Here is a 72,089-nt window from a genome sequence, read left to right on the forward strand (position 1 = left end):
AGAATATCGGTGCTGCATATAACTAATATGTTGCATTCCATAGACCTTCTGGGAGTTGAATCCTTTTCAACGTGACCATAGAATGGTTTTTTGGATGTAAATTATTACAAAGAGAATAGTCGGTGTAAATAATCCAGAAGCTCCGGGCTTTTAAAGCTGTCTCTATCGAAGTTCGGTCACTAAATGTAGTAATCTTCATTCCCTTGACGATAGGTTACTTGACCTCTAAAAATCGTTTAGATCCGAAGGGTAGTTTCTGAGGTCTAAAGTATCACAGAGAAAGCGAGCGGAGCCAAACTGAGTATTATCCTGGCCGACCTCGGACTTGAAATATAGCGATCTTTATTTCCTAAACCATGGGCTACGTGTCCACAAAATGTCTTTCAGATCCAGGTTGTAGTTATCTAGAACTAAAGTACAATATACAAGTTCAGCGGAGCTGAACCTATCCCTGACCGAACTGTGTTATAAAATTTTGCAATTCTTATTCCCTTTCTGATGAGACGCATGCCTAGTAAATTTCCATTATATCCTATCACTAACTACGTACAAATAAAGCCACACACACACATTATATATATTTCCACGTGACAAGTTACCCCGTATCAAACAGAATATATAAACATTTATGTATAACAACAAACATTCTGTAACATCTTCAGAAATGTTCTAAAACCTGTCAGAAAATAGTTTTGATGTACGAGCTTCCACCAATAATAGGTTGTGACAAGCAAAGTAGGCTATTTTATTCCAATAATAGGTTCCACCAATAATAGGTTCTGACAAGCAAAATAGGCCTACAAATATCACAGTGAAACAAAGGTTTCGTACTGATATCCACTGATCAAAATAACACGAACTTGAACAGAAACAGAACTGATGTAATATCTCCATTTGCTCTTGCTTTCCCTTCCGTTCTGTTTTGTAATCGCAGATTAGTGAAAAAAACTTCTTCTTCTTCTTCTTTTTCCATGTTCGATATACTTGAACAGCGGCTAAGAATAGGATAGAAAAGAAAGTGATCTACTATCCATTTCATAAAGATAGGCCCCTGACTTGGCGGTGCTGCCGTGACGTCCAGTCAAAACTTATATTACATTGTCGTACCTCGTTGGAATTGTTGGAATGTTGTCTTTTCAATACTTAAGACATACAAATTTTCTTTGTACTGTGTAGTGAGAAAAAAATAGAAATTAATGAAAAAGTGCGTATTTTTTCGTACTTTTTTGGTAAATCAATGTTTATAGGACTATATCTCGGAAAGGAGATAACATGAAATAATTTCCTGTGCACCATATGTAGATGCATATGTTACCTGTAAGTTCTGAAAATTTCATCACTCAACACGTAGTAATTTTCTTGATATTCAGTAAAAAGTGAGACATCATTATCTCTGAATTGCTGCGGTGTATTAACAATCTTAAAAAACTTTTAGAAAGATCTTAAAGTAGCTTTTTCAACCAAACTGTTTTGACTTGTTTTAAAAGATAAATAATCACAAATATGACATTATGATTTTCTCAGCTTTGCGCCCTTCGCTATCGCAGTTTATACGGAGTGCTACGTTGCCACATTTTCCTGGCGCGTATACACTCTCAGACGGACGGGTATTTAAACTTGTCACGCACACTGTCCGGCACTTTTTAGAGATATTTTTAAAATTTTATCTCCACAGATTTTAAACCAATTTCTTAGAAATTAACAGGATATACAGAAAATGTGCCAAATGTTCAAAATTAGAAAAGCGAACTCTTATTTTGTTTGGATTTGCATGTGATGGTCTTCGAAAATTTGTTGCTTTTTATCAGTTTTTCACTTACTGCACGCAGTACAAAATACACTTGCACAGAAACAAATACAAGCATAAACTTTATTATACGATACAACCTTAGTTGATATGTAATATTGAGTTTACACTTCACAGAAAATCTGTTCCACCACTTGACAGACATACTAATAGCTCTTGCGTAGTTGATTTGTAAAACCGCGTAAAGCTGGTTTCCGTACAAGGCTTATGTGAATAATTAGTGTAAAAATTTCCTTGTTTTTAATTAAAGTAACACGCTTTCATTTAGAAAACAAAGATTTTTGTTTTAGTATTTTTTTCTTTTTCTCAATCTGCTGTTTTGCGTATTGATTCAGAACTTTTACTACTATTCCTGGGAGAAGCTCATGTAGTTTGGATTCCACGTTAATCAGTAGGTCGACGTCTCATATAGCCTCACTGCTGAACAAGACGTTCAACTCAAAATCAATTCAACTTTTTTTTTTACTATAAAACTTCATCGGTAAAAACAGCTGAAACACTTTATATGCGGAATACTCTGTACATAGCCCAGCATTTTGATCGATTTCCGGGATACCACTAAACAGGGGTATGCATTTACTTGAATTTTATCGCTCCAAGCTACATCAGAATCTGTCTTTGAATAGGAACGACACTTTTTTTCTCTCTTTCCCGGCGCAGCCTCAGGTTCACTTGAAACAGAGTTACTATTTTGTTCACTCCCGAATACGCCACTGAGCACAGAATAATCAATGTCATTACTATTCATTACTAACTCATAACCGTCTGAGTCGGAGTCATTCATCAGTTCTGCAATTTCATTATCCCTAAAAATTTTGTCTCTTCTTTTTGTAATACCACCGCTCGTAAAGGAATATCCATATATATATATATATATAATCAAAAGCCACGACATATACTAAGGAAAATATAAATGCCTATTCGTCCGTCTCATTGCAATGAACCCATATGGTGTGAATGCATGTCTAAGTTTTTGACGCCTACGAACCGAAGGGAAGTGTTGAAGACGTAATCAGTGCAACGTGATTAGACCCAAATACAGCCCTCGTCACCTACTCATTGCTTTGGTTTTTTTTTTTTTCGTTGAAAGAAAACAAAGGACCCATTCTGTGTTATTGTACATTCGGCAGGGGAATTGATCGCAGAACTTAGGTGAACACGTGATTGCCAAGGATACATTTCTTTTTAACCTTTAACATGTTCGTAAGCTGGAAAGTGTGTATACTGATACAGGATCTTGAGGTAGAAATGGAGCCATTGTTAATAAGTATACAGGAAGATAACAGGAGCAGCGATGAGTCAACAAACCCATTACGAAAGTGAATGAAGTAAATAGATGAGTTTTCGGATGTTTTACTTCAACGTTTTATTTCGATTAAATTGAGATGTGTAATGCATTATTATTATTTTTATGATGTTGTGAAAGGTTATAATAAATACTTTTTCCTATTACATTCTTATGAAGTAAGCTTCGCGCTACAAACTTCCTGAACGCGACAACACTGCACGACAGCGTTGCCGCACTTCCACTTACTGTATGCTGTTTCTTCATATAAGCGCGGGGAATTTAAAGATTGGGCTGCAACATGGCTCACCGCTTAACGCAGAGAACATGTTGAAGTAAAAAAAAAAATTTTAAAAAATAAATACTCTACCAACTAAACCTTTTTATGTTAATAGTTTCAAATATTTGGAACACTAGACTTCCAAATTTTCGAACAGTGTTTTGTACGTTTCTCTAACTACCATGGTAAAGGAGATCAGAGCGTCGTACATTTGTTTTAATTACACAAAAAGTATCAAGTGATGAAAATTGAACTTTTCACAACTTACAGTTAATGGATGCATCTACATATTGTGCACAGGAAATTATTTCACGTGATCTCTTTTCTGAGATATAGTCCTCTAAACATTGATATACCAAAAAAGTACGAAAAAATACGCACTTTTTCATTAATTTTTATTTTTTTCTCACTACATAGTACAGAGAAAATTTTTATGTCTTAAGTATTGAAAAGACAACATTTCAGCAATTCCAACGAGGTACGACAATGCAATATAAGTTTTGACTGAACGTCACGGCAGCACCACGAAGTCAGGGGCCTATCTTTATGAAATGGATAGTAGTCACTTTGTCACTGGAGTCACGGACGTCTCTGGCGGGGGGGGGGGGGGGCACTGGGGACACGTTCGCCCAATATTTTGAAATACAAAATATTCAATATGTTATTTTAATTTAATTATTTACTAACGATACAATAACATATAAATAAAATATTTTTTTTATTTGGAATATAATATTCAAGCTGTGAAACGATTTCTTGACAGAGTTCTTGATATACCTCAGGGGATCCGTGAAGGTACGCAGAAGGGTAAAAATGGAATTGAAGATAATAAACAGGTTGGTCTAGGGAGTACCATTTAAACCAATTTCTTTGATATACTCCAAAAATTTTACATGCCAGAGACGCCAGTGACGAGTCATGACCTGCTTAAATAAATATACAATAGCATATAAACGAAACAAAAATATTATACACCTTGAAACAGAAGATAATAAATAAGACCAAGTAAAGGGTATACGGAATATACTTTCGTATACACTCGTCTACAGTCCTGATTATAAGTAAGTTTAAGAGTTTTCCTTTATTTAAATTCAGATAGATTTTTTAAATTTTAAGCTGTTTTCATTGAGAGTTGTTTATACGTCGTCAAATCTGCATGAAAATAATATGTACAGAAAATGGCAACTTGCCTAATCTTACAGAAAGCGGCCTTGCTTTTTAGTTGCACGTGGAGTTATTAGTATGTGACAAATACATAGTGGAGTTTAGATGATGTTTCTGTCTGTGAGAAAGGAATAACATTGAAAGAGGAAACCACGTTAAAAGTGCCCCTCGACCACGCCTCCTGTCCACTTGCCTTGTAATTAGTCTTCAGCCGCCTTGCACACGGCAAAGATAAGAGCGACATCTATATTTCGAAGAAAGTGCTGGAAAACTACAGACATTTATTTTTACTCGTCAGTGTTAATTGCAAAGAAATAGACCAAGCAGAGCGAGAAAAAATACATTAAGTACAGAAAAGGCTCCAGCAAGTCGGTTTTAGTGCTTTTGTTAGGACTAAAGAGCTTCAGAAAACAAGGACCATGAAATATTAGCGTCATGAAAATTTCAGTTCATAATTGACACTACAGAGGGATTAAATTGCTACCTTGGCTATAATTGAACCTTGATTGTTTGAATTTGTCTTGTATTTTTGGAGCTTCCGCATTTAGGCAATAATCTGTCATTTCTTGAATTCTTCGAAAAGAGGAGAAAGAGAATGAAGAATTAACACAATGTGTCCCAAGTACAATATGTGGGTTTTCTGCAAAATGATTTCTCATTTTTGGGCCAGATAACTGCTACTGATTCACCAACCACTGTAAATGGTGCACATAATGAACTGTTGAAACGCATCGAGACTGTTGCAATATTAATGTTAGTAGTTGGCTATCATATACTAAAATTAGTTGTAAACTTCTAAATGAGACATTCACTATGTAGATTCCAAGAATTTCTAATCTATGATCAGAATAATGCACTTCGACGAAAATCTCGCACTCTCATGGTTTATAGCTCGAATTCCTGAAATGTAGATATTGGATATTCATGTCAAACAAAAAGTATTGGCTACCCGACCACCGTACTAAACTTTCTCAGTTCCATTAAACCGTACACAAGTACTGCGGTTACTCCTGGAACATTATTTATCTAACATGAACAAAATTATAATAGACGTTTTGGGAGGGGAAAAATCTTACGAAAACTACTCACTTCCAGGGGTAAACTACCTTTTGGGGATTTTTCTCATGAGAAATATTTTATGTTACATTATATAAATTGCGTTAATAATTAAATATTTATTTGTGAAGTATGATCAGAATTGACTAAGATGTATATGAGAAAATTGCTCACACAGAAAAAAAACCTAATCTTTGTGGATTCCTGCATGAAAAATTACTTAAACAATATTATGGAACTACTAATGAAACATTTATTTATGAAATAATCGTGAAATAACTCACCCATAAGAGTAAACCACTCTTTGGAGATTCTTAAGAGGGGAAATGACTTCCATATTTTAGAATTGTTAATGAAATATTAATTTATGAAATATGAACGATATTTCGTGAGTCGTTTTCTGAGAAAATTGACCCCTGCATTTTGCACGAAAAATAATCTATATCCTATTAGTCTGTAAGTTAAAAAAAAGACACTAATTTATGAAATACGTATAAAAAATGTTGGAGTTGTTATTGAGAAAGTAGAAGTTTTTAAAATTTTCACCCTTCAGTAAACCATTCTTATTGTTAGGAGTAGGAAGACAACTCGAAAAATCTCCATAGAAGGACCTAAAGTTTAAAATATGGTGTGGATACGCTGAATAGTATGACCCCTAGGTAAATTCATACATATTGGAACGAACGAACTAGTGGGGTAGAACTCTTCGAGAAAGTGAAAAAATATTTCAGAACTGGCTACCAACATTCTACTTGGCGTACTGTTAGTTAGTTTATGAATGTTTGAACCTAAAACATTCGAGACACAAATTTTTCCGGCCTTCTATCATCGAGTAATGACGTCATCAAAATTACGTCACAAAACTGTAAATCTATCTAATATAAATAAAATAAAGAGTTTGTGTGTTTGTCTGTCTGTCTGTCTGTGTGCGTCCTGAGGACCAGATAAGTAGACCGAGAGTTACCAAATTTTGGTCAGGGGTACCTTGGCCCAGGCTCCTGACCAGAGCTAAACGTTTTTGTCAAAATTCGAACCAGGGCGGGAAGCGATTACCAGGACATGTAAAAGTAGTATAAAATGATCGATATTAGTGTCAAATCCATAGTTTTTGCGGTCGCTGAGATCAATGGTGACACTTCCATTAGCGATGACTTGCAAATTCAGCTACAATTGTATGCGGGCCGAGGATCGGCGGGGGGATACCAAGACATGTAAAAAATAACCCAAAATGACCGATATTAGTATCAAATCCATAGTTTTCGCGGTCGCTGAAATCAATGGTGAAACTCCGATCGCATTAAGGGGCGGGGTCACCGGAGGGGAAGGGGGTGAGGGGCTGTTTTCAAAAAAGTGGCCCTGTAGTGGCCAAACGGTCAGTGATTTGTGATTATGTCCGTTAAGACTTTTTCTCAGGATCAAAATATCTACAACATATCACGGTTTCAGTCATTTTTACTGAAATCCAGAATATCATTATCTTCGGCTGTTTTCAAAAAAGTGGCTCTGTAGTGGCCAAACGGTCAGTGATTTTTGGTTGTGCCCATTGAGACTTTTCCTCAGATACACAATATCTACAACATACATGACGATTTTAAGCAATTCCGCCGAAATCTAATTTCCGGAAAAGGTAATTGTGCGAGTCCTTTGTCATTTCGAAGGGAGCCATTGCCCCCTGAAACTTTTTTTTCGCAAAAACGACAAAACCCGTATTTTCTACTTTGAAGTCATCTTTGCATCGGCAGAGTTTCGTTTCTTTAATGTGGTCCTTTTAATCAAGAGGGCCCATTTTTGAAAAGGGGCCTTTGCCCCCTTAATCTCTTTTCCGAAAGAAACAAAAAAATACGTGTCGATTTATTTTCGGTTTACTATATATGTGCCAAGTTTGAAGAAAATCGGATTAGTGGAAACCGTTGTGAAGCTACCACCTTTACATTTTCATTTTTTGGTCCCAAAATCTTCAATTTCAGAAGATTTCAACAGGAAGAGACTCAAAATAAACAGTGGATGAAACTACCAGGTAATACTGCGAAAATATTGGTGACCCTTGTTGAGCCCGAACTGACAAAATTCCTGGGGAATTTCCTTGTTCCAAGTGCAAAAGTTCCCCTACGGCCACTCTATAAAATTATCAGTGTTTAGGACTATTCCATTTGAAGTTTAAAATATATAAAACGATAATCATACCTATTGTTATGTATGGTTGTGAAGCATGGTCGCTTACTCTGAAGGAGGAACGTAGATTGAAGATATTTGGGAACAAGAGCCTGAGACGAATATTCGGACCCAAGAGGACCGGAAATGATGAATGGCAGAAACTTCATAACGAGGAACTACATAATTTATACCAGTACCAAACATTATTAGGGTCATCAGATCTAGGAGGCTCAGGTGAGCAGGTCATGTAGTCAGAATGGAAGAAAGTAGGAACGCAATAAATTTTAACTGGAAGTCCAATCGGAAAACGACTATTAGGAAGACCTAGGCGCAGATGAGAGGACAATATTAAGATGGATCTCGCAGAAATAGGAATATAAAGTAGAAACTAGATCCAGTTGGCTAAGGATAGAAGTCAGTGGAGATCTTTTGTGAATGCGGCATTGAATCTCCGGGTTCAATAGGCCATAGAGTTAATCAGTTGGTTAGGACTTTTCTTTACACGATATAGCTTAAATAAATGAGTGATTCGTAATTGTACATTAGCCCGTTTTATCCCCGTGATGCCATATAGCAACGGAAAACAACGTTCGGAAAAGCAACGCTAAATATCTGCTCATTTGCCTTGTACATTTACTAATAAAATCTAATTTTTAAAAGTAAATGAAGAAGGTAACAAATGAAAAACCTTATTTTTTATGCTTTTATGTTGTTAGGAAAGTATGTAAACAATTCACGAAAAAAAAATTAAAAAATTATTCGAGATGATAAGGGTTAGATTTCAAGGTTACATTTTCTCTTGAAAGAAAATGAAATGAAATGAAATCTTTGAGTTTTACGTCCTACGGTTATGCCGGTTAGACTAAAGGAGACGGTGATGATGAGTAATGAATGAAATGGTGGAATGAAGAAAGTGGGAGGAAACGGGAGAACCCCGAGAAAATCCACGCACACGGTGTTTGTCCACCACAAACTTCACTTGGCGAGTTCGGCTGGGATCGAACCCGGGACTCCAAGCACCAGAGATGAACGCTCTACCACTGAGCCACCGCGGTCCCCCGCTTGAAAGAAATTAATGTCGAGATCATTATTGTTAACAGGCATCAATTCAATTTTAAATACATTTTGACTCCAGTGACAAGTTATTTTAGTAATATCAAGAATTAATACAGTGAAAAGGTTTGGCAAGAGACAATAATGAGCGAGCAAAGATTAAACCATAGAACATCGATGCGACATATTATCGTTTCAATCACTTTGTGATGATACGTGAATATTTAAATATGCACTAAATGCTTTAATTAATTAACAATGATCATTGTATTAAACATATTTCTTTCTTTCTGCAACCATACATTCAACTTATGGCCTTTCTTACACTTCATGTCAGCTTAATGCTGCTACTGTAAACCAGGAACGTACACAGAAATTTATTTTGGGAGGTCCAAATTTAATATGAGGATAAATTATATTAAAATTTGCAAAACTACCCTGAAATTAGACTAAATTTACAGAAAAGTCGGGATTTTAGGGGCTAAATCCCCAGGGTTCACCCTCTGCGAACGTCCCTGACTGTCACTAATCTTCAGTAGATAAGTTATCAATTAATTTGAAGTTTTCTAGAGAATTATAAACCTTCCCTCATATGTGATAAAAATAATACGAACTTTAGGAAGGTTGCAGCAGTTCGAGGAATCAGTAGCTGGGTCACAACAATAGCCTTGATTTTACACATTAAAATATTTTTGAAGATAATTAATATTCTGATATTTAAAGCTATGAGTAACTTAAGCTTGAAACGATGTATCATATTCTTTTTTAAACTTCTCTACTGTATACAGCAGTAAGCCGCACATAAGAAATCAATTTTCTTCCTCCAAACAAATATCATTCACCGGGTGTTCTAAAAATGACGCTCACGGACCAGAGAGCACTCTTCTACAGGTCAAATAAAGCGAAAATGTTATATGATGGAATGCCCTCTCGGGCCCCCTTCAGCCACTATGGGGAATCAAAATTTCACAATGTGGCAACGTCACAGTAGTTTAACTTGGAGCCATTAGCGTTACTCTACGAATTCAACAAAACAGTTGAATCGATTGCTATACTAATAAATGATGCTAGTATCAATCAATATCAACTTTAGTTGCCATCTGGAAAGAATCGATATAATTATTTGATAGATCTGTACATTTAATCTATGGTTCTTTATTTGCGACGTTGCCACATAGTGCAATTTGTCTCTCCAGACGATGACTCGAAAGGTATACAAATATATATACTTTTCGCTTTATTTTGACTTGTAGGATAATGCTCTGTGGCCCGTGGGCGCCATTTTTAGAACACCCGATATATATATATAGTATATTATATCATGTTTTCTCGACCTGTGATATGGTAAGAGAGCAATTGCTGAGTGGTATGTACGACTTATGATAGTTCGCCCGTGGAAAAGTTGAGAAACCCTGGTTTACATTATGTTTTATGCAATTAAATGAGTCATTATTAAATTTATCTTAAAATGTGAACAATAGTTTTATTCTTGGACTTCATTTTTCAGTAATATTCTTTTAAACGTTCAGTAAAATGCATAACAAATATTTATATAGTATTTGTGTGTACTAGGAGGTCAGAAAATATTAATAAACGCAGGATTCGATATAAGAAGTATGCTTTTAATGGTATGGGTAGGACAAAAAGTAAGAACTATAGAACTAACGTCTATTCGGCTTTTTTGTTATCCGGCCTGGTCTTCCGCCAAATTAGACCGAATCATCGGAAGTCTACTGTATATACATTTATGGGATGAGACGAGACGAGAAGAAGCTTGACGAGTAAAGACGAGGCTCGTATAGGGTGACCAGATTCTGACAAGCGAAAAGTAGGATATAAATATAATAGTATATGAATACTAGGACATAAATATAATAGTTTACTGCGACGACAGTACACATGTCCTTTATTCATTTAACGTTAACCTTAACTTAATGATTCATTTTCGCTATAAAGAAAAGCACTGAATAAAAGTATTGAAGGAATTCGACACAACTCCAAATGTTTTAATGAATGACTAGGGCCTAACAGTGGTTTATTTTTATAAACGTACAGTGAAACTTCGTGTAGGGCTAAATATTTTTTTTAAATCGAATTTCAGTGCGTGAGATTTATTTTAAGAAATAAGGGAAAATTTAGATCGGCACGAAGGAACTTCTACTTATCTTTTAGCATCACTGTTGCAACTTCAAGTAGAAATCTTTGATGATGTCTTGCCGTACTGATGATGTCTTCCCGTTCTGCCTAAAGGCCTTCCATCACTTTGTAGAAAATATTTTCAATAATCTTATCTTTAGGCAGAACGGGAATTCCCGTTCTGCCTAATCTATCGAGACGGGGAATTCAGTGCAGTGAGGGATCTTTTATACGGAATTTTTCTTTAGTAATTCTAATAGATTCTGTAAGAAGAATAACTATTTCTTCAAGTTTCATAATATATTTTAGATGTTATTCTACTTGTTATTCTCGGAAAAATGACTAGGTACAGTTCTGTTATTAGCAGCGTTATTCACGTCTACGTTAGTTGTGATTTTTTAATACTTTCAGAGAAATGGAAAATTAATTGACTCAGTTACGAGAAAGTCGTTTGGCATTGTAACTGAAACGAACATACAATAAACTTATTTCGGTCTAATATCAAGTCATTTCATAACAAAATTTTATTCAGTTTTCCAGTAGTTCATCCCCACCATCCTAAGGCTCGCAGTACGTAAAAGGTGCTACAGTTCACATTCTCAAGATATGTTTGGCCATATATTAAATAAATAATGCAAGACGATGCATAATTCGGTCTGTTTTCTTTTTCTGAAAAGAGCCTTTGTCTTCTACATCACAGCTCTTTCGCCGGCATCACCTCTATACATGATCAGGTGCTTTGTTCTCTATACATGATTCTGTACTACACGCAATATGTCGTACTTATATTGTCAAAATAAAAAAAATGAAATAAAAATGGGGCCGCGATGGCTCAGCGGTAGAGCGTTCACCTCTGATGCATGGGCTCCATGGTTCAATCCCAGCTCGAGCCAGATGAGTTTTGTGGTGGACAAACACCGTGTGCGTGGGTTTTCTCGGTGATCTACCGTTTCCTCCCACTTTCCACTATTTCGTTCATTTCTCATCATCACTGTCTCCTTTAGCCTAGCCAGCATTACCGTGTGACGTAAAACTTAAAGATTTCATTTCATTTCATTTATACTGTCAATGTAAATACTAACAATACTAAATACCACATAGCCCTATCGTTAATATAGGCATTACAATTTAAATAAAGATCTCATCATCGCTGTTATAAATGTAAACAGTATGCAACCACATCTACAGTATGTAAGCCACCAAGCCTATTAAACGTGATTCCAGCCTTCTTCTGAATGATTTGATTTTCTGTTCAATTCGTCTATATTTAAGCTTCGGTTCCTTGGCTTCTCTCCTGCCTCCAACATTAACATAGAAACTTCATGTTCTGAACGCTGATTTGCTACTGGTGAACCCAGTAGGCAATCACCTTCAAAAGTTGCAAACTGAAACAAAATCTTACTAATTCCTTTTCCTTCCCGATTATCTGACCCTTTGATTTGATTGAAAGTCTACAAAAACATACAAGTATTTCAATATGTAATATTGATATTTTGTATTGTTGCTATATACAGAATACAAATCAGCTAATAAGGTGATGCCGAAAAAGGAGTTGTGATGTAGGGGACTAAGACTTTCTTAAGGGCCGTCTTATGGATCCTCTTACATTGTTTGTTTAAATATGACCAAACATATCTTAAGCATATAAACTGTAGTATATTTTAAATACTGCGAGCCTCAGCATGCTGGAAATAAGTTAGTGGAAATCCGAATAAATTTTTGCTGTGAAATGACTTGACATTAGGCCAAGGTAAGTTATTGTTGTGTTTGTTTTAGTTACAATGTCAAATCGTTTTCTCGCAAATAGTCAATTTTCCATTTCCTTGCAGGTATTTAAATAAAGAATCACACTCATCTTTTGTAAAGTAGATGCAAATAACACTGTTAATAACAGAATTGTATCTCAGTAATTTTTTCGAGAAGAATAAGTAGGATAACATCTAAGTTTGTGATGAAATTAGAAGATATAGACTATTATTCTTACAGAATCTATTAGAATTCCTAAACAGATTATTACAAACGCAGGAAAACATCTAAGAGGACAAAACCAAGGAAAATTCTGACAGAACGGACAACATTCAAGGGACAGAATCATAAACGCAACCTAATAAAAGGATGATTATTTTTTCCCTCAACTTTCATGCATGTAAAATGTTATGTAATTCTTCACTTTAGTGAAATAACATTGTTTTAAATACTGAAAACCCAATAAAACATGTAACACTGTTTTACTAAGTACCTATATATTTCACATTTTGATCTTTATTTAAAAAATGTTGATCAATATTTCAGAATTAAAATAAATAAATATTTACACAACATTCAAAAAACTCTATACCGTATGCTACCTAGCGTAAGGATGAAAGTCTTCAAAAAATCAAATAACATCACAGTTATTTTTCGTAATGGAAATGAATGGTCGTACAGTAATATGTTGAACGTATTTCAAATGTAATATATGTATAATATATAGAAGTACCCAGAACTTTTCATATGGGTGTGTGTGAAAGTAATTAAAGCCAATCTACCCTTTTATTATATTGGTTTTATTGGGTTTTCATCAGTATTCGAAGTTGAAAAAAAGCAGAGGTGGTATGTTTTATTACGGTTTTGACTCGACATACCGGCTATCTAAATGTTGAAATACAGTGAGGGTAGGTTGCCTAAAAGATTGCATTTCTATTTGCATAATGACTGAAAACCGCTGAAGAGCTTTTGTTAGTTACGGGGGGGGGGGGCTTTGATCCCTCGCCAACAACTTTCTTTTAAAAAATCTCCTTATGTTGTAATAAAGAGAATTATACAGGGAAATGCTCAAAAATCGAGTTTTTATATTAACAATTTCCTGCGGGAAAGCTCCCAGACCCCCCACTCGACTGAGGGGTATTTCAAACCCCCCGAAGAATCGCTCCCACATCAGACAACCCTTAAATCTGCTCATGCTCAAAACACGACATTTATATGAATTAAGACAAGAAGACACACACACACATATACGAAAGAAACAATTCAATATGGCACATCAATATGTAAACTAGATGAACTTCTTTGAAGACATCACATTTTAAAAACAAAAGGTAGGAAAAAGATGTCGATGTTGTCAGCTTAGAAATTATTTCTACATAAGAAATAAATTCTTTTTACGTGGAAAGTATTCGTCAATTACTGTATATACAAATTGATTTATTAAAGGTATTTAGCATATACTCTCCCGTGACGGTATGTCTTGATCACTTAAAAAACAGAGGAAGTATGCCTTCATTACTAAAAAACCAGAGGCGGTATGGCATACCACCGCATACCGTCTCACTTCGACCACTGGTTTTCATTATTAAAAAAAAAAAGTTATTTCAGGAAATTGAAAAATTACAGATAAAATTTTAGAATATATGACAGTTGAAGGGAAAAATAATCATACAGGGGGTGCACTGGTACATCTAATATATACTCCTATGATTCTGTTCCTTGTATTTTTTTTCCATCTCGTCAGAATTTTCCTTGGATTTTGTCTCCACCTTTGTTATTACAGCCATTATATACATGAGTTCCGATCTGCATAAAAAGAGGTAGGAGTCAAGCATTTCGGTGCTGCATTTCCCTAAGAGATCCCTACCCGCATAAAATTCCCTGTCTCCAAAGATTAGGCAGAACGGGAATTCCCGTTCTGCCTAAAGATAAGATCAAGATACTTTCTACAAAGTGCTGGAGGGCCTTTAGGCAGAACGGGAATGAATCTTACTGATATCTCAACAAGCCCTTCTCTAAAAACAACGTATTGTAAAACAATGGTTTGTTGATTGTTCTCCTTCCCTAATCTTTCGAGGAGTGTTATAAAACACGGCGGTTCATCATTCAAAAAAGGAGTGCATGTGATTCAAAATGTTGTGAATAAAGAATGAAATATTAAAATATTGCCAATAGTTACTGGGGGGCGGTGGGTTGTAATACTGCTACTTAGAGCTACTTTTAAAGAGCTTCAAACTCTGGAATGGATTTTATTCATATATAAAATTTTAAAAAATCCCTTTTCTGGGAGGAGGCCATCGCCCCGATCGCCCCCCTGGATCCGCCACTGCTCAGGATATTTCCCAAGACATTTTTAAAAAGAACATTTCTCGAATTTCTAGGCGTCTTCGCAACATGCAGGACAGCTCTTTAAAAAACAGTACTGTACTGCGAAAATCAGTACGATTGATCATCCTAGGCTCGTATCGTGGGCAGCACTACTGTAAATAGAAACCAGAAACTGTTATCTGAATGTTATTTTTTGACAATTCCACAAAAGTTGAACGTACCGTACCATGTCCTCAACTAAGAAGCGGACACAATTGTTTATGAGCGGAAGAGCTCTTTCAGAAACGGGGAAATGATTTAAGACTACTAAATATTTGTTTTTTGCTTGAAATTTGTACCAAGGAGTCGAGTGTGGTTATACTATAATCTCTGCACGTGTCGTTTCCGGGAAAGCCATTCCTTCTCATTTTATGTTTCGGAATTACTGCTTTTCAGAGAAAGGGCGGCAATTAGGAAAGGAAAAGAGACAAACACCTTGCACAATCTCAGTATTTTTCAAGCATGTTCTCTCTCTCTTTTTTTTTTTCTTCCGTCTTTTTCATTAGCTTTTGTTATAATACGCATTGCAGTATCTCATCAAATCTTGGCAGTATGTTTAGGTTTTGTATTAAACAATCCTTGTGAGATCGTAACTATTTAGAAGCCGGAAGAAATTAGTTGAGAATAGAAGAATGAATCATAAGCTCAGATGCAACATGCCAACCTTAACTTGCTTCACTACTTTTTTATACTCTCATTGCGACTTCCCCAATTAAACTCAAATTAATCAATCTTTCTTCCTCATTCTTTTTTTCAAAATATCACAAAATCAAACTAGAAAAGAATAAAATTTTGCAACATAAGTATCCGGAGCAACACTTCGATTATCGTGGGTTCTGTTGGCACAAAAGATATCGCAACAATTATAATTGAATCCGCGATAGTCGGGGTAAATAATGTGTGTAAAATGGACGAACATTGCCAGGGATTTTGCAAATCTAATTATTAAATTTTACATATGAAGTAAAAAAGAAATGTGGTGACTAAAGAAATGGAAATTCTTTTAAGAAAACAAAATGATTCTTAAGTTCTTATTTATATGTAATGAGTACATACGAACACAGTTTTCCTTCCTTGGCTAAAAATTGGGGTATAGTTGTCTCCTGGTGGAATTTTATCTTTGTACAAAACTCAGTAGCAACGGATGGAATTTGCAATTTCCTGACGGATTTTCCATACCATTTACTGCCGCTTATCAGATAAAAGCGAAGCCCTACAATAGTGTAGACTCGAACTAAACGTAATTCAAGTTGCGTATACAGGATGTTTTAACACCGACTACGTTTGGGAGGTGACTCCTGACACCAAGATAAGACAAGCAGTATAGACCAACCAGAGTGCACAAATGCTTCCTTTCGGAGTTATAGGCTGCCGAAAACATGAAAAAATGAACTTTAAAGGTCTATAACTCTAATACTATGGAAACAACGGTAGTCGGGTCAAGACTTCATTTAGGAACTAATATGTGACCCATCCATATATCCAAGTTTTACAATCCTGTGGTACCTCTGCAAAAAATTTTATAATAGTAGTTGGTGAGTACTTCCGATTATATGCTCGTACTCAAAGTGCCTTTATAAAAATTGTTGCGTGAGTACCTTAGGATTCTGAAACATGTATTTTTGGATAGCGCACGTATTAGTTCCTAAGTGAAGTCTTGATCCGAGTACGGTAGGTCCCATAGTTTTGGAACTATGGACCTTCCAAGTTCATTTTTTCATATTTTCGACAGCCTATAACTTCGAAATGAAGCATTTGTGCACAAAGGCTGGTCTATACTTTTTTCTTATCTTGGTGTCAGGAATCACCTCTCAAACGTTTTCGGTATTGTTCTGTAACACCCTGTATATATAGACGGTTACATTTCGCGGCCACGATAGTTCGAATTCAGAGCGCAATGATTCAGATTTTGGATTCCAGATTATAAACCACAAAAAATCGAGAATTTACATAATCAATGCATTCCTGTATTACATGAGAAATATGACTGTTCGAGACGAAATTTCCATTTCAATACCTTTCACACAAGAATATCCTCAACTCCGAGAAAAGTGGGACCCCCTTCCGAATTTTTCTCAGCATCCGTTATCATGATCTGTTTTTAGGGTTTCGTTAAAATAAAGAGACTCACAAGTTTACTGTAAATAAAGAGACTAAGTTTAATATTGCTATTACATTTATTATATCATATAATCTACAAACTTAACTATTAAAATATGTTTAAAAAGTGATACTAACGGAAATAATTTACTAAATATTCCCTTATTATGTAAATTATATTATTATTATTATTATTATTATTATTATTATTATTATTATTATTATTATTATTATTATTATTAGCAGTAGTAGTAGTAGTAATAATAATAATAATAATAATAATAATAATAATAATAATAATAATAATAATAATAATAATAGTAGTAGTAGTAGTAGTAGTAGTAGTAGTAGTAGTAGTAGTAGTAGTAGTAGTAGTAGTAGCAGTAAAGTTTCGTTTTCCGAAGGTGAAAAAGAAGGAAACGTTCGGCTTTTAAAATAATGTTAGCAGAACTCCTGTACTTGGCTCCAAGGAGACTGCATGACGTAACTACAATTAACCAAAAAGTCTGAAGAAAAAAGAAAGAAAGGGAAGTATGTTGAAGATTATAAAAAAATTATCAATCAGTAATTTAAAAAAATACCAAAGTTTTGGGCGCATAACTTAATTTTGAATAATTCCAGTCCATGGTTGCCCGAAGCGGGGTGGGGAGGACTGGCTCACGACAATGTATTAAATTTCTTAAGATTTTCTTAATACAAACAAAAAGTACCAAACGTAATATAGGAACCAGGCAGATGCCCCTCTAGAAAATTTTCTTCTAGCACCCATGCGCCAGTCGTTTGTAATCTCAAACGGCTGAAGATAGGAGATGCATAATGACTTATTTCATTTTTTTCTTTCTTTCTTTATTTATTTATAGTAAATCAGATTTATTTACTTATTTTTGGCAAATAGACATGGTATGGAAAACATTTTACAAAGTAGTTGGATGAAAATAACGGGCAATGAGAAAGTGTTGAAAACAGTAAGTATTATTTTAAAAAGTGAAGAAAGAAGGAACTGAAAACTGTCATTAGAGAATAGTGTTTCCCTTGAGACGAAAAGTTCATTTTTTAAATTTGAGACAAGATGATAAATTTCACGAAAATTCGCGAGCAGCACTAGCCCACCCAACTCTTACCCCAAACTCTGTTTTAGTATAACAAATATAAATTGATAAAGTGATTATATGAACACAATGAAGAGCATTTATCAACGTTTAAATTGGTTGATTGCTTGCGTTAAAGTTTATCATCTCTTTCAACACGCGGTTGTATGAGACGTGGACCTACAGTTAACCTTGAAATTCGAACCACATAAGCTCCCGCTGGAAATCGAAGCCAGGTCTCCCGCGCCGATCAATGTTTAAAGATATATATGTCATTACACAATATACTCCAATATTAAGTATGGTTTAAATGTTGTTACACCCTTCTCTTTGTGGATTCTTGTAGATTCGGAAGGATTCCGATTACTTCTAGGTGAAATTAAGAAAAACAATCAGGGAATAAATTTTGTACATGAGACAAAAAGATTCGAGACGAGATTAGAAACGCATTTCAATAATCGAGACGAGACATAAAATGTACGAGACGAAACAAAAAATATCTTTATTGTCTCGTCTCTCTCTTGGACACTACTGCACAGAATGAATCTGATAACTTTGTAGTGAAATTAAGCAAAAAAGCATGTCATCAAGTTTGTGTGTAAGTTTATAAAACCAGACGAGAAAAGCTTTCTGAAAATCGAGACGAGACGAACTTCTATAAAATTTACAAGACGAGACGAGAAATAATATTTTCCTGTCTCGTGGGCAACAATATTTGCGAATGAATGGTTTTCTGAGGGATGTTTTAAATACTAATGATACGGAAAAATGTATAAATTAGAAGAAAAATTTAAGTGACACATTGAATTTGATCATATTCAACAGAGAAAACGTCAGTACAACCTCATTGCGTTTACTCTGCTAGTGTGCATCTAGAATGATTTCAGGCGATATTTGTTGTTTCCTTTTTCGTTCAAAATAACAGCAAGAATTACATTGCAACATGAAATACTAGAACTTAGAAACAAATGTGATGTAGAGTTTTTTCCATCTGAAAAATACGTCATAATCTTCCTATGATATGTTCATTACGGATGCCTTGGTGTGAACACATCAGTACTTTTATGGATAGTTCGAATCCTAGGTTAAGTCTTAACTCAACCTCTCAAATAGCCTCAGGAATGGAACGCTAAACTTCATTAAACCCATCCATCTGCACTGAGAAAAATCCATTATCCGGACAGCGGTATATTGTACAAATACAAGGATTCGTTATGTTTACTAAGGAAATCTGTACGGAGCGTACTTTATCCATATACTACATAGGTACTGCCTTTTACCCGCTTAGATATTACATCATGTCGCTGCAGGATGTCTGACATCTAACAATCTTCCGTATTTTACATACGTATACGTATGTTAAATACTTCAGCTATATGTTAAATACGTCCATCTGTGTGTGAGATCCAGGCCGCCTATAGACACCTCTTTCTTTCGCCATGGCTGACGTCATTGAACTACCGTCTTTTGCTTGCGAAACGAGGTTGTTTACAAACGGAAAAGAAGAGAGGAAGGAAACAAATGCTTGGGTTAGTACACTAGTTAACTATTACTTTAGTTAAATATTCCATTAATTATATATTCTTTTAGTGTAACTTGCTTTAATATAGTACTAAGTAAGTAATGTAGTTTATGAATACAATTCTTACTATTGTAAAACTCGTTAATGATTGAGGACAATGGAATGGGTGAATCTGAATTTTGAGAAATCTTTGAATATTAATGTTTTGAAACATTTTACATTTCAAGGTAGCAAAATGAATGTTATGTGTTTATTCATTCCGTTTTATATGTGACGATTTATTACTTGGTGCAGATTTACTACAGGGCTGCTTAACATAATTGCTAATAAACCGTTTTCAGCGCGAAAATTCCCTTGTGTAGTGAAGATTTAGATTTCTGGGCTTTCGGCATCAATGGCCTTGTTAGCCCGTCGCATATGAGGGATGACTTCCCTCGGTGATCACACTATCCGGGGAAAGGAAGGAAAGAATGGATTGGGGAAAAATGGGGCCGCGGTGGCTCAGTGGTAGAGCGTTCACCTCTGGTGCTTGGGGTCCCGGGTTCGATCCCAGCTCCCGCCAAGTGAACTTTGTGGTGGACAAACACCGTGTGCGTGGGTTTTCTCGGGGTTCTCCCGTTTCCTCCCACTTTCTTCATTCCACCATTTCATACATTACTCATCATCACCGTCTCCTTTAGCCTAACCGGCATAACTGTGGGACGTAAAACTCAAAGGTTTCATTTTCATTTTTGGATTTGGGAAGGAAGAAAACGGCCTGGGACCTATATGTTAGGTACCACTCCGGCATTTGCCTGCTGTGAATGAGGAAAAGCCAAGGAAACCTCATTCAGGATGGCTGGACTTAAAATCTTTTGATACTTTTTCGACCGAGTTCCCCCACCGGGATCGAACCCGGGACCGTTCGCACCGAAGGCGAGAGCGTTAGCGAATACGCTACGCGGGGCCACTAGTGTAGTTTAGAAAACTCATTTTTACTAGGATATTTGCAAGATTTTTTTTTCTTTTAGTTTAACGCCCCATGATTGTACATCAATGTAAGAGAGAAGGTGACGATGAGATACATGATAATGGTGGAATCAAGAAAATGTAAGGAAACTGGAAAGTCTTAAGAATAACCACACCTACAGTGTTCACCAAAAGCCTATTTGTCGGGAGCAGGAATCGAACCAGGGACCTACCGCGTCAGAGGTAAGCGCTCTCAGAGCTTTCTTTTGTTTAAAGAACTTGTTTACAATGAAATATATATATATATATATATATATATATATATATATATATATATATATATATATATATATATATATATATTACGAAGATATTGACATATTTTACAGCCTTACTGAAATTTAAAAAAAAAAGTAGTCAGGGAGAGCTTACTTGTCAGGTTTTTATTTTTTAATTTAATTTATTTTTATTTATTTATTTTTGCTTTGTTATGTTCCCTAGTTAATTAATGTTTGGGTTACTGAAAATTAAAACCTTTTTAGTATTATTGTTATGTCATCACTTTGGAACCAAAACGTTAGATTTTTTTCTTGTGTTTTCATATAGGAAGTTGGTGAGTTTGTGCCTTAGCACTGGTTTGGTTTTTAGAACGTAATTGAAGGTCATGTTGAGTTGAGTCTTGGTGGGTTTGAGTTCGTGAAGTGTCAGGCACTGCTTGTGCCCCTGTCTTCTGTTTGTGATGTTTCCTGGCTTTGGGCTGTGACGTATTTATGTTGAGGAGTACCAACGCAGGCCGCGTGATATACAGGTAGCTACAACACAGCTTCAACAGTTACGAGTCTTTGAATTTCAGCTTTCGTTACGGCGTGACTAATGCAGTATAGTGCTTGGTTGAAATTCTATGGGTGGTAAAAACGGTATGGTAAGAAATACAACGTAATTGTTATTAGTTTAATTAGTGTTTCTTCATAGTATTGTTTCACTATTTCTAGAAGGAATTAAGTATTAACGAAGTAATGAATAAGCAAAAGCACACATTGATTGACGTTTACTATTTCTCATACTCCATTGAGAATGTTTTGATCCTCAGTTGCGCAAACATCCAGTGTGCGTTTATTTTCTTTCTTTTTTGGGGGGTTTACACTGCCTCACAGATGAGCTCCCTCGTGGCTAAGTGGTTAGTGAACACGCCTTTGGCGTGGGACACCCGGGTTCGATTCCCGGCCGGGGGCCGCGGTGGCTCAGTGGTAGAGCGTTCACCTCTGGTGCTTGGGGTCCCGGATTCGATCCTAGCCCCGCCAAGTGAACCTTGTGGTGGACAAACACCGTGTGCGTGGGTTTTCTCGGGGTTCTCCCATTTCCTCCCACTTACTTCATTCCACCATTTAATTCATTGCTCATCATCAGCGTCTCCCTTAGCCTAACCGGCATAACTGTGGGACGTAAAACTCAAAGGTTTCATTTCATTTTTTCTTAATCTCTTGCACCGACCGACCGATCTCGATCAAATTTCCAACGTAGATGCGGTTCTGGCCTGGGAGTGTTTTTAGCTATTTACTTTGACAGTAGAACTTAGGGGAGGGGGAGGAGGGGGACAGAAAAAATAAATGACTTAATTTACTTTGAAGTGTAAAAGTGCGAGCGTTTTCTTCTCTCTCTCTCTCTCTCTGTCTCTCTCTCTGTCTCTCTCTCTCTCTCTTCACTTCTCCAGTCTCCTCTCACTTTTAGGGCCGCGGTGGCTCAGTGGTAGAGCGTTCACCTCTGGTGCTTGGGGTCACGGATTCGATCCTAGCCCCGCCAAGTGAACCTTGTGGTGGACAAACACCGTGTGCGTGGGTTTTCTCGGGGTTCTCCCATTTCCTCCCACTTACTTCATTCCACCATTTCATTCATTTCTCATAATCACCGTCTCCTTTAGCCTAACCGGCATAACCGTGGGACGTAAAACTCAAAGATTTCATTTCATTTTTTCCTCTCACTTTGATTTCATGATTTCGCACTCTGATGAAAAGTATTAAATACCGCCAAGAAAAGTACTAATATATAACCTCTCTTTTAGGCGCCCCTCCAACCACGCGCCCGGGACACGTGCTTTGCTTGCTCGCCCATAGCTGCGGCTCTGTGAGCTACATAAGTAACATACAATGCTTACGTAATACTTTGGGTCATAAGTACTATTAAGAAAGGAAGAATTGCATTTTTTTAACTTTGGGAAAGGAGCTACTATGGGATTAAAGATAAGGTAGGAAAGGCAACACATTCCAGTCTATGCTTTCACCCAGCAGACATATTGTTTGGAACCAAAAAAATGTGACTTTTGGAATCTTGTACTTAGGTTCACAGCGGAAGCGACGAAATAACTTGAATCATCCATTGTAGCTCTCCCCGCAGCCAGTTTCTAAAATGTTGGCAATAAGTTTGCGAAACGAGAGGTGACGACTCCAATTTTGGGTGAAAAGTCGCTATAAGAAATAATCGAGAAATTCATTGTCTATAAGCATTGTAAAAGTTGTAGATGTAAACTAAACAATATGTTCTACTCACTGGCGCAAATCCCGGGGGGGGGGATGACGGATACATGTCCCCTCCAATCTTGGAACTGAGGATGACTTCTTCCAAATAATCCGATTTGAAATGTGTTTTTTGGGAGAAATTTGATGATTTTTGTCCGATTGCTACAAAGGAACGTGAGATGTCCCCCAGAATAAGCCTCAAATCTGCAGCCTCCTAACGCTAAAGACAACTCTGATCCTCCACAACATTGTTTCAACTTCATAAGTATTTTGGACATCGCCAAAAAAAGTATGGTAACGGTCTTACCCTCCCCTCCCCCCCCCTTAATGTTGAAGACAGATTTGCGCCGCTGGTTCTATTCACATCTTTGTAAACAGGGCGCAACCAATCCTTTAATTCAGGGATCATTTCAGGTTGTTTCGGGTACTTTTGTTCATGTTGTGGTCAAAATAGTGTTAATTCACTACAGTACTTACGTTAAGCAATTTTTTGTAAGAGAAAAAGTGCAGAATAATTAAAAGACCCCAGAGGACAAATATAACAAACACCTTCTTCGCCTTTTTTCACGCATCTATAGCTAATCTTGTTGCTATCGGTAATGATGTATTACGTGTGTCTCTCAACGGAAACTCTGCGAACTAAAGGACAAGTTTGTAGTTATTCTTCGTTAGAGGGCAAGGGTAACATAACAATGCAGGATTGTGGAGTAGTGAGTACGCTGTATTTCCAAACTCTTCATCACTTGCGCTGATTAAAACAAACAAACAGAAAAAAATAACGTAAAAACTTTTTTGAACTAATAATGCTTCTCTACAGATGAACATTTTGTTTGCAGCAAAAAGTCGCTAAATGTGTAAGTAGGTAAATCGTCATTTAAAAATCACCCAAAAAAGTCTCCAATCGGAATTTTTTTTTTTGTCGTTATCGTAGGGCGACCATACGTCCCGTTTTGACCGGGACAGTCCCGTTTTAGGGGCGTGTCGCGGCCGTCCCGTCAGTAGATGGAAAAAAGTAGTATTCGTCCCGTTTTATGTAAATGAAAGAAGTAAATAACAAACCCAGTACCTTTACTCCTTTTAAAAGTATTAATAATAACAAAGCGACAAAAATTGAACTGAAAATCCCTATATTAAACATACTCTATAGTTCGCAGTACTGCTCGAAAGGCAGCAGAGGTTTTAGCAGTTGGTTGTGTGTTAAACAAACTTCAACGTGTCTTTCCTTTTTCATAAGTACCCGCTCTGTAACGAAGAGAGAGAGGGGGAACTCTGATATCAAGGCACTGATAAGAACAAAGGTAGATCTAAAAGTCTAGTGTTGCAAGAACCTGTCCCGTTTTTAACTGAAAATTTTATGGTCACCCTACGCTATCGTTGAGGTCGAATTCCCCTTATTTAGCGACTTTACCCAAAATTGGCAACATTGACCCCCACCGAACAACACCCCGTCATCTTGAGCCTAGCCAGCATAATAGTGGGACGTAAAACTTAAAGATTTCATTTCGAACAACACTCCCAGAAACCTACTGTTATACTATTCTCAAACCACCCTTTCGTACAGTTCTCCCTATTCGAAAAAAAAAAAAATTGTAAATAGCAGTGTTCATACATAAATATGGAACTCAATTTCCCTGAATTTTGCAGGTTTTCCAGGTATTAATTTTGCAATTTCCAGGTCTAGTGGAAGAAACTAATAGTACGAGAACACATAAATTTTAAGAATACTATATTTATATATTTGAGAATGGCCACCCTTCTCCCCAATGAACGATTGCAATTAAATATTGAGTCACAAGAAAATAAATAATTAAAATAAATAAAATTTAAGTTGAAAAATATTAAGTTGAGAAGCCTACTAAGGGAATTATATAATACTTTTGTTCCATACTTGAATACATTCAAAATATACAAAAAAATATTGGCTTGGGGAAGAAAAAAGGGCCCGCGAGATTTTAACTGATTCTTGTAGTACTCGACGACAGAAATAGATTACTGAAAGAATTTTCAAAATCGGCACAGGCAAACATGAAGAAAATCGCATTTTCATGTACCGGTTCAAAATGGGAAGAAAAAAGGGCCCGCGAGATTTTAACTGATTCTTGTAGTACTCGTCGAGAGAAATCGACTAGTGAAGGAATTTTCAAAATCGGCGCAGGCAAGCATGAAGAAAATTGCATTTTCATGTACCGGTTCAAAATGGGAAGAAAAAAGGACCGCGAGATTTTAACTGATTCTTGTAGTACTCGACGAGAGAAATCGATTAGTGAAGGAATGTTCAAAATCGGCGCAGGCAAGCATGAAGAAAATCGCATTTTCATGTACCGGTTCAAAATGGGGAAGAAAAAAGGGCCCGCGAGATTTTAACTGATTCTTGTAGTACTCGACGACAGAAATAGATTACTGAAAGAATTTTCAAAATCGGCACAGGCAAACATGAAGAAAATCGCATTTTCAGGTACCGGTTCAAAATGGGAAGAAAAAAGGACCGCGAGATTTTAACTGATTCTTGTAGTACTCGTCGAGAGAAATCGACTAGTGAAGGAATTTTCAAAATCGGCGCAGGCAAGCATGAAAAAAAAAATCGCACTTTCATGTACCGGTTCAAAATGGGGAAGAATAAAGGGCCCGCGAGATTTTAACTGGTTCTTGTAGTACTCAACGGGAGAAATCGATTAGTGAAGGAATTTTCAAAATCGGCGCAGGCAAACATGGAGTAAATGGCATTTTCATGTACCGGTTCAAAATGGGGAAGGAACAAGGTCCCGCGAGTTTGAACCGCTACGATGTATGTTCACGAATGTGCCCGTCTTCTCAAATTTAGTTAATTACTGTGACACTGAAACATGTGACACAGAGTCACATTGTGGATGACTCTGCAATCGGCAACCACTGCACATATACTCCTCCCGCCCCACAGTTTGATTATTTCGATCCATTCCTCACGTGCTAACGGCATGGTTCAACATCTGCAAGAAAGAGGTAAATGTAACGTTCAATTGGCAATAGCTTTCCACCAAATTAAGCTGCATGAAATCTGATTGCATATTTGACATACTGAGAAAATTCTAGCCCGTGGCCATATGTATCACATATCCCATCAGTTCATAAAAATTTTGAACACAAAATTACGGTCGTCCGTGTGACGTACTCCCAAAAGGCCTAATGTGTATCACCCACCTCACATTCAATTTAACCACATCCGTGTAGAATTTAGAAAGGAACTTCTTATGATGTATACAGGATGTCTCAAAAGTTCCCTAACATAGGGTAACTCTGTTATCAGAGTTACAACAAAATGTAAGAGGAAAAAAAATCTCGAAATATGACGTTTTCAATCTAAAGTGAACACTTTAAAAAAATCGGACGAGATGTTTGTGCTGTATACTCTTTATGCACCCAATTTTAAATGAAAATGCAACGTTGCCATTTACCTGAACCCACAACATAAGTGAATGAAGTTACTGTTTGAAACGGAGGCTGGCCATCAACATGTTAGCGTAAAAGACAGTAACTTCACTCACTTATGTTGTGGGTCCAGGTAAATGGCAACGTTGCATTTTCATTTCACATTGGGCGCATAAAGAGTGTACAGCGCAAACGGGTCATCCGATTTTAAAAATTCCTTCACTTTAGATTGGACACATCATATTTGGAGATGCTTTCCCCTCCGACATTTTGTTATAACTCGGATAATAACAGAGTTACCCTATGTCAGGGGACTTTTGAGACACCCTGTATATCTTATTTAATATATGTTTGATGTCACTATATCTGTAGTATAATTTAGTTTGTTTAAATTTACAATTTAATAAGTAGATTCGGATTTACATGCGTAGGATTTTGTATGCATCTAACTAATGAATTCTTTTATATTCATACTTAACTTAGTGACTTGGCTTTGGACTGCAACTGATTATTGTAACCCATTATTGCTTGAGAAGAAACAAGATATCCGAATCTTCATTTGGAGAAATCAAAGGTCTATTGGAAAGCTGGGAATTACAACCATTAATTTCTACATTTCAAGGTGCGTAAATTATATATTCTGTGTTTATTATTACTATTATTGGGTTTAGAATCAATCAAGCATTTCATAATATTTTAGAGGGATCAAGATGGGTGCCGGATAGATAAGTATTTGAGCGTCAGGCTCTTATTTCTTTTCAATTTAATATTTAATCAATGATTATCTTTCTCCCTCATTATTCCACCAAATCGTATTCCAAGATCATAAATTTTCATTACTCATTTGTGACCGTCAGCCTACATAACATATTCGTAGGACGTAAAACAAAGATTTCGTTATTATTGTTTCTATCTCTTTTCTCCATAGCTGTGAAAAATAATGCCTTCAACATCATAAATTTGTATGCCACTTGCCTGCTTTCGCCTTCAGTCGTCTTACTCTTCGGACATCACGAAGCAAAGCAGGTACTTTGCAGTTTTCATAGTTTTGAAAGGATGTGACATAACATAATGATGTTGGTGTTGCGATGTTCAGTACCGTAGATAATTAAACAATGCTAGTAAACAAATCGAGTAGCAATTGTAATTTTTTAGCTTACATGCCTTTCAGACCGGCCATTTTTTTTTTTTACAACATATTGTTATTTCTACTCTATATGAAATATATTCTGAGGTTGTGTTTTGGGGGACGTGGTAGCTCAGTTGTGGAGCGTTCACCTCTCCTGCGTGAAGTTCCTGGATCGATCCCAGCACGTGCTAAATGGGCTTTGTGTTGGAGAAACACTGTGTGTGATTTTTCTCGGGGTTTTCCCGTTTTCTCACACATTTTCATTCTACTATTCCATTAATTCTCATCATCATCGTCTCCTTGAGCATATCCGGCATAATCGTGGAACGTAAAACTCAAAAATTTCATTTCATATAAACTTTGTTGCAAAGTAACCTGATAGCTGAAGATACTTTGCAACACATACAAAAAAGTATTTTCAGCATACGAACATAATGTTTCTGTGCAGTGTTTTCTCTCTTCTATTGATACATTTCACTTCCTACACAAAACTGCATGCAGTCTACAAATATTGAGGTTGGACTTACGGTACCGGTGTCAGTACTTAGTACGAATTATTGATATTTGTAAAGAAAATTATGTATTTTCTGGTACCGACATAGGAACCACGTTCTGATAGTTTAGTATGTCCCACAAAAATGGCAACTCAAGAACAGCAAAAATCTTCGAGATCTGATTTGCCTTGGTTGCTCTTTATATCCAAGAATATCATCCCAACCGTAATCAGTGGAAGATTTACGGGATTTGAGGCTTTCAGGCTGAAGCTCACCCAAATTACAGGATTTCTTTTTTACAAAATTCTGATGTTAGTCATTCCTATGCGTCTACGCTTCAAGCCCTTCAAAAAGTCTAGTCGTTTCTAAATAAAGGAAGTCTTTCTGTGTGAAGTCACTCTCAAACTATTTTTCTGAATCCGCCGCTTTTCGTAATTTATTTTCCAACAAGAAATCCATCCCGACATTTACCTGAATAGGAAATTTTCCTAAAGTTAGATGGCAGGAGGTACCCGTAGTAATAATTTCCTATCTGAGGGGTTACGTTTGATCGGTGCAAAGTAGCCCCGATTAGAGGCTGAAACAACCTTCTCCCAGTTTTATTTTTCTATGACTTTAAAACGTTTCACACTTCAATTTCAACTATTGTCTCAAAGTCCCATTATACACAGAGTATTCTACGAAACTGACTTGACTTTGACGAAAATTCTTGTAGGTGATATCTTTCAAATTTTGTCGGCCTTTACAGTGACTGCTTTCCATACCTCTACAACAACAAACCCTTCAGGTAATTAGAACTGATGTTAACCGCCAACCAAATAGTCAATGTTCTATCTTACGGTGACAGTTGAAACTTTCTCTTTACAGTCCATCATTTTACCGACAGAGGACTGTGAAACTTTTGCCGTATTTTGTGCAAAGTTAATCCTGAAGTGCAAAATAATCCCGTCTTATGGTACTTACAGAATATTAGTCAGTAATTTTCACATTAATTTTAAAGGTGACAACAGTTGGAGCCTAGGGCTGTGTGATATTTAAATCGAACGGTTGATATTTTCAAATATCAAAACATCGATATCGAAATTTTTGATCGATATATCCATATTCTTTTCTCTCTTTCGTATTTCTATATTTTCGATTTTTGATATTGTTTATATTTCGATATTGCTGTATTTTTCAATATTTCGAACAAGTTTCGATAGTTTGTCGATATCGATTATCTATATTTAAATTCGGATATCGCAAAGCCCTATCGAACCCTTCGGAAATGAAGTTTTTGGCTATGGACCTGATTAGGGATGCACACGAGACAAGACGAGACATAATTTTTGTTACGAAATTCGAGACGAGACAGAGCTCTTCCAATAGAAACGGATCCAGTTTTCGAGACGATACATAACTTTCGCGGCACCTTTTCGAGAGGAGACAATCTCAAATCTTTTCTCTTGCGCATCCCTAGACTTGATCATGAGTTCTCAAAAAAAAAAAAAAAAAAAAAAAAAATTGTTAATGAGAAATAACATCTAAATACAATATCGGTAGCTAAAACATTTTTGTTTTCATTCTTCAGTAATGCATTGTTATTAATCTCAGTATTTTATAGTGTATTCTTAAGCTTAAGGTGATGTATAATTAAATTTTGAATTCAGTTAACTTATTTTGTTTCTTAGATTGTTTTCAAAATGTATGTACAAACGTTTATTTTCATTTTTGAGAGTTTAAAGTGACGTATAGTTATTAAACATAGTATTTAATATTGTACTCTTAACGTGAAAGTGATATACAGTTAACTTTAGAATTCAGTTAACATTTTTCTTTCTGAAATTGCTTTAAAAAGTATGTAAAAACGTTTTTTTCTTTTCTTTCTTGAGTGCTAAAAGTGATGAAAAGTTATTAAGCTTACTACTTTATATTGTATTCTTAACCCTAAACTGATACACAGTGCGTTTTTGAATAAATTATGTCAAGTTATTTGAGTGACGAACACTGATAGAAAATCCTGACTATTACTGGAACATTTTGATTTTAAGGTGAGGACTACTGGTGCAAGGATTTTAAAATATTGTTTTTCCTTCTACTCCTTTTTGAATTCTGACTACATGGTCATTATAGGAAGGATCAGTGAGTCTTTCCAACTACGGTATAGCTCCGACAGATTCACAATGCTCAGAGAAAAGACAAAATAGTATGTTTTCAACCTTAAAGTGAGAACCACTGGCGTTTTTACCCTGCTATGCAAAAGTAAGTGAGTACTCCAATGGGGTTCCAATGCGGTACCTAATTTCTGCATTTTAGATATATGGAAATACATGTCTCTAAAATGTAAAGAACTGATTTTTTTTTTTAACTGAAAACTGCAATTCGGAAAGCCTTATGGATACCGAGATATGGGAAAATAAAGAGAGATACTATAGGTATGTGGGTCTTGCATACTTGACGCTACAATTCGGAAAATGAATTAAAATATGACTAACGGCCATCAAGATGATGTCAAATAAAGGGGGACCAACACAGTTAAGGGGTTTTCGTGTTAGATTTCGCTAAAATTTCCGAAATCGTTCATGGACAGTTAATAAACACCAGTAGCAATTTCATCTTAAAGTAATTAGATATATTCATGGGGTGTTAGAACATCATGGAGTCTACCAATATTAAATTTTAAAAACTTTTGAAAATATAATGTGACATTTGTAAACAGTATTTGAAATATGTGTTTACCCAAAACTTCCAGCTAGTACATCTAACATCTGGAGAAACACTGTGAAATAAAAGTGTATGAGATCTTGAAATTTCGGAAACAATTATTGGTCGCAACAAAATTAAATAAGATGGTACTTCTATGGGTTAAATGAGTACCTCAGTACAATTTCGATCGAAAGATTAGTTCAGTCCTAGGTTTTCTTCAGGCAATTCCAAGGGTTCATCGAGCTGTACAAAAGAATGAAAATTCGCTGTCAATATCTAAGATAGTAACCAAGATAAAAGGAATTATATATTTTATGGCGTAAAAATAGAGATCTTTATATATTTGTACTTTTGGGTCTTTCCTATAAGAAAAAAAAATCAGAAAACTACTGTATATACCTTAATAGACAATTCAATGGGCGGGGACACAGTAGCTTAGTGGTAGGGTGTTTAACTAATCTTTTTTTTGCAGAAACTATTGGAGTATTCACTTAACCCATAGAGATACGATCATACTTAACTCCCTATTTAATTTTAAATTAAATAAAAGGAAATATTTCAGTGTAGCGACCCACGATTATGCATTTCAGTCTCAGGGAGATTTTGATTAAAGCAAGTGAATGTTGTTGGCAGAATTGATGGAATGCAAAGGTGGGAGGAAAGAGAGAACCCCGAGAAAACCCACGAATACGATGTCCACTACAAACTGACTTGGCCGCGGATAGAACCAAGAACCCAATACACCAGAGGTAAGCACTCTACCACTAAGCCACTGTGCCCCCGCCAATTTAATTGTCTATTAAGGTATATACGGTTGTTTTCTAAAATTTCTTCTTCTTACAGCAAAGACTCAAAAGTACAAATCCATGTGGGTCTCTATTTTTACGACGTCATAAAATACACAATTCCTTATATCTCGTTTGCTATATTAGATAGACAAAAAATGTTCACTTTATTTCAGAGCCCGATGAACGCTTGGAATTGTCCAAAGAAAATTTAGAGCTGAATTAATCTTTCGATCGAAATTGTACTGAGGTGTGTCACTTTTTATTTCATCATATTTCGGTAACTGTTAGGCGTACCGACTTGCGGTTTCGGTAAACACACACCTCTAAGGTTCTTTAAAACGTTATTAAAACATATTTTAGAATGTTTAGAAATGAGAGTTCTGCGAATATTATGGTACCCGAAAACCCCCATCAGGGCGTGTGTGTAGTGTATTTAATTGAAACTACTTTTGAGGTGGTTGTAAGCTCTCGTAATTACGTTTCCGAAACTGCCCATCTAGTACGCAAACCCCACATTTCTATGGTGTCGTTCTTTATTTTCCCATATCTCGATATCCATAAGGCTTACCGAGTTGAGGTTTTCGGTAAACAGATATCAGTTCCTTACATTTTAGAGACATACATTTCCATATATCTAAAAAATACAGACATTAGGTACCCCATGGTACCCCGAACACCATTGGGGTACCCACTTACTTTTGAATGGTAATACATTTTGAGTTGTTGTTCAGCATCAATAAACACCTCATATTTTTTCTACGTGCAACCCAAAAGTCCATACCTGACCGAACAGATTTTTTCCATTTAATCTCAAAAAGGTTAAGATATTTTGTATTGTTAAGTACAACCAAATTAAACACACTGAATATAACATTTTAAATATTTTCTGATTTTTGTTGCAGGTATTTCGTGCTTCAAACCAGGATTCTGCTTGAAAGACAGTCAAAAGAAGCAGTGTAGGTTGTGGCTAAAAGTACGTCCTTTCTGAAGACAGACCCAGTTGTACTTACATTATTTTGTACGAATATATAACCCTAATAAAGATACTGTACTACAAATTATTTCTTTCTTCCATAAATTATAATAAAATATTATCTCTGTTTAAAGAAAATGATTGTTAATGTTAAGTCATTTTAATTCTTTTTCTCTGTAATAAGAACATTATCCCTCGCAATATTTTTTATCTTTGTGCTATTGCGATTGGATGAAGTAAAATTCTATACGAAGCACTATTATTTCAGACATGCATTAATAACTAATGTATTGTTCTGTATGTAAGACAATGTGTATACTGAACATGTCTAGCGAAGGTGTTGTTTTAATACAGAATCTATAACTCAGCTTTTCAGTAGTCAACTTTATTGGGAATCCGAAGAAAGAAGTTTAAAAAAAAAAAAAAAAGTTGGACTTGTGTGTGTTCGTGTTGTGTGTGTGTTCGAATTCTGAACTAATCCAAATTATCCAGAGAAATCATTATATATTTCTTTGTTGCTATTTCAGATGTATCCTTTATCCAAGTCGTATGAAACGGAGACTTCATACATCGCTATACTTTGTATGAACTATGTTCCGTATTTACTTAATCACTTTGTAACTTTCTCTAGTGTTGACAAGACCGCAGGTGTCAATCGAATAGTTTAGTGTTTCACTCATGTCACCTTGTGACTAAGGTACGTCCTGTCGGTATATATATGGTACTGGGTTCAATTAGCGATAAAATACATTTTTAGCGTTAAACAAATGCAAAAATCTACACGAAATGAGATACCGTGATCTCTGACTTACGGATAACACCAAGCAACTAATGGTACTGAGTGTGATTGAGTTTACTAATTACTATTTGGCTAAAATCAGTGTTCCTTTATCTATAGTTCTTTTCGTGCTTTGAATTGCAAAGTTTGAAATAACCGTTTTAAATTGTGTATATATATCTTCCGAGTAATTCTGAGAATCATTGCTCTTTCTTTAAGCAATGTATGAGACTGTTAAATTGCTCGTTGCTTAAAATGTTGCACTAAGAAGGATGCATCCAGGAAAGTCCAAATTTGCAGAACGTCTATAGCAGGGAAGAATAAATATGTTTAGTCGATGGCTGCACAACGCCTCCGCTGTCACCACGTTGTCACACAGCGAATACAGCGAACGTTTAAGAGTATTCTGCACTTACTATTAGGTATCGGCCTGGGAACTTTGGCGCATCTACCCAGTCTCCTTCTTGGTGTTGCATTTTTAATAGCGAGTACTGAGTAGGAATCATCTTGTAAGCGAATACGTTTTCGGCTGACACTACACTTTTAATTATTGCGACATTAAAAAAAAAAAAAAAAAAAAAAAAAGAAAGAAAGAAAGAAAAGACATAACTTACCTGTTAATTAAAATGTACAGAGAAGTTATTTCTGGAAAATTCTATTCAGGCCTCTTGTGGTAACAACTGCACTTTAGAAGAAGATACTATTAAGGAAAGGAATGAGGTAAACTAATCTTTATATCGTACAAGCAATGGATGATAACAGCTTAATAAATGATTGTACGTAAATCTTGTTTGAGTTTCAATATAGGATTGTATAAGGCTGTGCATTTTGCATTATTATTGAAGTGCTGCAACTAACTAACTGCAAACCATATGATAAATTCTTACAGTAATATTGATTTACTCTGTATGGAAACGAAAATAGTTTAATATATGGTTAACCTCCTTTGTGCCCATAATTTTAAAATTAACGCTTGTGTCACTTTTCAACACTTGGCTTTGCAGTAGCTTTCCAACGAATTAGCAGGAAGCCCAAACTTATAGGACACCCTGCAGGTAAATACATTTCTTTGGACAGTTTCACTGCTCCAAACTAAGATTTGAAAAGTGTAGTATTGTTAATTTTATTATTATTGGCACAAAGGAGATCAACCATATTTTAAGCTATTTTTGTTTTCATACAGAGTAAAACAATATTTGACAACATTACAGTAAGAATGTATCATGCACTTTGCAGTATGTTGCAGCACTTTAATAATGGTGCACTATACGTACACTCTAGATCCTGCATATGTCCGATCCATACATTACAAGAAGGCAATACGTATTCGATACAGGTAAAATCTGTATATTTCATATGGACAACCTATTAGCTATATACATCCGATCTATACATTACATATGGCCAACCTGTACGCGACATACGTATAATCTATATGCTGCATGCAGACAGTCTGTAAGCTACATATATGCACTCTGTATGGTGCATACGGATATTCTGTATGCTGTATCTGGACAAGCTGTGTGCGACATAAGGAAAATCTGTATAATACATACGTACAATACGTATACTGTATCTAGTCGTACGTATGGGGCACAAGTACAATATAGATGCTGTCTCGGGGTTGAACGCAAGAAACATACGTACAGAACGTATATTGCATACTTCTTGAAATCATGCTCCGTCCTGATAGTCAGTGTATGTCGTCATTATTAACCCACATGCTACATACGACCCTGACGTCACAAAGCTAGATATTACCTCCGTATATACTTGTTACTGCAGATGACGTCACACGAATGACGTCATTGCACTTATGCAGACAGTACGTATAATACATACTTTTTCAGCTATACGTTTGCTGCAGGATGTTATATACGGTTGTACGTTAAGTCCAGAAACTACAGGAATTACGAATGTAACCTACGTTTTTAAGTATGCCACCTACATTTTTTTTTCTCAGTGTGCATCCAGTATATTGGTACTCTTCGCTGATCTATTGGCTAGCGCGAGTGCCTTTGGTTTGATTTCCGGTGGGAGAGCATCAAACACATTACCTTGGTTCTGATTCCACCTTAATCTGTAGTTTCAAGTCTAATTTATAGTTGATGATGAAAAGGGGCGTTAAACATAAGCTAACAAGCAAAATATTTTTCTATTGTATTGAGTGGTACTTTTGCTATGTTATTCAAATTTAAGTTTTACTGTTATTTTGAAATAATAAAGTTTTCATCATATCGTAACTACTCTGGTCAACATTTAAGGCAGGTTTTACTCTTTCTGTTTCTGGCAGCTATATGTTTTGGTGTGAGCAAGTGATCGTGCGCCGTTATTTTTGTAGGAAAATGACACGATGAATATGTGTAAGTACTTCTAATTATTTTACATTACCTAAAGTAGCTAATAAAATTGATTTTCTCTTGTAATAGTGCACAATAATTACAAGTAACCTACCGACTTTTCTCCTCCTTGAAAAAAATAAATAACAGCTCGGAGTATGTGAGCGATAGAAAAACTGAATTGGAAATAATGAAATGTAATCTTAAGTAAAATTTGTCATTTTTCCTTGTTTAATATGAGAAACTAATACCATTTTAGGCCTTATTGATATAAGGAAAGAAAATAAATGATTTTTGGACATATTATTTAGATCACAGTATTTAGAGCTAAAAAAAGAACATCTGGTATTCGTAGCATGGCCATGAGAGAGTGGCAAAGTCCAATTTCACAAACTAAGATAGGTTCAAGAAAATATGAATTCCTTGGCACGAAATCTCCCTCAAGAAATATTTATTTAAATAGTAACATCTTTTCTATCTGTAACTTATATAGGGATTGTGGAAACTGAATTTTACAAGGAGCTCAGCTTAACTTACTCTCAATGTGGAAATAATTTCTTTGTGTTGCAAAATAAAGAAGCAGTAATCACTAGGGAAGTACATGAAGTGGTACGCGGGGATCTGCATGTGTTGTATATCGTTGGAAAGGTCACACCGAGTATACTTCACATGTGAAATATCTCGCTTGAATGGGGCCTGTAGGGGGCGTGGAGGCCCTTTAAAGATCAGAACAAAGCTCGCTCCGAAACACCAGAAAACGTGGATTAAATAAGAAGCTATGACGTAATTGTTTTGAGACGTGGTATATACAGGTTTGAAAGGTAGCTAAATACGAATCTGTTATCAAATGTTTACAAATCAAAATGGCGGATCCAACATGGCAGACACAAATTACAAAGAAACATGCTATGAATCTGAAATCATGTATATGGAGGTATTCGACGTCGCTGTGTATGAATCGGATGCTAAAAGTGTAAAATTCAATATGGCGGACAAAACGTAAAACACTGCTGGAACTGAAAGCAGGTAGGTAGAGGTTTTCATTGTCGCGGTATACGAATTCAATGTTAAAAGTGCAAAATGCAATATGACGCATCTAATATGGTGGACAAAAGGTGCAAAAGTACAGAATGGACGTATGAGTATCGAGACGAGCCTAGGCTCCGTCTCGATCTCCACTCGATTTGGAAAAGCACACAAGATCGAAACTACTATCGGTATCAGTACCAGCCCTACTACGGAGAGTGGACATTTATCATACATATTGCTCACAAGTGTACACGACATAATGTGAAACCGAAAAGACAGTTATGGAAGCATAACGATATTTTAAACGCTAAATTTTCACTGTCATTGTTTGAATCTTCAGATGGTATATGAAAATAATTGCAACATACCCTACAGAGGCCATTCAAGCGAGATATTACAGATGTGAAGAGTAGTCGATGCAGCTTTTCAACGATATATAACATATGGTGATCCATGTGTATCTCTCCGGTGGCGGGGGAGGGAGTTGGTAGTAAAATAATTATTGCCTATGATTACAATCTGTTCATATCATAAAACTTTCATGTGCACTACAAAACCTGCCCTGCATTCTGTGCCTCAATTTTGGCATGATTCTATAGCGAAACACGTTCCCTGTTTATTGTAAAACATCATCTACTTGCCCCCTTATGCACTATAGGTATTTTTCTACTACATGTGTAAGAATAACATATGCCCGTTCTGTACATATCTTTTTTGCATTTTTCGTCCGCCACATTCGATCCGTCATATTGCATTTTATACGTTTAACATTGAATTCGTATTCAGCGACCACGAAAACCTCTATCTACCTGCTTTCAGTTCCATAGCAGTATTTTACATTTTGTCCGCCATCTTGGATCCGCCGTTTTGAATTTTACACTTTTAGCATCTATTTCATACACAGCGACGTCGAATATCTCCATATACCTGATTTCAGATTCATAGCATGTTTCTATGTAATTTGTGTCCGCCATGTTGGATCTGCCATTTTGATTTGTAAACATTTGGTGTCAGATTCGTATTCAGCTACATTTCAAACCTATATATACAACGTCTTAAAACAATTACGTCATAGTTTCTTATTTTATCTACGTTTTTTGGTGTTTCGGAGCGAGCCTTGTTCTGATCTTTAAATGGTCGCCACGCCCCCTAGAGGTCCCATTCAAGCGAGATATTTCACATGTGAAGTACACTCGGTGTGACTTTTCCAACAATATATAACACATGCAGATCCCCGCGTACCACTTCATGTACTTCCCTACTCAGACTATAAAAGCATTGGAGTCTCTCTAAGTGTTCAAATCGCTCTAATACATTGGAATCAATCGCACCATCAATCTATTATAACAAAATAATTATAATCTTTTGTGCATTTTATATATATATATAAAAAAAAACATTGTTTAGTTTTGTTTGATTTTTATCGTTTTTCACTGCTTCTGTATGAGATTATTTCACATTCAGTCAATTCATGAGTTCTCTTAGTTTCAAAATTATTTTTCTTTTTTAAAAAAATGAAGGGTGTGAGGCAACAACATGGCAACCCACAATTTTACTGTTTTAAGAGATTGGAGGTTTTCTGATGGACAATTCATTTCCAAAGTTAAAAAGCTTTTTTTTTTTTTTTTTTTTTTTTTTTTTTTACGTAAGACTATACATGAAGGATTAAAATAATTATATCCAAACAATGTAGCGAATTTCTAATTTTGTATGCTGCTGTATGGGTTACCATGTTTTAACTTTTAAGCCATAATTGATACAAACATTATTTTCTGAAGTATGTTTACTTTGCACCATGGCTTACATTTTGTATGGAATTTTCATATCAGGAAACAATATTTGTTGACTCATTAATACAAAACATGAGTATTACAGAAATGTACCTAACGACATAAAGAAAACTCGAACGAGTGGAATTTTAATTCAACTAATGCAAATATTACAAACTTCGTGAAAAACCTTCTTATCTAAAGAAATCGATTCTAAATTAAGAAGAAAATCTACTATAAGAACGACTTGTTTTCACAATACCCAAACAGAAGTTTCCACAAAAATGAATCTTGAAAATCTAATTTTTATGCCCCAGGCCGGCGAGGCTAAAGGACACGGAAATGAATCTTGGAGTATATTGCTTTTACTCCATGATGTGTTGGTCCTTTTCTGTATCATCAAGTTCTCCTATGTCAATTTGATACACATGTTAGAATATTAATATTAGCGCTATTTCCGTTTTCACCCCAAAGAGCCATTTCTAACCTAACCCTAACAGTAGTCAGTCCACTTCCACTCCGCCAGCCTTGAATATTTATCACAATTGGGTTTGTTTTCTACATCAAACGAAAACTATAGTTACTTAGAATTCGAAAAGTGAGATGTAGGCCCTTGTACGTCACTAAAGTAAAGCAGCATTAATAACAATAAAAAAAAAATCACGTCAGGCGACGCAACAATAATAGCACTAGTTAACAAAGGTTTTGTTACATAAAAGGAAATACCTGTTCTTAAAGGAACTTTTTGCGCTGAATTCGAATATGCACTCGGTTTTTCTCCATCACGTACGATTTTCCCGTAACAGGGATTTTCGGGAAAATCCCTCAAAAATTTCCCTTTTCGTTTATTTTACACCCCAAGATCTTGTCCCCTTGCATATACTAACATAGAAATTATACCTAAGTACACTTTGATTCATATTTAACAAACCCTCCAAGTTTCGTAATAATCGCTTTATTCTTTCTAGAGAAATAAATATGTTTGTATGTATACTGTGTGTACTGTTTATTGCACCTTATAGTAATGCTTTCAGATCTCTTAAGTTGAGGTAAAACGTTTTGCTTTATTACCACAAACACATATATAAAATATAATACAATATAATTTACAAGTGTGACAATTTACAATAAACAATAATACAAATGTACCAAAAGGTCATGAAAAGACAATCAAAACTATCACAATATATGAAACTTCCATTGGGTTACAAAAACGTACACTACTTCCTTCTTTTGTAAGAAATGTTGCATTCTCTAACAAGACCCCAACAATAGTCCCCCATCATTGAAGGATCCTATCGTCCCTGGTACCTTTTCTCCATTGCCATTATATCTTGGTGGAATCTTTCCCCCTGTTCGTCGCTGAGAGCACCTAGGTTAGCAGGAAAGAAGCTGAGGTGGGAGTGCAAAAAGTGGATTTTTAAAGACATCTTACAACCCAACTCTTTGTATTTCTGTATCATGTCCTGTACGATTTCTGTGTAACTCTCAGCTTTGTTATTGCCCAGAAAGTTGCGCACAACACACTTAAATGCTGTCCAGGCAGCTAGCTCAGCACTGTTTAACTTGCTGTCAAAGCTATCATCAAGCATTAATTTCCTAATTTGGGGACCAATAAACACTCCCGCTGAAATCTTAGCATCACTCAGGTTAGGGAACTTATCTCGCAAATACTTGAAACCTTCACCAGATGTGTCCATGGCTTTGACAAAGTTTTTCATAAGTCCTAACTTGATATGAAGTGGCGGTAGTAATATCTTATTAGGATCTACCAAAGGAGCGTATTTGACGTTGCATTCTCCAGGTACGTAATTCACTCTAGGTTCCCATTCCTTCACTTCATAATGTTTGTCATCAGCTCGGCTATCCCATAAACATAAAAAACATTGGTACTTCGTGTAACCGCACTGCAGTCCTAATAAAATACCAACTACCTTGAGATCACAACATATTTGCCAACAATGGTCCTTGTAATTTATAAGATTTAGCAAAGTTGACATGGTGTCATAGGATTCCTTAATCTTCACTGAGTGCGCAAGTAGTATAGAAGGTTTTTTATTTCCATTATGTAAAAGGACAGCTTTAAGAGTCGGAAGGAGTCAAGTGACCTTGACAAATCGAAGATATCGCAGTGCAAAATGTTTCCTTATTTTGGCAACAGATGGGGTTGTTGCTGAAATGCCGTCAAAGCAAATGGCACCCCTCCTTTTCCTTCGTTTTCCCCTGCATGTGGTCGAAGTTGGACAGCGCAGGAGGGGGATGGTTACGGATGTAAATGGGACAGAGGAGTGAAATTCCTTTCTTTTGGCTAAAAGAGAAACAGAACTGAAGAAAAAATAAATACAGAGATATTGTAAGAGGGACCAACATGATATCAGCCGTCAGCCACTCAAATATCTACAATGGTCACAAACATACCATAGAGAACTAAAGCACTTGTCGCCTGTCTCTTTCTCAAAGGATTCTACCTATGATAAATAACGCGGGAATAGTGCAGGAAGAGTCTGATATAAAATGAAGAACCATGCAAATATTAAAAAAAAAAAAAAAAAAAAAACGGGAGAGTCGATATTCTAATTTATTTTGGGCCTTCGTGGTTAAAAAAAAAAAAAACTTGGAATTGAAAGGCAGAAAACCCAGACAAAGATCTGAAATGTATTGGCAATGTGACTCTTTTTTAGTGGAATCCATTTCTTTATTTTCTTTTCAAAATATGATCACCAGATTTACCCTCTGTCTCGCCTTCACATTCGAATGGTCCTGGGATCGATACCAGTAGCTGACCATCCTGAATTTTTCCTATTACAACAGGAAAGGGACGCAATGTTACATTTAGCCTTGGGTACCGGCTTAGAAGGACAGGAGGGAGCATATGCTCTGCTTGGTATTGGTTTTTATTTGGGGAAATAGACCACTTCATTAACAATAGAATTAAAGATGTGTCACCTTCTTCAGGAAGGTACACTCATGTCCAAAATTATTGTCGCATGTCTATAAATATGTTGTAGGAATATAATTTGATAACGAATTCACCCGGTATTTCTTATAATATTAGTATGTGTACAATCGGCAGAGACATGTATGCAAGTTTCATGTCAAAAGAGGAGTAAATAAGAACAATAAAACGAAAATAAAACTTTCGTGTCCATTTAGCAACATTATGATTTACTCATTCTAATTTTCGTATTTATAAATATTTTCCTATGAAATTTACCATATATACATTTCCCGATTATACACATAGTATCAGTATTAAAAGTACCCAACAAATTCAGTATTACATTATATTCTTACATGAAGACAGTTATAGATATGCGACAATCATTTTGGAGATGAGTGTACAAGGACGTAACAGGTGTTTGTTTCAAACATTGAATAAGTGTTCGTATACATTGAACTTATTTCCTGACGTCATAGAACTAAGAACTGTCAAAGAGCGACGTAAGTCCGGCGACAATACAATATTTCATTTTTACTTTCATACTTTGCAATATATCTATTTATATTAAAAGCAAATTTTAATATGTTTTTATTTTCAACTATTTTATCCTAAAATAAATACTAGCCTTTAACCAGCCCTTATTTCCCTGGTTGCATATCACTTTAGGATTTGGAAAATGTGTCCAACGAATAAAAAAAAATGATAAAACACCTTTTAAAGACATTCTTTTGTTAATCAATTCGCACTAAAAAGTTAAAAATAATCTTATTTATGCAAGCCTAAATAAAAAGAATGGGGCGCGTCATTTTAGGAATTTATAAAGTAACTGTATGTAAGCCTATATTAGAGCGCATCCTTTTTTTTTTTTTTTTTTTTTTTTTTTTTAGTCATGCATAACCAAAATTGTTTTCTACTTTTAAGTGAGACTTGATTAATGAAAGAATGTCTGTAAAATGTTTATTAGTATGTTTTTCTATTATTATTGTTAATGTTTGCATCCTTGGCATAGGATGTTTATTTTGTAAGGTACCGTTTGGTGCGTTTCTATACTACTAGGGTATATAAAAATTTAGTTTCCTATGCGATACATTAAACAGCACTTTTTTTTAAAAAAATATAAATTACTACCGAATATAGAGTATTTCTCCGCTAATAAGAGGGAGACAGATTGAGGATACCAAACACCCCTACCATTGATTGAGAAATATTTCGGTGTCGACACTGATGAACAACATTTACATTTGAATTTGAATGTTTTATGGGCTTTAGGCAATTGATTCAGACCGGGATACATGGGGGACAATGTTGGAAGCAAGTAGTCCAGTCCCTAGTTTGAATGCCTGGAATGAATAAGGACTCTTCCCTCCCTGGTAAAACCTGCCGGAATCTGAAGCAATATCAAAGAAACACTGCTTCGAAAAGAGAGGGAGCAAACATGCGTAAATAGATAGTCAGAGTCGGATTTAGGTTTCGTGGGGCCCCAAGCTGTTTAAGGTAATGGGGTCCTTTATGTGTCCAGATGAACATAGGCACCCTACATACAGAAATGAACAAACTAGAGATAATTTAGGAAGCAGACTAGCAGAAGGAGCCCCATTAATTACATGAACGTAGGCTACACAGCAGGAAGCATTGTTGCTACGTATATATACATTTTATTTTATTTTTTAATTTTCTTATATTTTAGAAATGTATATCCAGTTTTTCTTTAGATTTTTCGGCCCCAAGAGAGCAGGGCCCTAAGCTATAGCTTGTTTAGCTTATACGTAAATCCGGCACTGTAAACAGTATACACATACAGGCGCGGATCCAAAGGTGGCTATAGAGGCTATAACCCCCCCCCCCTTGACGTTCAGGTATACACTGGATAAAATGGGCTTCAATCCTGTTTACTCTGGATAAAGAGACAAACTATGGTTTAGCTCCTCCCTTGATCATATCCTGGATCCGCCACTATATATATATATAATAATGTTTGTGTTTAGTATGTTGTACGATGGAAGCTGATGAAAGAGCTTTATATTATTCTTGATTTTTTGACAGGTAAACAAAGAATATTTCGGGGATTAATCTACTCGATTATTATAATAAGATTATAATAATGTATTTTATTTTTTCTCTTGTATGTATATTCTCAGTCCTGCAGGAAGCTTTCATTTCTTTCTTGGAATAGATAAACGAAGACTTTGGTTCGGCTTCTCCTTCACAAATCTCTGTCGAAAGGTTGACTTTATCGCTACCAACACAAATTACTTCTTCTCATAGAAACCATCTACAAATACACTGTACTGCTGAAACAGAAACCATCAACTAAAGAGGTCATAAATTTTGCTATTCCTCGTGTTTGAAGTTCCCGTTCTTCACAACGACTTCCTTTCTCCCGCCCCTGTTAAGAAGTTCAAAGTAGGTTTTCAAAAGGACTCGCTCCCGCTGAGAAGGAAAGTGGGATGAGGAATGACTATAGTGCCATCTAGCAGTTAGACGGCCAAGTACGTGAACACGAAAAAATCTGATTTCTGATTTCTGTAGATTCAATAACGAAGGATATAATTTCTCATCGATTGTGTAATGAATGTCATTGGAAACAGCGAAAAAATAGTACATTAGCTCACAAATACAAAGGTAGTACTCCATTCTCAAAAAAGTCCGAAGTTTTTAGCTCTTTTCCTTACTGTAAAAAAACAGAAGACTTTTCCCTCTAATTTTGATCATTTTCTTATGGGAATTTGGATTATAATTATCTGTATTTATAAGAAGAAAATATCACGCACAGCGTTCAAATTGCACCTTTAAAATGAGATGCATCATATTGAGTGAGCTATTGAGACATTTTTGCGAAAGAACGAAATGAAACCATGATTTGCCTAAAAAATGGTTGAGATCCCATGTTAAATTGAACACCAATCTTCCGGCCGCTGTGGCGCACTCCTTCTCCCTCTTAAGGCTGACCTTTGACGCGTCGATAAATAACCTCCATTCTTCTGGAACGTAAGGAATTCCTAGCTCCGCCATCAACCCATTTATATCCGTACATACGCACACATTATCTTGCATTGAGAAATAGCTTGAAAATTGAACATGCCTTTTCCTGTACACTGATATGTTCGTTTCTGCATCCAATAAGTTCCACTGCTGGAGCCTTGATCCCAGAAGTTCCGCCTCTTGTTTGTCAGGTGCAAATCACGGACTAGGTCATTAAGTTTACATTGCCGGATGAAATGTGGCTCGCGAACACAGTCAGGGATGAACGTTGGATCCTTGGATGTACATGTTGATGTCGATGGTTCATCAAGGTCATGATCATCATCAGAGTCTTTTGGCCATATCTCTTCCCAGTTGGTAGGGGGCTCGGGAAGTGGAAGTCCATCCCCGTGCGGAATAGGTCTAATTGCGGAAATTAACGTTGGGATAACTTATTGTGTATTTGCTTTTTTTTAGAATGTCCCTTAACTACTGTGAGACAAAAATAACAATCATCCAGATGGTTGGTGGGTTCTCTCCACACCATTGGTACAGCAAATTTCATGAACCTCCGTTTCCCTTTGGCCCATGCAAGTAAAGTGACGTAGCACGACGCACAAATTATGTTGGGTGCCCAACTTTTGTCCTGATCTCCCACACGACATCCGAAATATATATAATATGCTAGTTTCACCGATGGCGTAATGGATCTACACTGTCCTTTAACTACAAACTGGCCACACACATAACAAAAACTATTTGGTGAGTTAACACACGAACGCCGTCCTCTTGACGCCATTGTACTGATCACAAACTAAACTTCTGGTCTTAGTTGGGTATAATGCCGTTAAGATCAAACATGAAAGCACTCTTAGCAGCAAAGACAACTTTGAAAGTGAAGTAGTGTTAAACCACACGTCAATATAAAAATGTACAAAACTCCCTCACCAGGTGTCAAGAACACAAGAAAGAAAGAAATGCGCGGGGGGAGGGGGGAAACGATACCGTAGTGGAAAATTCAGACTGCATTAGTTCATTGTTGTCAACAATGAGTCTGTATTCCATTCTTTCATTCTTTTGCATTCTATTACATTTGATAACAGATATTGATAACCATTTCATGAACAAAACGAAAAAACTTGGAGAATTGTATATATATGTATTAAGATATTCATATACTGTACGTTTAAAAAAAATATACGTTGGAAGTACATTCTATTTTTATACACGTTTCTAATTTACAGAGAGCAATACAAGTGTGTTGTTGACTATTGTAAATATTCATTTTTATGTCTGTGTTTGTAGTAATAAAGCAAATCGTTTTTACCCCAACTCAGGAGATCTGAAAGCATTACTATCAGGTGCAATAAACAGTGCACACAGTATACATACAAATATATTTATTTCTCTAGAAAGAACAAAGCGATTTTTACGAAACTTTTAGGGTTTATTAAATATAAATCAAGGTATACTTAGGTATAATTTCTATGTTACTATATGTAAGGGGACAGGAGCTAGGGGAATAAAATATCTGAAACAGGGAAATTTTTGAGGGAATTTCCCGAAAATCCCTCTGTTACGGGAAAACTGTACGTGATGGAGAGAAACTGAGTGCATATTCGAATTCAGAGCAAAAAGTTCCTTTAAGATCAGGTGATTTTTCTCATGTAACAAACAAAAAGTTTAAATTTGTTAACTAGTGTATTTCTTTCGGTTTTTGAAGTACAAGGGCCACGTGTTCACTCGTTTGCCCAAGTTACAAAATCTTGCTGGACCAGTCACAATCCGGCATGAATTTCCAGCAACGCAGAGTGGATTTCGGAAGAATGTTTGCGACTACATACTATGCTATTGGAAGCTTGCTGGTGCGAAAAATTGTTTTCCTGGATTTTTATCGGACCAGAAACGGATCCTTGTAAATTTTCAAAAGACACACAGTGTTACTGGAAATACTCTGGATTCTTGGTGGTTCAGCAAAAAAAAAAAAAAAAAAATCTGGGTGAGGTATGATAATGTGATGGAAAGACGAAATGTGAATGAATATCGAGATGAAATGCATCGAGAATAGGAATGTCGGGATGATCCGGAAGGACAGTGTAGCGATATAAGAGTAAAAAGCAGAGAAAGAGGGGTGGGGCGTAATGGTGAGAGGGTGACCAAGTCGACGGCAGTATGTACTGTGTCCATAAGTAGAGCGTGGTTCATTGTCAGTCGATCAGTGATATATTTTAAGCGAAGATGTTCTCTGTGGGAAAGAAGTGTGGGAAAAGTAATGCGACTATAAAGATCGGGAGTGGGGCTAGGTAAGGATATACGGTAAGCGATTCTGAAGGCATGACGCTCTAAGATTTGTAGCTTTTTCTGAAAAAAAACTGCTGCAGGTATCCAGGATGTGAATCCTTAAGTCAGTACTGGTCGGAGAAAGACCTTATACGTAGTGAGAACTATAGAGGCTTTGGGACCTCAATTGGTGCCAGTCAAGCGACGGAGTAGGTTAATTCGATTGTAGGCTTTGGACAAAATAGATTCTAAGTGAGGTCTTCAGGTGAGATGTTTGTCCAAGAGAAGTCTAGATATTTGGCAGTGCTGGAAGTGTGAATTCGTGTTCCTTGAACGTGAACATTCAGCAGCGTTGGGTTGCGTTGGACCCTAGTGCGTTTGCCAGGAGGCACAAAAACAATTGCTTGAGTTTTGTTGGCGTTGATCTTAAGTCACCATTTGGAACATCAGGAGATGAATAGATTCGATAACTTCCTGAATGTGTTTCTTGATGTGCTGTATGGTTTTGCCAAGTGCCAGAAATGAGTGTCGTCCATATATTGAAAAGTGCTGATAGTTGCTGGAAGAGGTGGAATATTTGCCACATAGAGAAGATAAAGGAGTGGAGATAAAGCAGATCCCTGTAGAACGCCTGAATGTAGAAAGACTGGATGAGTTAATGCATTGTTAATGGAGATGTAGGCTATGCGTCCACTGATAAAATTGAATATAAATCGTATGCAGGTAACAGGTAGATTATATTTCGTAAGTTTGTAGACCAGGGAGTGGTGCCAAACAGTGTCAAAGGCTTTCTCTAAGTCGAAGAAAACCAGGCAGGAAGGTTTCGTGGAATGGAATTGGTTGTAAATATGGTTGACAAGACGAAAAAGCTTATGATTTATACTGAATTGAGGGCGAAATCCGGCTTAATAAAGAGGTAATAGGCGATGATCTGTGCAGTAAGCGTGGAGGCGAGTAACTAGAATTCATTCGAAGATTTTGTTGAGTGTACTGGTTAACTGAATGGGGCGGTAGGAAGATACAAGATTGCTAGGTTTGTTAGCTTTCGGAAACATTAAAGTTTTGGATATTTTCCATGTGATAGGAAAGAAACCTGTGCGGAGTATGAATGTGAAGAGTATAGCTAGTAAATGATGGACACAGTAAGGAGCCTCATTAATGTGCTGGTAAGAGATATTGTCCATGCCAGGTGCACTGTTGCGTTTTCGTTTGGTGACATTTAGAATGTTATCAACTGTGATCGGCGATATAAGTTCTTGATTATTACCCAATGTGTGGCTGAGTGCGGGCTGGAGGTGTGGAGATTGAAAATCAATTCGATCAACGGGTTGTCGAGGATAAGGATGCGTTAAAGGTGGTGTGATTATATCCTGCAGAAGTAGCGAAAGCATTTGCCTTGTCAGTATCAGTTTGAAGCAGTTGATTATGAAGAGGAATAGGATATGTCGTGATACTACGTTTGCCGCTGAGTTGATTGAACCTTTTCCAGTACTCGGTTCGGTTAAGAAGTATCAGCTAGTGTATTGCAAGTTTTAACCCACTGTCGATGTTTATATGTTGTGATGTAATTGGTGACGATGCGTTGCATGTATCTGTGGTGAACTAATGATTCCCTGTTTCCCGTACGCTCGTAGTCTCGATAGAACTGACGAGATCTACGTATGAGCGGAAGGTAGTGTGGAGGTAATTTCGGACTATAGGGATTCGAACTGGATGTAGGAATGAAGGTATTGGAAGCGTGATTGATTGTGCTGGTTAGGAGATAAAGATAGTTATACATGTCGTCTTCTGATTTGGTTTGGGAAAGTTAGAAAGTTTTGCAGTTAAGAAATTTCGATATCCGATCCAGTCTGTTTTATTATAGTTGAGAGATTTGCGTGATAAACTTTTGTGGTTGGAGGTATTAGGATGCGAACGGTTGATGGTAAGCTTGATTGGCAAATGATCACTGCCTATTGGATCTAGCACTTCTATGGTAAGTTTGTAGAAATAATTACATTAGGGGTGGTTTGAGATGATGGCCGGGTGTGATTAGGTAGCTGATGAAGATACCGGTGGTATGACCTATAACGAAGTTGAGAAAAGCCTGTCGCTGCTGAGGTGTTCTGCTATGGATATTGATCTCGGCCATTATGATACAGTGCGTCCCACTAGCTTTCGAACCCGAAAAAACCGTTATAATTTCCGAACAAATATACATAGGAAAATGAAATTCACAATACACGTATCTTGTTTCACGGTGAATACATGATCGTCACAGCAGGTGCTGAAAGTGTCCTCCCTGGACGTCAAGACATGTTTGTACACGGCGTTCCATATTGTGAAAAGTCCGATGTAGAGTCTCCGGTGTGTTCTCGTGAATCGCATTCTCAATGTTGTTTCGCAACTCTTGCAGTGATCGTGGGTTGTTTCTGTAGACACAACCTTTAAGAAAACCCCATAAGAAGAAATCAAGTGGTGTCAAATCCGGGGATCTTGGCGGCCACAATCCTTTGGAGATTATCCTGTCACCAAAAAAGGACTCAATTTCTGCCATGGCCACGTTGGAAGTATGGCATGTTACTCCGTCTTGTTGGAAATAACCGTGACGCAGTTCTTGATCGTCCAGCTGATTCACAAATTCACTGAAGATGTGTAAGTAAACTTGTGTGTTTACTGTATCTTCAAAGAAGATGGGTCCAATGATACGCTGTCGGAAAATTGCACATCAAACTCCCACCTTCAAGGAATGAAGTGGAATTTCATGGTACACTTGCGGATTTTCAGCGGCCCACACCCGAGTATTCTGCGAGTTCACATAACCGGAGAGATGGAACCAAGCTTCATCTGTGAACCAAGTATAGTCTAGGATTCCTGGATTGTCATGCAACAAAGCTTGCAACCAACGACAATACATCACGCGCTTTTCCCAATCTGTAGTCTTCAACTCCTGGACGACTGTAACGCGATATGGAAACAGCTTGGCTCTTTTCGCGGCTCTTTGCTCAGTTGACTTTGACATCCCTACCTCTTGTGATAATAGACGCAGGTTCTTCTTAGGGGACTGCAAAGGACCTTGCCGCACATTCTGTACTGTCTCCTCGGACATCCGTGGACGCGCGCCTCCATGTCCCGTAAGCAACGTTCGTGTTGTTTCGAACTTGTTCACCAAATGATGTATTGATGATTTCGATGGTCCTTTACGGCATCCAAATTCACGACAAAATTCACGTTGAACGGTCTGATACGATCCCGATATCCAATATTTTTTAACAATGAACACGCGTTCCTGTACGGTGTACAAAACCATTCTCGCGATGCAGCGACTCGAGTCACACTAACGCACGCGCACCACACCAAGTAGCACTTTCCCTGGCGCCACCTATCGCCACGTATCTCGTGTATAGCATGAAACAAGGTACGTGTATTGTGAATTTCATTTTCTTATGTACATTTGTTCGGAAATTATAACTTTTTCTCGGGTTCGAAAGCTAGGGTGACGCACTGTATAATATGGGAAATTATTTGAAATATACTGGAAGAAATATATCAGAATAATATGACCAGGTCGAATGTAAATTGTGGCAAGCGTTATGTGCAAGTTTTTGAAGTACAGAGTTCTTATTAGATATTCTGGAAGGTTTTGCTGTGGAAGTTCGTAATGACGACACGGTGTAGAAGGTGAAAAACCTATTGCAACTCCATCGTTAGCATGTTGGCATAGTACTGTCTTTCCTTATGACTGAATATCCAGATATTTTGAAGGAGTTTCCAGGTGTAAGGTGTCTCATTGAGAAGGAAACCTGAAGTGCGGTGTTCTTACAGTAGAAGTGCGAAGAGTGGTTTGTGCTGAATGAGAGAGATGATGTTAACAAATATAAAAGATAATGCCATGATGATACATAAGAAAAGGAAGATGGAATTAGACTTCGGTTTCAAGTGGACTGACATGAAATTATACTTTATGTCCGCTGTAGGTAGCATGGAAGTTCATATGAAAGATTGCACGTGTTGAATATTGGAGCTCGTATAGGATGTGAGGACGGTGAAAAGAATGAATATTTTCAAGTGTGAGTGTGATGAAAGCAGGGAGTTGTTCAATAGTGACAGTCTGGTGTTTGTCAGTAGGTATGGAAGAAGACGGAATGGACTTGGTATGATGCTGCAAAGGAACAGTCATTTCAGGTTTGGTTGGTTCCGGGGGCGGTCCCTGCTTGCACTTGTAACTGAATGCTAGATGTTGCTCATGACAGGTTGAACAGGTTGAAGGTTGTGCAAGATTTTGACATTGGTGCGTATTGTGTGGTCCGGAGTGGTATTTACAGATCGGCTGATTCAGCCATTTATCAGTAGAATGATCATTATATTTTGACATCTTTCACAGCGTAAGAGAAGAGGTGGCTCGACTCTATGGCGTTTACGATATATGTATGCTCCATTTGAGATCGTCGATGGTCTCTTGAGAGTGTGTAAGCACTCTCACCATATATGTTACCCCGTTATTGTTACGAATGCGAATGCATTTGGATATGGTATAGCCTTCTAGTTTGTCAGTGACTCCTTGGTCAGTAATATCAGTATCTACGCCTCGATTTACAACTGACAGCAAAGACTCTTTACGTGGTGGGGGGCCGTTGTTTTAGCGGTTTTTCTGCAAGCCGGGTGAGTGTAGTGCCTTTTCCAAAGATTTTGGAAGGTAAACGCAACGAAAAAAGACAGCTTTCAGACGTATGGTACGTTAACAGCTGGTGAGATTGAGTACACTATCGATCTATCCATGAATAAAAACGCCTTTTATGGGATTAGGTTTGTGAGATTTCTTTAATAATCTATTTTGTTTTTTTTAAATCATATTTGGCTTCATACCAAAACAAACTAACCCCAGACATTAGAAGGTTACGCCCTCTCGTTGGCAAAAGTTTCAATGCATGATTACTGGTGCTAATACATATACAATAGATGGTCTAAGTGCAATGCAAAAGCAACAAGAAATTGAGAAAAACTATGTAAAATTAGTCTGGAGAAATTAACAATATATAATATGGTGCAAAATATATTAATAGGGCAAATATACAAATATATATAATTAAAGAATAAATGTAATTAGATATAACATATATAAACAGGTTAACATATATAACATATATGTTTATATATATAACATATATAAACATATATAATGAATGAAGTACATTGACGTCACAATCACATTGGAAACATTAGTTAAGAAAAATGATGGTTAGATCTTCTGTCTCGGGGCCACTCAAGATTGATGTAAGACGTAATGATAGCCCAATGTTAGTGATGAGTGAAGAACATGTGCTAAAAAGGAAAAATATGAGGTATATGATCTCTGACGACGCCAAATGTCAAATATTGCTCTCTCTTCGGTGTCCAAATTTGTTTACTGAATATAAAGTGTAGTGAGGATGTTGAGCGGTGAGTGCTGATATCGGTATGGAGCATCTGTAAGGACATCAACTCTTACGATGTCAAGATCGAGTGGATGAGCATTTGTAATGCGTGATTGAATGTATCTTGTCCAGAGTGTAGCAAGATGCTCGAAAATCGTTGGAAAGTCTATGTGTTCGTAGGTCATGTAATTTGGATATGGTAATCGAATCCGATATGCCAGGCGAATAACATGGCGTTCCATATCTGCTACGGTACCTTCTCATAGAGTTTAGGTGAGGCATGACACCAGGCAATGTGACCAAATGTGAGAAGAGGTCGGAGAAAAACTTTGTATGTCTCTTGTAAGACATTCGCACTTAGTACCCAGGTCGTGCCTGTAAGGCAACGTAGAAGATTTAATCGAGTTGATGCTTTTTGCGCCAATTTCCGAAAGTGAGGTTTCCAGGTGAGTTTGGTATCGAATACCACACCAAGATACGTAGCAGAGGCACTTGGTCGAAGAAAATGGCCCTCAACTAAGACACAAAGATTAGCAGGATTTCGGCGTACTTCTACGTTTAAGTGAAAGAAAGACGAGAGCTTGTGTTTTCTCTGAATTCACAGTTAGTTTTCACTTCCTGCACCAGATAAGAAAATTATAAAGTGTCAGTTGTAGGCTTCTGCTGATCTGAAGCATAATTTTCCGAAGTGATAAAAATGCTGTGTCGTCAGTATATTGGAAAATATAGATATTAGGCGGTGGTCTAGGCATATCTGAGGCATATAAGATATATAATAATGGACTAAGCCCTGCGGTACGCCCGTATGAGGAAAAATAGATCTAAAGCAAACACCAAAAATATAGGCGGGTTGCGCGCGCACCTTACAGCTCGCTGTTGTCAATTCTCCCTTATCATGTGCCACCTCATTCCCCTCCTGTTGCAGGAGTAAGCAAGCGACAGCCGTTTACCCAACCACAGCTCAAAGCCTGCGTTCTGCTGTAACCAATCTTCAACACGCGCGCGAAACATGAAACCTTGACAGTGACTGAGTAAGACAAATGTAAATGTGGCAACTGTGTAGGTTGCTAGTTGGCTGTTGCTCTCTCCACCCACTTTTTGTTGCGCGCTCAACCCGCCTATATTTTTGGCGTTTGCTTTAGATAGGACACTTCCTATTGAAACATACGCTATTCGATTACTTAAAAAAGAGTAAATAAGACGGATGTAACAAGTGGGTAGTTGGAGCGACTGTAATTTGCGCAGCAAGCCACAATGCCATAAATTATCAAAAGCTTTTTCTAAATTTATAAAGACTAGGCATAATGAAAGAGCTTTATTGTATTGATTGGTGAGGACCGTGGTTAGGCGGAGCAGTTGGTCGCTAATAGAAAAGTTTGGCCTGAAACCTGCTTGATGTGTTGGTAACAGATCGTGTTTTTTTTTTAAGATGAACATGTAGTCTGTTGACGAGAATCTTTTTATATAACTTACTGAATGGGCCTGTAGGAAGTAACATCATGTATGGGCTTGTTTGGTTTATGAAACATGCACACCTTTGAGACTTTCCAATGTAACGGATAATAACCAGTGTTGAGTATGAAATTATAAATAGATACTAGCAAAGAAATAAATAGAGGTGGAGATTCTTTCAGCATCCTATACGAGATATTATCTATTCCTGGTGCTGTGTTACGTTTCCGGCGAAGAGCGGAATGTAATTCGGGAGCAGTGATTGGTCTGGTAAGTGGATGATTGATGTCGGTTTGATGTGATGTAGAAGGTTGTAAAGAATGTATTCTGGAAATATCAATGCGTTCACTCTGGCATGGAGACTCAGTTGCAGTGAATATTATTTGCAATTGGTCTGCGAAAGCATTTGCTTTATCTGCGTCTGAAAGAAGTAGAACGTTATTGATATGGAGCGGATATGTTGTAACAGAATCTTTCCCGTTAATTGATGAAATTTCTTCCAATAGCGGGTAGGATGTGCTTCGCCTCTCAACTTATTGCAAGCACTAATCCAGTGCCTCCGTTTATATGCAATGAGGTAGTTTTTAAACGCCCGTTGCCGTTGTCTGTGACAATGAAGATGTGCCTCGTTCCCAGTACGATGATACTCTCGAATGGGCTACCGTGCACGATTTACAATGTCCAGATATTGAGGTAGTAACTGTGGTCTGTGAGGGCAGATTTTGTCCTCAGGAATGGATCTTTGAGCATTTGTAGTTAAGGTATCTGTAAGCCTGGAAATAGTGTAATACAATTCAGGCTCGGTAGTTGGTGCTGTGAGATGTCTAATGTCTCTTTTAATGGTTGTTCTATAAGTATTCCAATTAGCTTTATCATAACGTTTAACAGTATGAAGCACTGATGTAGTGTTGCAAAGATGACTCTTATTGAGAGTTACTTTCACTGGGCAGTGATCGCTACCGACTGTGTCAAGAACCTGTATTGTACAGTCACCGACCAGATTAAGTGATGTAATTACAACATATGGTGTTGTTTGGCTACTTGACCGGGTATGACTAGGTAAGTCATGGATATGCAATTGTTGAGTTTTAAGTCCCGTTCAGCAGCGAGAGATATGCAATTGTAACTGTTGAGTTACGTAGTTCAAAAAATGTTGTTTTCCCGGTCGCTGCGACTATGGATATTGATATCAGCCATAATGATGACATTTCGAAAGTTTTCAGCAATATAATTTTAAAAGAAAAACGAATGGAATTGGATGTCTCGGCCGAATATAAATTGTAGCAACTTTTATAACTATAGAGGGGGAGTAAACAGGGAAGAGATGTTCTGGATGATTGGCATAAGCCTGTAGATGATATTGTCTGAATGGTAGTTTTGGTGAAAAACCTATTGCAGCTCCACCTTGCGCTCTGGCGGCAGGTTCTCTATAGTCATGTCGGTGAAGGAGATAACCTGTTAGGCGTATTGTAACAATAGGTTTGAGTGAAGTTTCATTGAGAGTAAAAATATCAATTTGTTCCTCGAGTAAAAGATGCTCTAAGAGGAGTTTGTGTTGCTGTAAAGATTGTATATTAATAAATAAGCAATTCATGACTAGAAGCAGGAACGACAGATTTAAACAATAGTTTCAAGAGGTGCGATTTGAAAATAAGCATATTGTCTTGAATATGTACTATGCATATTGATGTCAAAGAACGATTTTGCAGTGGTAGTAATGGTGCGAAGTATATGATTGCGTTGAAATGGCATCACGTTCTGAAGCACTATGGTGAGGTAGCGAAGAAATTCTTCGATACTGAGCGGATGTAGAATAGATTGGGCTGGAAGTGTAGTTTAATCGCTACTTCGAATCGGTGCAGTAAACTCCGGGTGAGTAGGTTCTCCCGAAGGCTTAGCCTTGCAACGGTAGTTGTACGTTGGGTGCGCCTCTTCGCAAGTGGAACACTTTGGAGGTTGTTGTTGATTTTGACACAACCTACTTTCATGTTGGTTGTCACAATATCCGCATTGCGGTTGATTAGGATAGTTGTTAGTGAAATGAGAGTTGTAAGATTGACATCTGTCGCACCTAAGAGGCACTGGCCCAGGAGTTTTAGAAGGCTCGACTCTATGCATTTTCTTATAAATAGGGGCACCATGCGTCAGAAGGTAATCAACAGCCTGTTGGTTTTGCGATAAAACACGAAATGCGTATGCATTTTTCAATGTTGATGCCCTCTTGAATAAGCTCTTCGCGCACTTCGTCGTCCGTGAATTCTAGGAGAACACCACGAATAACGACAGATAACATTGGTGATTTCTTAGGAGGTGGTGGTTGTTTAGACCTAGAATCGGACTTTTTTTTATTAGCTTTGCGTTTTTCCCAAAGATTTCGTAAGATGCTTTATTACGTAAATAAGTTCCGAAATTAGGATCTTTTGATTTTATAATGTATACATTTTTAGTCTGGACTATTTGTTCAACATCAGCACGTGGAACGTATTTAGTGATCTAGAGAAAGTTCATCTTTGGATGAGTGAATTTCGAGTCAAAATCGGTGAGGAGAAAATCGTAAACCGGATCTGGAGTTATGGTGAGAGCTACAGATCATGATTCTGAAGGTGGCGATCCAGTGTCCATTGGTTGGACGTTAGAAGATTGAGGTACACCGCGAAATCTCTTTGCAGACTGGGTTGAGTCAGTGGATGGATGTCTTTCTTTATAGTACTCACTACTGGTTGACTACCCCATGAAAAGTGTCGGGTGCGACTGGTAGTTCCTGTGGGTGCAGCTTGTGCACGTGAAGTGCCTATATTCGTAGGAAGAGAAACTGGTAATCCTGTATGTCGACCGAGAACCGATTGTCCGTTAGCATTGTCAGAGTCCGCCATCACTATGAAATAATCTAGGGCCGAAGCCCAAAAGAATGTGAAAATGAATGAAAAGAAGAAGATAATGATGATGAGGTTCAAAAAGTAAGTTTGCCCTTAGAAAGTGTAAACTTTCATCAACCCTCTAAGTGCTGTACGTGTGCTTTTGCGCGCAAATGCGTATCGCAACACTTGGTCCTAGCTAACAAACTAACTGACACAAGAGAGGTTAGGTTCCGTGGTTCAGTGAATAAAGACGCCTTCTTTCTTGTCCGTCGTCCCGTTTAAAGGATTGTGCCCTTTCTTCGGGTAAGTGCTGTAATGTATACCAATCAATGTGTAATGTACCATTACAGTTGAAAGTAATGGCAATTTTTTTTTACGCACCCTGTACCTAGTAATTTTTTTTTTTCAATTTCGGTTTAGCTATACAATTTATTTACTCCCTTTACTTCGAATTAAATAAATATAATGAATCGAAAGGTTTCATTAATAACCATATTTCCCACTGTATAATATATTTATTTATATTTTGATTAAGTGTAAATCCCATTTTCTGATATATAAGTTGAAAAGTTTCAAGGTTTACCATTCTGACGTCATACCGAAACATAGTTCTGTCATTGGATATAAATTTTCTTAATTTCAGACCAATGTAGAATTTAGTCAGGTACCTAACCTTTTCCCTCACCCCCTCTCAGTAGTCCATAGTCACTTTCAGATCCGGTTATATCTGGATTTACCAAATTTCCATTCGCTTTGTAATTTCCGCGGCTAAAGTTTTCGTTCTGATTGGAGGAATTCTCCTACCTCTGGCTTTTTCGGCGCAATGTTATCGGAATAATCAAGAACGACTCTACGAGCACAGCCGTGGAAATCAACTACGCTATATTGGCTGGTAAAGACGTGGATTTCGAGTGTAAAACAGGTAAAATTTAGACTAAATGTCATCGTAAACGTCGTGTGATCAATCAGGAGCCAGGAAACCCATATTTTTGTTGAAAGAACTGCAAAACCAGGGGAAAATATCTGATTCAGGATTTCGGTTTGCAGGAAGCCATGTTTGCTGCCCAGATAGGATAGACAATATAGGAAAGTGATTTTTTTTTATCTTTTCAAATTCAATTAGGGATTAGGGAAATTACGACCTGATTAGTGCATGTTGGTCGTGTATTAAGTAAATGTGATTTATTATTATTTATTTCGTAATTGCATGTATGTAGTAGGTTTGATAGTATTGTAAATAATCATAATGGCAGCTTAAGTTAGCTTAAAAGGGCTCCTATCCCCTTTTCTAAATTGAACCGGTTCTAGCGGGGGAATGGGTTAGTTATTGTTCGTTTTAGGGCCTTTTCCCCTTTCAGGGGAAGGGTCCCTACATAAACCTCGTTAAGGTGCCCCCCGGGCATCAACTTTTGGTAGTCATTATGTAAACAATTGGTCAGGTCAATTGGACCTAGTGGTTATCTTTCTCATTTTGCCCCCTCTAAATTAAATAGAGACGACGGTATATATCAGAAGGGAGTATTTATTTTGTCAACATGCATGTAACTAAATGGTGCATGTTTGGTTTAGTTAGTTGTTTTTATGTATAGTATTAGCAGTGGTGTATGTAGTTAGTAGTTTTGTGTGAGTGTGTGAATTTTCGGTTAGGACAGTGTATAAATATGTGTTAATTTAGTACCATTTTCCTAACAGAAATAAACCAGAGTAAATATTAAATTTCTGATTAATGAGTACAAGTATAGATTTCAGTACACGGTAAATTATGCCTCCACTACAGCGCCGCAGCGTCCGGTGTCGGTACTCAATTGTTTGTTGACAATACGACATCGCATAACTTAGTGATCTAGGTTGTTGGATTTTAGTCATTTATTCAAAAATTACTTTCATTGGACATGGTTTTCGGTTCAGATGAGTATACCTTCGTATAAAATAACATGAGATCTTGCTGTGCGAAAAATTTCAGCTTGCTAGGGTCAGTAGAAATTGAAATATCTGCTGAAATAAAGAATACCTATTTTCTTAGTAGAAGTAAAGCCCATATGCTGTTACTGTTTGTTTCAAAATGTAGTATTAAATTCTCTTTTCCCGTGGCTGTAGAAAATTCCATTGTTGCTTTAATTTTAACAGCAAATAGATTAATCGTTGACAACTTAACTTTAAGTAAATACATGTATGATTTTTGTTTTTAAACCTGCGAAGTAAATACAATTTGGGTGTTTCGAGACAAAGAGTACGTGGTTCGATGAATGTGATCGTGTGGTGGTTTGAGCGTGATAGATTGTGATAATTATATATATTTATTACTGTGTAATGTAAATATGTGTATGGCCTGCGTGTAAAATGTATGAAATAGGGTGTCTATAAAATATTACTTCGCGCGAAAATTAGTAGATAATGAATGAATATAATGGTATATTAATAATATGATATAAAATATGAATGAGATGATGACCCCTATAGTTAAATGGATAGGCCTAGTGTATGTTTTATAGTGAAAATATGAATATGTTTACGAAGAAAAGAAAAGATCTCTCGCGTTCTGACTGCTACACCAGTACATTCATCCAACCGAGTTTGCTACTTGAATGGTAAATTGTAGTTGGGAAATTGTCTTACTTTGCATTTATGTACCTCATGATAATAGCCCCGGAATCTTAAAACTTTCAATAGATAGGGTAGCATCATGTGGGAATTACTTCTAAAGGTTGACAGAAATGATAATTAAGAAAACCAACTGCTATATTCTGTGATCATCGAAAAGTACGGGTTTCGGTCATTTATACCTTTAACATTCATTGCCTCTCAGAGATTTTTTTTTTGTCGCTTACCTTATTTAGTTATTGTGCAGTGTTCATATAACTCAGTTCGGACTATCCGATTAAATTAACTGCTACTAAATTAATATTCATGTCATTAGCGTACCCGGACGTCGACCCCTAGTCCCCTTAAGTATTTTTCATGTCCTTTCTTAGTTTAATTAGATGAGGGAAATTAACGACGTCCCAGACGGTGGCATGTCTGCGCTGGGTAGCCATCGGTGATGTTTTGGTTATTGAAATCACCGATCCAAAATTCAGTTTATTTATTTAATTTTTTTTTTAATTTTGGCGAATTACTAATTAGGGATACCTTAGCTATTACTCTAATTTCATCCCTATTCTGGAATCTTCTAGTTTCCAAGAGGTCGGATGATTTTTTTTTCTTTTCTTGAAATTCTAAATTAGCGCCTTCTCTAACCTTCCGGACGATTTCCGGGAACCTGCTGGTTTGGGCCGGATACGGGGATCGGATTTCAATCTTACAACCAAATTCTTGTGGGATTGGGATCTGATGGACACAGAACTTGCATCCTTGGCAGCAGGGCGTTCCTTGAGTCTACGTATTTGAGTAGACCACCCTTTTGGCATGTTAAGAATATTTTGGCTATGGATTTGTTGAGATAGAAATTCGACTTTTGTCTTTGTAGCGTTAGTTATTTCCCACTTAAGTCTTTGGCGCCACTATTCTTCGTCTTCCTTCTTCTCTATCTCTCTCTGTCTTCATTACTTCGAGATTTTTTTTTTTTTTACTTTTTCAACCTTCCCCCCCCCTCCCTGGTTTCTGAAACTCATGAAAATGTACAATATTCCATATCACTTATTTCGATCGTATGTACTAACTGAGACATCGAGGGATGCAATTCGTGGAGGTATTGCAGCACATCTCAGGACCATTTTCGCGATATTCAATCCACCACGGGAGAAATTGACGGGAAGGTACACTATGCTTTCGGATTCCTAGAAACATTCGTTATTCATGGATCATACAAATTATATCCATTGACAACTGATTTCTGGTTTTTATTTCTATTGATTGGTCATATAGTGTGTATGTATTAGTAGTCTGGGCCCACTAGTTTCCAATAACATTGATTTTTTTTTTATATACATCTATATATGTGCTTACATAGTTTTAAAAGTTACGTGCCTGCTCATTTTGTTGCATTTCCACCTCTTATGTCATTAAATAACACCAACTATTTTTTATATATCTACGCGGATCTTTAGTAAGTTGAAAATGATTATTGATTATCGGGTTTATACATATAAATTACAATGTTGCAACCTTATGAGGAAAAAAAGTGAATTTTTGATAGTCAGGGTTTTTGTTTTTGTCTTTGAGCCAATAAAATATAAATATTTATAAAATATGAATACTTGTCGAATATGAACGGTTATGTAGAATTTAAACGTCGACAAAATACTACGATGGATATTAAAGTAAAATTTATTGTATTGAGTAATATGAATATATATATATACGAGTATGTATGTAATGGGCTCGGTATTTACCCTGGTTTTGTTTAGGTTGCCATAGGTTTTTGACACCCGACCTTTACCAACTATTTGTGACATATAGTGTTACCGCGTATATTGTAATAAATTACATTTTGTTGAGTGGTTACTGATGTCTGTAACTATTAAAGTTAAATATAATGTTAAATACCGCATGTAAGTAAAACGAGTAGCAGGTCGTAAGATAAGTAAAATAACCCTAATCCTCATCCAAATTTATTCGCAAGATCAAAGTGAAATTAATAACCTACGAAACAGTGTGCCCCACCAACGAATCTTCTATCAGTAGACTCTGAAACAAATCCTTCCCCTACGATCAGAAATTTAACTATTCAGTGACTAGAATCTTTTGACTACAAGATCTATACTATAAAGAAAATTACTGGTCTTAAATTTAATGAAGAGAAGTTTAGTTGATAACTTAATGTGAATACCGGAATATGGAAATATGTTCTCAATGTCTGTGACTGGATTCAAAATTTTTTTAACCTTGATAAACTTTGAAATTTTATATTGAGTGCGTCGAGTGACGAAATGAGAAATATACATATATATGTGATATGAAGCGACTATTTGTCTATAGCTAAAACAAAAACAATTAAACACTCTCATGGACACAAACCACAGTGCAAAAGAGAGTTGGAAAAAGGAGCTATTATCGATGTGAGAACAAAGACTCATAAAATCGTCGAAATGTCTCCTCTTGGGACAGAGACCTAATAAAATGCTATTAAAGTATTTTTTTTTTAAGGATGATTAACCAATTATATTTTTTTTCCTTTCTTTTCCGCAACGATATATATATATATATTCATTACATTGAATCCTAAATGTATTGATCTTTGAATTTTTTTTATTTTTGTCTTTCATTTTATTTATTTTTTTTTTTTGTCAAATTCTCTTTTATGTAATTCAACTTTTAATATATATATAGGAAGAGAAATGTGTTATTTGGTCTTGATAAAATTAGCGAATTTCTATGCATGTTAATGAAACATTCTTTCCATGTATTAAGTTTTTCCCTGTTATGTCCAACTAATTTTTCTTTTATTGAAATGTAATAAATGTATATAGTAATGTAGTTAGGTTAGTTTAATTTAACTAAATACAACCCGAAGTATACATTGTCCTGTATGAATGTGTGTGTGAGTGAAATGTAGGTTCATTATTAAGTGCATCCATTATTTTGACATATATGTGTGATTTATTATAATTAATGGTAGTTATCAATTAAACTCATTGAATGTTAATACTAACTTAAGTTGGCTCTATGAAGGAAGTAAAAAGGACAGAAGTAGCCTGAACGAATAATCAGCATGGGAGAACTGTGAGAGTCAAAATCTTCTACGAATATGTAATACTCTGATTTTTTTTTTTCTTTGTGGTCGATTCTAACATGCCATCAACTTCGTCCTTTATTTTTCAAATATTGGATATTAGTCTGGAACTTCTGGAAATATTGAATAAACTGTAAACTTAAACTTTCTCATCTATCTCGGATCTAGATCGGGATAATTTAGTAGTTGGGGTTAAATGGATCTAGATCGGGGATGTATGGATTAACATGCGTCTACCCTTAATCACCTGAATACCAAATATTAACCCAATAGCTATTGGAATTCGATAATTATTCACTTTCTTTACAATATTTTTTCAAAATATTCAGTAACAGTTTCCTCTTTATTACCTTCTTACTTTACCTCTTTCCTCTTCTATTTTCCTTTTCCTTTCTTCATCTTCTTCTTCTATTTTTTTTTTAAATAAAACTGAAAAGGGGGTCGTGACTGGGAATCCTAGATGTAATAAACACGGTCATGTATTTAGTTATTTTATTTCATTCTCTTTAGAAGTCCGATAAAAAGTTGTCTCGTTTCAATCGAATCTAGTACGTTCAAAATTAAGAAACGGTGGTTTCTATGGCAACGACGACTCTCCCTTTTACAGTTTTAAAGTGGCGACACGTGACAAGACTGTTGCTATGGTAACCATGTTTACTGTGGTAACGGATCTGAAAATGCTTATTGAATAATACCAGTTATCATGCCAATCAGTTTGAGTTGGTGAACCGCGATAAGAATGGTTGTTATGGCAACGTTTGTTTCCATGGCAACGGATCTCAGTTTAAATGGCAACCGATAGATTTGAAATTTTTTTAAGAATGTCAAAGAGTGAGGTTGAAGGCATGTTGAATTGATTACAACATTGAAATTAATACGAGAAATTTTATAGTCAAGTGAAACAAGTAGAGTCGTTGGCTACTTTGTCATTTTTGTTTCCTTTTCTAAGGGGGAGAAAGAGAAGGAGTGTCCAAATTTTTCTAAAATTAGAATTAAACGCTAGAAGGGTTTCAAGGAAGGAAAGAGAATGGGAGTCCTTTAAGTCATGAATAATACTTGTCTGGATAGCAAATAAGTATTTTATAGTATATGTGTATTTTTGCTATATATATCTTGTCTTTTGTAAAGTGTAAAGTGTCTCAAAACTATGGCAACAAAAAAGGTTGTGGTGTCACAGGGCGAGTGTGAAATCACGTGCACTCAATGCACATTAAATGAAAAAGAGAAAAGATCTCGCGCCCCGCGAAGATTAATTAGATGCACCGGTTGTGGACAAAAATGGATCCACTTTGCTTGTTCCAATTTAGATGATACTGCGGAAAATGTAGAAAAGGTGCAAACCGGCGAAATAGAAAAATATTGTGAGGACTGTGAAAAGGACCGAGGCCAAATATCTCCAGCGGAGATATCTGACCTCGACGATGAGGAAAAAAATGAAAATCACAGTGATTCTCGGGATCAGACGGCAAACCCGAAGGAAGGAATGTCATCTGGAGGGTCTGACACGTCTGCATTAATTCGCCAGATGATGGAAATGATGCATGAAAAATTTTCTAACATGGAACAAAATAATGCAGAAATGAGACGTGAAATAAATGAAAAGTTTGATACCTCGAAACGAGAGACCGATGCTCGATTCGAGGTATTAAACAACAAATTTGACCAGATTTGTTTAGACTTTGCTTCTTCGATTAGTAAATTGAAAGAACAAACGTCTACTGAACTGGAGCAGGTTAGATACCAGGCCCAACAGTCTACCGAGCAGCTCAGAGACGAAACAAATGAGAAATTAAACGAAATAGATGTAAGGTTTGAGGGTACAAACAAAAGATTTGGTGACATCGAACGAAAGGTTGAACAGCAGCAGGCTGAAATAAGTAAATTGAATGTTGTAATATCCGACCTATCAATAGACACTAAACTAGAGTCGGTTGATCAAAGAATTAGTCGAATTCAAACTGAGGTAGACAGTATTAAGGGGAAGATTACTAAACTGGAAATCGTCAAGTCTGACATCTCCTATCCTTTTCCTGATAGCGATTCTATAGGGAAAAATTTCCCAGAAACGAGTAACGTCCTCCCGGGAAAGAGTCAAGTGTTGCCTGATGCACGGGACACAACCATGTATTGTCCCCCGCATCAGCCAACCTCGAAATCATGGTTGAGTAATTTCGATGTACCGATGCAGTCGAGTGTTGTGACTACAACAGTCACTAGCGTAAATGCTCACTCTACCTTTGGAATGGTACAATCTTACAGCGTGCTGCCAGGAGGGGAAAGGAGATGTGCCGGACCGTCAGTTACTGCCGTGGTGGGTCCTAAGTTCGAACCTTACATGGTCAATACAAATTATAAAACCTCTCTTGGTCATATGGGAGCGTTCAGTTCAGTGACCACTCCGTCGGTGGCAAATCCGGTGACAACCCCAACCGCTCAGGATAACGCGTTGATTCCACTAGATTCTTTTCCTGCCCCGTATAGTATGAGCTCTAAAGTTTCCCTCAGGGACATCGAACGCTTTCCCACTTTCGATGGGAACATTGCTAACTGGTTACATCGTGTTTTCCTGCTACCTAAAAGGTGAACTCACAATTTTCGAAATTTAAAGATTTTCAATTGTACAGAAGATAAACGTAATGAATTACTCGCGCAATACCTCAAGTAGATATAGTATACTGTCCTAGTGTGACTGGTAATGTTTGAATGAGATGAATGAGTGTGTTAATTTAACAAGCATCAGTAGTTAGTATTCCCAATTAGCAAAATTTTGTTATTCTAACAAAATTTTGTTAATGGGCCGGGGAAAACTGTAATGTACCATTACAGTTGAAAGTAATGGCAATTTTTTTTTACGCACCCTGTACCTAGTAATTTTTTTTTTCAATTTCGGTTTAGCTATACAATTTATTTACTCCCTTTACTTCGAATTAAATAAATATAATGAATCGAAAGGTTTCATTAATAACCATATTTCCCACTGTATAATATATTTATTTATATTTTGATTAAGTGTAAATCCCATTTTCTGATATATAAGTTGAAAAGTTTCAAGGTTTACCATTCTGACGTCATACCGAAACATAGTTCTGTCATTGGATATAAATTTTCTTAATTTCAGACCAATGTAGAATTTAGTCAGGTACCTAACCTTTTCCCTCACCCCCTCTCAGTAGTCCATAGTCACTTTCAGATCCGGTTATATCTGGATTTACCAAATTTCCATTCGCTTTGTAATTTCCGCGGCTAAAGTTTTCGTTCTGATTGGAGGAATTCTCCTACCTCTGGCTTTTTCGGCGCAATGTTATCGGAATAATCAAGAACGACTCTACGAGCACAGCCGTGGAAATCAACTACGCTATATTGGCTGGTAAAGACGTGGATTTCGAGTGTAAAACAGGTAAAATTTAGACTAAATGTCATCGTAAACGTCGTGTGATCAATCAGGAGCCAGGAAACCCATATTTTTGTTGAAAGAACTGCAAAACCAGGGGAAAATATCTGATTCAGGATTTCGGTTTGCAGGAAGCCATGTTTGCTGCCCAGATAGGATAGACAATATAGGAAAGTGATTTTTTTTTATCTTTTCAAATTCAATTAGGGATTAGGGAAATTACGACCTGATTAGTGCATGTTGGTCGTGTATTAAGTAAATGTGATTTATTATTATTTATTTCGTAATTGCATGTATGTAGTAGGTTTGATAGTATTGTAAATAATCATAATGGCAGCTTAAGTTAGCTTAAAAGGGCTCCTATCCCCTTTTCTAAATTGAACCGGTTCTAGCGGGGGAATGGGTTAGTTATTGTTCGTTTTAGGGCCTTTTCCCCTTTCAGGGGAAGGGTCCCTACATAAACCTCGTTAAGGTGCCCCCCGGGCATCAACTTTTGGTAGTCATTATGTAAACAATTGGTCAGGTCAATTGGACCTAGTGGTTATCTTTCTCATTTTGCCCCCTCTAAATTAAATAGAGCCGACGGTATATATCAGAAGGGAGTATTTATTTTGTCAACATGCATGTAACTAAATGGTGCATGTTTGGTTTAGTTAGTTGTTTTTATGTATAGTATTAGCAGTGGTGTATGTAGTTAGTAGTTTTGTGTGAGTGTGTGAATTTTCGGTTAGGACAGTGTATAAATATGTGTTAATTTAGTACCATTTTCCTAACAGAAATAAACCAGAGTAAATATTAAATTTCTGATTAATGAGTACAAGTATAGATTTCAGTACACGGTAAATTATGCCTCCACTACAGCGCCGCAGCGTCCGGTGTCGGTACTCAATTGTTTGTTGACAATACGACATCGCATAACTTAGTGATCTAGGTTGTTGGATTTTAGTCATTTATTCAAAAATTACTTTCATTGGACATGGTTTTCGGTTCAGATGAGTATACCTTCGTATAAAATAACATGAGATCTTGCTGTGCGAAAAATTTCAGCTTGCTAGGGTCAGTAGAAATTGAAATATCTGCTGAAATAAAGAATACCTATTTTCTTAGTAGAAGTAAAGCCCATATGCTGTTACTGTTTGTTTCAAAATGTAGTATTAAATTCTCTTTTCCCGTGGCTGTAGAAAATTCCATTGTTGCTTTAATTTTAACAGCAAATAGATTAATCGTTGACAACTTAACTTTAAGTAAATACATGTATGATTTTTGTTTTTAAACCTGCGAAGTAAATACAATTTGGGTGTTTCGAGACAAAGAGTACGTGGTTCGATGAATGTGATCGTGTGGTGGTTTGAGCGTGATAGATTGTGATAATTATATATATTTATTACTGTGTAATGTAAATATGTGTATGGCCTGCGTGTAAAATGTATGAAATAGGGTGTCTATAAAATATTACTTCGCGCGAAAATTAGTAGATAATGAATGAATATAATGGTATATTAATAATATGATATAAAATATGAATGAGATGATGACCCCTATAGTTAAATGGATAGGCCTAGTGTATGTTTTATAGTGAAAATATGAATATGTTTACGAAGAAAAGAAAAGATCTCTCGCGTTCTGACTGCTACACCAGTACATTCATCCAACCGAGTTTGCTACTTGAATGGTAAATTGTAGTTGGGAAATTGTCTTACTTTGCATTTATGTACCTCATGATAATAGCCCCGGAATCTTAAAACTTTCAATAGATAGGGTAGCATCATGTGGGAATTACTTCTAAAGGTTGACAGAAATGATAATTAAGAAAACCAACTGCTATATTCTGTGATCATCGAAAAGTACGGGTTTCGGTCATTTATACCTTTAACATTCATTGCCTCTCAGAGATTTTTTTTTTGTCGCTTACCTTATTTAGTTATTGTGCAGTGTTCATATAACTCAGTTCGGACTATCCGATTAAATTAACTGCTACTAAATTAATATTCATGTCATTAGCGTACCCGGACGTCGACCCCTAGTCCCCTTAAGTATTTTTCATGTCCTTTCTTAGTTTAATTAGATGAGGGAAATTAACGACGTCCCAGACGGTGGCATGTCTGCGCTGGGTAGCCATCGGTGATGTTTTGGTTATTGAAATCACCGATCCAAAATTCAGTTTATTTATTTAATTTTTTTTTTAATTTTGGCGAATTACTAATTAGGGATACCTTAGCTATTACTCTAATTTCATCCCTATTCTGGAATCTTCTAGTTTCCAAGAGGTCGGATGATTTTTTTTTCTTTTCTTGAAATTCTAAATTAGCGCCTTCTCTAACCTTCCGGACGATTTCCGGGAACCTGCTGGTTTGGGCCGGATACGGGGATCGGATTTCAATCTTACAACCAAATTCTTGTGGGATTGGGATCTGATGGACACAGAACTTGCATCCTTGGCAGCAGGGCGTTCCTTGAGTCTACGTATTTGAGTAGACCACCCTTTTGGCATGTTAAGAATATTTTGGCTATGGATTTGTTGAGATAGAAATTCGACTTTTGTCTTTGTAGCGTTAGTTATTTCCCACTTAAGTCTTTGGCGCCACTATTCTTCGTCTTCCTTCTTCTCTATCTCTCTCTGTCTTCATTACTTCGAGATTTTTTTTTTTTTTTTTACTTTTTCAACCTTCCCCCCCCCTCCCTGGTTTCTGAAACTCATGAAAATGTACAATATTCCATATCACTTATTTCGATCGTATGTACTAACTGAGACATCGAGGGATGCAATTCGTGGAGGTATTGCAGCACATCTCAGGACCATTTTCGCGATATTCAATCCACCACGGGAGAAATTGACGGGAAGGTACACTATGCTTTCGGATTCCTAGAAACATTCGTTATTCATGGATCATACAAATTATATCCATTGACAACTGATTTCTGGTTTTTATTTCTATTGATTGGTCATATAGTGTGTATGTATTAGTAGTCTGGGCCCACTAGTTTCCAATAACATTGATTTTTTTTATATACATCTATATATGTGCTTACATAGTTTTAAAAGTTACGTGCCTGCTCATTTTGTTGCATTTCCACCTCTTATGTCATTAAATAACACCAACTATTTTTTATATATCTACGCGGATCTTTAGTAAGTTGAAAATGATTATTGATTATCGGGTTTATACATATAAATTACAATGTTGCAACCTTATGAGGAAAAAAAAGTGAATTTTTGATAGTCAGGGTTTTTGTTTTTGTCTTTGAGCCAATAAAATATAAATATTTATAAAATATGAATACTTGTCGAATATGAACGGTTATGTAGAATTTAAACGTCGACAAAATACTACGATGGATATTAAAGTAAAATTTATTGTATTGAGTAATATGAATATATATATATACGAGTATGTATGTAATGGGCTCGGTATTTACCCTGGTTTTGTTTAGGTTGCCATAGGTTTTTGACACCCGACCTTTACCAACTATTTGTGACATATAGTGTTACCGCGTATATTGTAATAAATTACATTTTGTTGAGTGGTTACTGATGTCTGTAACTATTAAAGTTAAATATAATGTTAAATACCGCATGTAAGTAAAACGAGTAGCAGGTCGTAAGATAAGTAAAATAACCCTAATCCTCATCCAAATTTATTCGCAAGATCAAAGTGAAATTAATAACCTACGAAACAGTGTGCCCCACCAACGAATCTTCTATCAGTAGACTCTGAAACAAATCCTTCCCCTACGATCAGAAATTTAACTATTCAGTGACTAGAATCTTTTGACTACAAGATCTATACTATAAAGAAAATTACTGGTCTTAAATTTAATGAAGAGAAGTTTAGTTGATAACTTAATGTGAATACCGGAATATGGAAATATGTTCTCAATGTCTGTGACTGGATTCAAAATTTTTTTAACCTTGATAAACTTTGAAATTTTATATTGAGTGCGTCGAGTGACGAAATGAGAAATATACATATATATGTGATATGAAGCGACTATTTGTCTATAGCTAAAACAAAAACAATTAAACACTCTCATGGACACAAACCACAGTGCAAAAGAGAGTTGGAAAAAGGAGCTATTATCGATGTGAGAACAAAGACTCATAAAATCGTCGAAATGTCTCCTCTTGGGACAGAGACCTAATAAAATGCTATTAAAGTATTTTTTTTTTAAGGATGATTAACCAATTATATTTTTTTTCCCTTTCTTTTCCGCAACGATATATATATATATATTCATTACATTGAATCCTAAATGTATTGATCTTTGAATTTTTTTTATTTTTGTCTTTCATTTTATTTATTTTTTTTTTTTTTTTGTCAAATTCTCTTTTATGTAATTCAACTTTTAATATATATATAGGAAGAGAAATGTGTTATTTGGTCTTGATAAAATTAGCGAATTTCTATGCATGTTAATGAAACATTCTTTCCATGTATTAAGTTTTTCCCTGTTATGTCCAACTAATTTTTCTTTTATTGAAATGTAATAAATGTATATAGTAATGTAGTTAGGTTAGTTTAATTTAACTAAATACAACCCGAAGTATACATTGTCCTGTATGAATGTGTGTGTGAGTGAAATGTAGGTTCATTATTAAGTGCATCCATTATTTTGACATATATGTGTGATTTATTATAATTAATGGTAGTTATCAATTAAACTCATTGAATGTTAATACTAACTTAAGTTGGCTCTATGAAGGAAGTAAAAAGGACAGAAGTAGCCTGAACGAATAATCAGCATGGGAGAACTGTGAGAGTCAAAATCTTCTACGAATATGTAATACTCTGATTTTTTTTTTCTTTGTGGTCGATTCTAACATGCCATCAACTTCGTCCTTTATTTTTCAAATATTGGATATTAGTCTGGAACTTCTGGAAATATTGAATAAACTGTAAACTTAAACTTTCTCATCTATCTCGGATCTAGATCGGGATAATTTAGTAGTTGGGGTTAAATGGATCTAGATCGGGGATGTATGGATTAACATGCGTCTACCCTTAATCACCTGAATACCAAATATTAACCCAATAGCTATTGGAATTCGATAATTATTCACTTTCTTTACAATATTTTTTCAAAATATTCAGTAACAGTTTCCTCTTTATTACCTTCTTACTTTACCTCTTTCCTCTTCTATTTTCCTTTTCCTTTCTTCATCTTCTTCTTCTATTTTTTTTTTTTTAAATAAAACTGAAAAGGGGGTCGTGACTGGGAATCCTAGATGTAATAAACACGGTCATGTATTTAGTTATTTTATTTCATTCTCTTTAGAAGTCCGATAAAAAGTTGTCTCGTTTCAATCGAATCTAGTATGTTCAAAATTAAGAAACGGTGGTTTCTATGGCAACGACGACTCTCCCTTTTACAGTTTTAAAGTGGCGACACGTGACAAGACTGTTGCTATGGTAACCATGTTTACTGTGGTAACGGATCTGAAAATGCTTATTGAATAATACCAGTTATCATGCCAATCAGTTTGAGTTGGTGAACCGCGATAAGAATGGTTGTTATGGCAACGTTTGTTTCCATGGCAACGGATCTCAGTTTAAATGGCAACCGATAGATTTGAAATTTTTTTAAGAATGTCAAAGAGTGAGGTTGAAGGCATGTTGAATTGATTACAACATTGAAATTAATACGAGAAATTTTATAGTCAAGTGAAACAAGTAGAGTCGTTGGCTACTTTGTCATTTTTGTTTCCTTTTCTAAGGGGGAGAAAGAGAAGGAGTGTCCAAATTTTTCTAAAATTAGAATTAAACGCTAGAAGGGTTTCAAGGAAGGAAAGAGAATGGGAGTCCTTTAAGTCATGAATAATACTTGTCTGGATAGCAAATAAGTATTTTATAGTATATGTGTATTTTTGCTATATATATCTTGTCTTTTGTAAAGTGTAAAGTGTCTCAAAACTATGGCAACAAAAAAGGTTGTGGTGTCACAGGGCGAGTGTGAAATCACGTGCACTCAATGCACATTAAATGAAAAAGAGAAAAGATCTCGCGCCCCGCGAAGATTAATTAGATGCACCGGTTGTGGACAAAAATGGATCCACTTTGCTTGTTCCAATTTAGATGATACTGCGGAAAATGTAGAAAAGGTGCAAACCGGCGAAATAGAAAAATATTGTGAGGACTGTGAAAAGGACCGAGGCCAAATATCTCCAGCGGAGATATCTGACTTCGACGATGAGGAAAAAAATGAAAATCACAGTGATTCTCGGGATCAGACGGCAAACCCGAAGGAAGGAATGTCATCTGGAGGGTCTGACACGTCTGCATTAATTCGCCAGATGATGGAAATGATGCATGAAAAATTTTCTAACATGGAACAAAATAATGCAGAAATGAGACGTGAAATAAATGAAAAGTTTGATACCTCGAAACGAGAGACCGATGCTCGATTCGAGGTATTAAACAACAAATTTGACCAGATTTGTTTAGACTTTGCTTCTTCGATTAGTAAATTGAAAGAACAAACGTCTACTGAACTGGAGCAGGTTAGATACCAGGCCCAACAGTCTACCGAGCAGCTCAG

Source organism: Thermobia domestica, chromosome 15 (genome assembly GCF_964235325.1).
Source record: "Thermobia domestica chromosome 15, izTheDome1.hap1.1, whole genome shotgun sequence".
NCBI lineage: Eukaryota > Metazoa > Arthropoda > Insecta > Zygentoma > Lepismatidae > Thermobia > Thermobia domestica.